General features: G+C 39.0%; 1 protein-coding gene and 1 pseudogene across 1 annotated transcript; both read right to left on the minus strand.

Annotated features, from left to right (window-relative positions):
* Window positions 1-21,260: 21,260 nt before the first annotated feature.
* Window positions 21,261-22,750, minus strand: LOC129373317 (uncharacterized). The gene is made up of 2 exons (XM_055051205.1): window positions 22,736-22,750; window positions 21,261-22,208 (listed from the first exon to the last, which is right to left on the minus strand). Exons 1-2 carry the CDS (start codon window positions 22,748-22,750, stop codon window positions 21,261-21,263), a joined length of 963 nt encoding a protein of 320 aa, XP_054907180.1.
* Window positions 22,751-29,690: 6,940 nt separating this feature from the next.
* LOC129373175 (interferon-induced very large GTPase 1-like) lies at window positions 29,691-48,141 on the minus strand (annotated as a pseudogene).
* Between the last annotated feature and the right edge of the window lie 23,948 nt (window positions 48,142-72,089).

Here is a 72,089-nt window from a genome sequence, read left to right on the forward strand (position 1 = left end):
AGTAATATTTACTCAGAGTGGCGAATTACTGAAATGGTTTGTAAGAAGTAAGAAAACGCTACATTTACTGCATGATTTAATTCAACAAAAATTATCTGAGACATTTCTATCCTTTTAGAAATTTCATGGCAACGCTCTCACAAAGTTTTCACGCCCATCCGCCCGTGGATCTGTTTGTCATTGGTGGAGGAACACTGACACTTACTGGCGAAATACTGATATTGTTCTTCATCCTGTTTATCTGCTGTTTCATTTGTGGAGCAATACTGACCCCAAGTGGCGAATTACTGAAATGGTTTATAAACGCCAAAAATGGGATCAAAATCTGAACTTCAATCTAAAATGCCGACTTCCTCTGGGGTTTAGACCATGGCTCCAAGAGACTTTTTTGTAAGTCCTGACATGGTACACATGTGTACAAAGTTTCGTAATTGTAGGTTAAAGCATGGCTTGGGGCTGATCATTTAAAATTTTCTAGGGGGCGCTATAGAGAAATTAGGCCACACCCTACAAATATTGTGATGGATTCCTGTCGGGGAGTGGATGAAGATCCATCCTTGTGAGTTTGGAGCAGCTGCGCCCAAAAATGTGGAATTGAGAGCCAAACGTATGGCGATGGCGTTACAGGTCACTTCGCCACGGCGCCACGCCCAGCTGCTCCATTGAAGCTGGTCGGGGTTGGAATCCTCAACACACCAACATGTCTTCTGTGTCTGGGCACAGTTTCATGTTGATGAGGTCAAAGGGGTCAGATAGCGACCGTTCAGAGTAAAACATGACACTTCCTTTTCTCAGGGGGCGTGGCCTAAGTGATGTCATCATTCGACCATAGGGTATTGTAGGACACCAGATGATGATCAATCACAGAAACTTTGGTGCCTCTGTGAGTTTCTGTGTAGGAGATATAGCAGTTTATTTTTTTACTGCGAGTAGGTGAACTTTGACCCCTGCTAACCCCCCTTCAGCATTCTCAAAAACTCACCGTTTTGATAACTTTAGATGGGACATGCCTCATGAGCAGACTGACCGAGTTTGAAGCCGATCAATCGAAATCCCTAGGAGGAGTTCGATCAAATAGGAAGGCTGTAAACGGCAAAAATGGGGTCAAAATCTGAAGTTCAATGTAAAATGGCCGTCTTCCTGTGGGGTTTCGACCATGGCTCCAAGAGACTTTTTTGTAAGTCCTGACAAGGTACACATGTACAACGTTTCGTAATTGTAGGTTAAAGCATGGCTTGGGGCTGATCATTTAAAGTTTTCTAGGGGCGCTATAGAGAAATTAGGCCACGCCCACCAAATATTGTGATGGATTCCTGTAGGGGAGTAGATGAGGGACCATCCTTGTGAGTTTGGAGCAGCTGGGCCTGAAATGTGGAATTGAGAGCCAAACGTATGGCGATGGCGTTACAGGTCACTTCGCCACGCCGCCACGCCACCTGCTCCATCAAAGCTGGTCGGGGTTGGAGTCCTCAACACACCAACATGTTCTCTGTGTCTGGGCACAGTTTCATGTTGATGAGGTTAAAGGGGTCAGATAGCGACCATTCTCAGTAAAACATGACACTTCCTGTTCTCAGGGGGCGTGGTCTAAGTGATGTCATCATTCGACCATAGGGTATTGTAGGGCAGCCAATGATGATTAATCACAGTAACTCTGGTTCCTCTGTGAGTTTCTGTGTAGGAGATATAGCAGTTTATGTTTTTATGGCGAGTAGGTGAACTTTGACCCCTGCTAACCCCCCTTCAGCATACTCAAAAACTCACCGTTTTGATAACTTTAGATGGGACATGCCTTATGAACAGACTGACCGAGTTTGAAGCCGATCAATCGAAATCCCTAGGAGGAGTTCGATCAAATACGGAGGCTGTAAACGGCAAAAATGGCCTCAAAATTGGACCTTCAATCCAAAATGGCCGACTTCCTGTGATACTTGCACTATGACATTAATTGTAAATTTTGAGCGTCCTGGGGAGCTCTACAAGTGTACCAAATTTCATGTCTCTAGGATAAAGTAAGTGAATAGCAAAGGGTCCTTAGAAAATTTCTAGGTGGCGCTATTGAGCCATTTCTTGTGGGATTTTTGTGATGACCTTAAAAATCAAAATTTTTAAACAGGCTTAAGGTCTCCGCCAAGTTTGGTGAGTTTTCCAATATGGTAAGGCCCCCAAAAAGCCCCCAAAGAGGTGGGAAGAAAAATAATAATAATTAAAGCTGCAAGCAGCCTCGAACGGCCCTCGCAGCCAAGCGCCGCTCCGGCCTATTGCCACCGCGGGGTACTAGCAACCGGCGCCTCACGCCAGCCACCACAGAAGCTCTCACGCAGTTTTCAGCTCTTCCGCCCGCACCGCGGAAGCTGTTGCTCAGTTTCCATCAACGCTGGCCACGTGCTAAGACAGAAGTTGTTGCGCAGTTTCCGCGCCCGTCCACCAGGCGGTACGCACTGATGCGTTCGGAGGCGCTCCTTGACGATGCAAAAAATGTGTTGCAGATTCATTGGTTTAGCGAGGAAATATAGCTGGCGGATTAATGTAGGACGCGCAGTGGAGTCAAAATATATTTCAATGCTGTTGTTCTTTTTAGAGGTCAACAAAGGTCATACGTATCCAATTTGGCGTCAGTCGGATGATCCACGTGTCATTTACAGCCGATCGTATGCACATGGCGAAGTACTACAGTTCGTCATTTTTCATCATTTTCAGCTGTGTTTCTAAAGCACTCTATTTCATTGTTGGAGTAATACTTACTCAGAGTGGCGAATTACTGAAATGGTTTGGAAGAAGTAAGAAAACGCTACATTTACTGCATGATTTAATTCCACAAAAATTATCTGAGACATTTCTATCCTTTTAGAATTTCATGGCAACGCTCTCACAAAGTTTTCGCGCCCATCCGCCCGTGGATCTGTTTGTCATTGGTGGAGGAACACTGACACCTACTGGCGAAATACTGATATTGTTCTTCATCCTGTTTATCTGCTGTTTCATTTGTGGAGCAATACTGACCCCAAGTGGCAAATTACTGAAATGGTTTATAAACGCCAAAAATGGGATCAAAATCTGAACTTCAATCTAAAATGGCCGACTTCCTCTGGGGTTTAGACCATGGCTCCAAGAGACTTTTTTGTAAGTCCTGACATGGTACACATGTGTACAAAGTTTCGTAATTGTAGGTTAAAGCATGGCTTGGGCTTATCATTTAAAATTTTCTAGGGGGCGCTATAGAGAAATTAGGCCACACCCTACAAATATTGTGATGGATTCCTGTCGGGGAGTGGATGAAGATCCATCCTTGTGAGTTTGGAGAAGCTGCGCCCAAAAATGTGGAATTGAGAGCCAAACGTATGGCGATGGCGTTACAGGTCACTTCGCCACGCCGCCACGCCCAGCTGCTCCATCGAAGCTGGTCGGGGTTGGAATCCTCAACACACCACATGTCTTCTGTGTCTGGGCACAGTTTCATGTTGATGAGGTCAAAGGTGTCAGATAGCGACCATTCAAAGTAAAACATGACACTTCCTTTTCTCAGGGGGCGTGGCCTAAGTGATGTCATCATTCGACCATAGGGTATTGTAGGACACCCGATGATGATCAATCACAGAAACTTTGGTGCCTCTGTGAGTTTCTGTGTAGGAGATATAGCAGTTTATTTTTTTACGGCGAGTAGGTGAACTTTGACCCCTGCTAACCCCCTTCAGCATTCTCAAAAACTCACCGTTTTGATAACTTTAGATGGGACATGCCTCATGAGCAGACTGACCGAGTTTGAAGCCGATCAATCGAAATCCCTAGGAGGAGTTCGATCAAATACAGAGGCTTTAAACGGCAAAAATGGGGTCAAAATCTGAACTTCAATCTAAAATGGCCGACTTCCTGTGGGGTTTAGACCATGGCTCCAAGAGACTTTTTTGTAAGTCCTGACATGGTAAACATGTGTACAAAGTTTCGTAATTGTAGGTTAAAGCATGGCTTGGGGCTGATCATTTAAAATTTTCTAGGGGGCGCTATAGATAAATTAGGCCACACCCTACAAATATTGTGATGGATTCCTGTCGGGGAGTGGATGATAATCCATCCTTGTGAGTTTGGAGCAGCTGTGGCCAAAAATGTGGAATTGAGAGCCAAACGTATGGCGATGGCGTTACAGGTCACTTCGCCACGCCGCCACGCCCAGCTGCTCAATCGAAGCTGGTCGGGGTTGGAATCGTCAACACACCAACATGTCTTCTGTGTCTGGGCACAGTTCATGTTGATGAGGTCAAAGGGGTCAGATAGCGACCGTCCACAGTAAAACATTACACTTCCTGTTCTCATGGGGCGTGGCCTACGTGATGTCATCCTTCGACCATAGGGTATTGTGTAGACCCAATGATGATCAATCACAGAAACTTTGGTGCCTCTGTGAGTTTCTGTGTAGGAGATATAGCAGTTTATTTTTTTATGGCGAGTAGGTGAACTTTGACCCCTGCTAACCCCCCTTCAGCATACTCAAAAACTCACGTTTTGATAACTTTAGATGGGACATGCCTTATGAACAGACTGACCGAGTTTGAAGCCGATCAATCGAAATCCCTAGGAGGAGTTCGATCAAATACGGAGGCTGTAAACGGCAAAAATGGCCTCAAAATTGGACCTTCAATCCAAAATGGCTGACTTCCTGTGATACTTGCACTATGACATTAATTGTACATTTTGAGCATCTTGGGGAGCTCTACAAGTGTACCAAATTTCATGTCTCTAGGATAAATTAAGTGAATAGCAAAGGGTCCTTTGAAAATTTGTAGGTGGCGCTATTGAGCCATTTTTTATGGGATTTTTGCAAAGACCTTAAATACAAAATTTTGAAACTCCCTTTACGCGTCCGCCAAGTTTGGTGAGTTTTTGAAAATGATAAAGCCCCCAAAAAGGCCCTCTTTAGGGGGGCAGAATAATAATAATAATTAAAGCTGCAAGCAGCCTCGAACGGCCCTCGCAGCCAAGCGCCGCTCCGGCCTATTGCCACCGCGGGGTACGAGCAACCGCCGCCTCACGCCAGCCACCCCAGAGCTCTCACGCAGTTTTCAGCGCCTCCACCCGCACCGCGGAAGCAGTTGCTCAGTTTCCATCAACGCTGCGCACGTGCTAAGACAGAAGTTGTTGCGCAGTTTCCGCGCCCGTCCACCAGGTGGTGCGCCTCTATGCGTTCGGCGGCTATCCTTCACGATGCAAAAAAATGTGGTATAGATTCATTGGTTTAGCGAGGAAATATAGCTGGCGGATTAATGTAGGGGCGCAGTGGAGCCAAAATACATTTCAATGCTGTTTTACTCTTTAGAGGTCAACAAAGGTCATACGTATCCAATTTGGCGCCAGTCCGATGATCCACGTGTCATTTAGAGCCGATCATATGCACATGGCGAAGTAATGCATTTCGTCATTTCTACAACCCAATGCGGTTCGGTCAGCAGCCAGCATTCATAGAGTTCATCATGTTATCGTTTTTAGTCAGTATTCACATGATGAAACCCATATAAATTATAGAATAACAGTAAAATATACAGCAGAAAAAACATGTGACTGCCTCTTAAAAGTGGGCGGGGCTACAGTGAGGTCATCAAGTGACCATGGAAATGTGTTCAGGGCTGTTCTCTAGAAAGACAGAGGAAGTGTCATGCAGCTGTGATCTTGCATTTGGAAGTCATTTAATGTTGATCTTTCATGGTAAATAGTGAAAGTTTTACACTAAGCCACACCCACATGCTTGATGTTAACTACAACTGAGATCTAAATGCAGTGCAACTTTGATGTTATCGTGAAATGAGTCAGGAAAATGGTGAAGGTTAAGATGTATCAGTTTAATAAACCGCACTGTTCAGTAATAAACCAAGGGCAATGCACATTAAGAGAGCACAGTTAACTTTCAGCACATTAGAACAATAGCACAGGCTGAATCCCATCCATTAATTAGGTATTAATCACAGGAAGTGCTGCAACTAAATATTACAACCCCAATGGATCGGTAAAAAGATACTTAGCATTTTTTCAGAGCTCTTTCAAACGACATTTTAAACATCTTCTATACATAATACAAACAAGTCTGAATGTATGAAACTGGATGTATCACACACACTATTCAGTTTATTGAATTAGTAAAGCGCTTCGTTAGCATTAAAAACGTTGCAGGCCTCAGGCATTGGGTTAGCATCCTCCTCAGAATAACTGTTCCAAACATGATGGCTTCCAGAACCAGCAGGAAGGAATAAATTACTCACCGCACCACGAGTTACGACTGTTTAAACGAACAGCAATGGGCTCTTTGCACCTGCCGCGCTGACGTCACAACTGTATACCCGAATGCGGCTCTTTTTTCCACTTTCAGAAACTATGACTGCTATAAAACACAAAGTCGTACTTAAGACACAAATAAAACAATACTATGTACTTTGTTTAAGTTTTCATGGATTTCCAAGCCATCCTCAATTAAGACAGCTTGTAAATATTTGTTGCTACAAGTTAAAGCTACCTCTTGAAGCTAACGCCGTACACACCGCTCTAAGCACCGTCTTAATGAGCCATTCACAACAAGCATGCAAAAGTAATAAAACGAAATAACACAGAAATCTTAAGCAGCACGGCCATATTTTTCTAAAGTAATAACTCTGAATCTGAAGTCAGCTGAACTAGAACTCCGATACCAGAGTAAGCTCTGTGCTCGTTTTTGTTCTTCATACTTCAAGCAAAACTCTGAACTGTAATCTGCCCCCCCCTCCCAGCTGCTTTATTGTCGTTAACAATAAACACACGTAATATGCTTGAAAATAAGGCACAAACAGTGTCCGTTAGAATGGCTGAGAAATCTTTAGATAATTAAATAGCAGATTTTTACTAGAAAGCTAGCAGGCTTGTGCTAGCAGTTTAAAGAAATAAAACTCACCTTCATATCTGTGAATGTATAACGAGGCGAACATCTTAAAACCTTTCTTTGCCTTACTTGTTGGGGTTTCGGATCGATGTACATTATTAATTGTTACCTTGGAAAAACATTTCAGCCGTTTTTTCCGAACGTGTAAGCTGAGGTGCAAATAGCCCATTAAACTTCTCCAACTCCGGTCCAACAGAGCCTTCTTGCTCCAAAGCGTGGTTCGTATTTGCAACTCCAAAATCCAAGCAAAATGTTGACCAGTTCTGTGGCTCCAAAAAGCAGGCAAAATGTTCAGGAAAACTTCGCAGCTCCAGCTGTCGCCAGCTGACTGTTATTACGTAGCGTCGATCTGTTTTCTCATTGATGGAGTACCACTGCCTCCTGCTGTCGCAATACTGGTATTGCACTAGCAGTACCAGTATTTCTCCACAAGGTGCCAGTAGTACTCCATCAACACTGACCCCAGTGTGTTCTTACTTCGCTGTGTCATAAGTTTTGCTGAATGACTTTGTTTGTATTATTTCTAGCAAAAATGAATGAATGTTTGTACTTTAACCCACAAAATAAACTTATATATATATAAAAAGTTATAATAATGTATATTTAAATAATTAATAAAAACATAACCTATGGTCTGCTGTTTTCTAGGGGGCGCTATAGAGAAATTAGGCCACGCCCTACAAATATTGTGATGGATTCCAGTCGGGGAGTGGATAAATATTCATCCTTGTGAGTTTGCAGCAGCTGAGCCCGAAAATGTGGTATTGAGAGCCAAACGTTATGGCGATGGCGTTACAGGTAACTTCGCCACGCCGCCATGCCCACCTGCTCTATCGTAGCTGGTCGGGGTTGGAATCCTCAATACACCAACATGTCTTCGGTGTCTGGGCACAGTTTCATGTTGATGAGGTCAAAGGGGTCGGATAGCGAACGTTCACAGTAAAACATTACACTTCCTGTTCTCAGGGGGCGTGGCCTAAGTTATGTCATCATTCGACCATAGGGTAATGTAGGAGACCCGATGATGATCAATCACAGAAACTTTGGTGCCTCTGTGAGTTTCTGTGTAGGAGATATAGCAGTTTATGTTTTTATGGCGAGTAGGTGAAATTTGACCCCTGCTAACCCCCCTTCAGCATACTCAAAAACTCACCGTTTAGATAACTTATTTACTTACGCTTATTTACTTGCGGTAGTAAATAACAGTTATTAACAAAACGCTACATTTACTCCGTGTTTTAAGCCAACAAAAATTATCTGAGGGCGTACATATAACATTTCAGATTAAATGTAACAGCTTTCTTTTGGAAATCTCACGGCAGACGCGCTCGCAATGTTTTCATGGCCATCCGCCGTCGATCTGTTTGTCATTGGTGGAGTAACACTGTCCCCTGCTGACGCAATACTGGTATTGTTCTTCATCCTGTTTGTCTGCTGTTTCATTCGTGGAGTAAGACTGACCCCTGCTGGCGGAATACTGATATTGTTCGTCATCCTGTTTATCCGCTGTTTCATTCGTGGAGTAAGACTGACCCCAAGTGGCGAATTACTGAAATGGTTTATAAACAGTTTTGCTGAATTACGTTTTCTTTTATTTCTAGCCAAAATTAATTAATATTTGTACTCTCACCCACAAAATAATTTTATATATATAAAAAAACTTATAATACTATATATTTAAATAATTAATAACATAACATAACCTGTATTTCATGGGCTGCTGTTTTCTAGGGGGCGCTATAGAAAAATTAGGCCACGCCCTACAAATATTGTGATGGATTTCTGTCGGCGAGTGGATGAGGATCCATCCTTGTGAGTTTGGAGCAGCTGGGCCCGAAAATGTGGAATTGAGAGCCAAACGTATGGCGATGGCGTTACAGGTCACTTCGCCACACCGCCACGCCCACCTGCTCCATCGTAGCTGGTCGGGGTTGGAATCCTCAATACACCAACATGTCTTCTGTGTCTTGGCACAGTTTCATGTTGATGAGGTCAAAGGGGTCAGATAGCGACCATTGACAGTAAAACATGACACTTCCTATTCTCAGGGGGCGTGGCCTAAGTGATGTCATCATTCGACCATAGGGTATTGTAGGAGACCCGATGATAATGAATCACAGAAACTTTGGTGCCTCTGTGAGTTTCTGTGTAGGAGATATAGCAGTTTATGTTTTTACGGCGAGTAGGTGAACTTTGACCCCTGCTAACCCCCCTTCAGCATACTCAAAAACTCACTTAGATAACTTTAGATGAGACATGCCTTATGAACAGACTGAACCGAGTTTGAAGCCGATCAATCGAAATCCCTAGGAGGAGATAGATCAAATATGAAGGCTGTAACGGCAAAATGGTGTCAAAACCGAACTTGAATCCAAAATGGCCGACTTCCTGTGGGGTTTAGACCATGGCTCCAAGAGACTTTTTTGTACGTCCTGACAAGGTACACATGTGTACAAAGTTTCGTATTTGTAGGTTAAAGCATGGCTTGGGGCTGATCATTAAAGTTTTCTAGGGGGCGCTATAGAGAAATTAGGCCACGCCCACCAAATATTGTGATGGATTCCTGTCGGGGAGTCGATGAGGATCCATCGTGTGAATTTGGAGCAGCTGGGACCGAAAATGTGGAATTGAGAGCCAAACGTATGGCAATGGCGTTAGAGGTCACTTCGCCACGCCATCACGCCCACCTGCTCCATCGTAGCTGGTCGGGGTTGGAATCCTCAATACACCAACAGTTTTCTGTGTCTGGGCACAGTTTTCATGTTGATGAGGTCAAAGGGGTCAGATAGCGACAGTTCACAGTAAAACATTACACTTCCTGTTCTCAGGGGGCGTGGCCTAAGTGAGGTTATCATTCGACCATAGAGTATTGTAGAAGACCCGATGATGATCAATCACAGAAACTTTGGTGCTTCTGTGAGTTTCTGTGTAGGAGATATAGCAGTTTATTTTTTTACGGCGAGTAGGTGAACTTTGACCCCTGCTGACCCCCTTCAACATACTCAAAAACTCACCGTTTAGATAACTTTAGATGGGACATGCCTTATGAACAGACTGACCGAGTTTGAAGTCGATCAATCAAAATCCTAGGAGGAGATAGATCAAATACAAAGGCTGTAAACGGCAAAAATTGGCAAAATGGGGTCAAAATGGGAACTTCAATCAAAAATGGTTCACTTCCTGTGATACCTGCACTATGACATTAATTGTAAATTTTGAGCGTCTTGGGAGCTCTACAAGTGTACCAAATTTCATGTCTCTACGATAAAGTAAGTGAATAGCAGAGGGTAAAAAAGGGTGTTTTTCCAATTTCTAGGTGGCGCCGTAGAGACATTTCTGTTGCAATTTTTGCGACGACTTTAAAATACGTAAATTTTAAACACGCTTAAGGCCTCTGCCAAGTTTGGTGAGTTTTTGAATATGATAAAGCCCCCAATAAGCCAATTCATTTGGGTGGAAGAATAATAATAATTAAAGCTGCAAGCAGCCTCGAACGGCCCTCGCAGCCAAGCGCCGCTCCGGCCTATTGCCACCGCGGGGTACTAGCAACCGTCGCCTCACGTCAGCCACCACAGAAGCTCTCACGCAGTTTTCAGCTCCTCCGCCCGCACCGCAGAAGCTGTTGCTCAGATTCCATCAACGCTGGCCACGTGCTAACACAGAAGTTGTTGCGCAGTTTCCGCGCCCGTCCACCAGGCGGTACGCACTGATGCGTTCGGATGCGCTCCTTGACGATGCAAAAAATGTGGTGCAGATTCATTGGTTTAGCGAGGAAATATAGCTGGCGGATTAATGTAGGACGCGCAGTGGAGTCAAAATATATTTCAATGCTGTTGTTCTCTTTAGAGGTCAACAAAGGTCATACGTATCCAATTTGGCATCAGTCGGATGATCCACGTGTCATTTACAGCCGATCATATGCACATGACGAAGTATTACAGTTCGTCAATTTTCATCATTTTCAGCTGTGTTTCTAAAGAACTCTATTTCATTGTTGGAGTAATACTTACTCAGAGTGGCGAATTACTGAAATGGTTTGTAGAAATAAGAAAACGCTACATTTACTGCATGATTTAATTCAACAAAAAATTATCTGAGACATTTCTATCCTTTTAGAAATTTCATGGCAACGCTCTCACAAAGTTTTCACGCCCATCCGCCGTGGATCTGTTTGTCATTGGTGGAGGAACACTGACACCTACTGGCGAAATATTGATATTGTTCTTCATTCTGTTTATCTGCTGTTTCATTTGTGGAGCAATACTGACCCCAAGTGCGAATTACTGAAATGGTTTATAAACGCCAAAAATGGGATCAAAATCTGAACTTCAATCTAAAATGGCTCACTTCCTCTGGGGTTTAGACCATGGCTCCAAGAGACTTTTTTGTAGTCCTGACAAGGTACACACGTGTACAAAGTTTCGTAATTGTAGGTTAAAGCATGGCTTGGGGCTGATCATTTAAAATTTTCTAGGGGGCGCTATAGATAAATTAGGCCACACACCTACAAATATTGTGATGGATTCCTGTCGGGGAGTGGATGAAGATCCATCCTTGTGAGTTTGGAGCAGCTGTGCCCAAAAATGTGGAATTGAGAGCCAAACGTATGGCGATGGCGTTACAGGTCACTTCGCCACGCCGCCACGCCCAGCTGCTCCATCGAAGCTGGTCGGGTTGGAATCCTCAATACACCAACATGTCTTCTGTGTCTGGGCACAGTTTCATGTTGATGAGGTCAAAGGGGTCAGATAGCGACCGTTCAGAGTAAAACATGACACTTCCTTTTCTCAGGGGGCGTGGCCTAAGTGATGTCATCATTCGACCATAGGGTATTGTAGGACACCCGATGATGATCAATCAGAGAACTTTGGTGCCTCTGTGAGTTTCTGTGTAGGATATAGCAGTTGATTTTTTATGGGGAGTAGGTGAACTTTGACCCCTGCTAACCCCCCTTCAGCATTCTCAAAAACTCACCGTTTTGATAACTTTAGATGGGACATGCCTTATGAGCAGACTGACCGAGTTTGAAGCCGATCAATCGAAATCCCTAGGAGGAGTTCGATCAAATAGGAAGGCTGTAAACGGCAAAAATGGGGTCAAAATCTGAACTTCAATCTAAAATGGCCGTCTTCCTGTGGGGTTTCGACCATTGGCTCCAAGAGACTTTTTTGTAAGTCCTGACAAGGTACACACGTGTACAACGTTTCGTAATTGTAGGTTAAAGCATGGCTTGGGGCTGATCATTTAAAGTTTTCTAGGGGGCGCTATAGAGAAATTAGGCCACGCCCCACAAATATTGTGATGGATTCCTGTCGGGGAGGTGATGTCGATCCATCCTTGTGAGTTTGCAGCAGCTGGGCTCGAAAATGTGGAATTGAGAGCAAACGTATGGCGATGGCGTTAGAGGTCACTTCGCCACGCCGCCACGCCCACCTGCTCCATCGAATGTGGTCGGGGTTGGAATCCTCAATACACCAACATGTTTTCTGTGTCTGGGCACAGTTTCATGTTGATGAGGTCAAGGGGTCAGATAGCGCCGTCCACAGTAAAACATTACACTTCCTGTTCTCAGGGGGCGTGGCCTAAGTGATGTCATCACTTGACCATAGGATATTGTAGGAGACCCGATGATGATCAATCACAGTAACTTTGGTGCCTCTGTGAGTTTCTGTGTAGGAGATATAGCAGTTTATTTTTTATGGCGAGTAGGTGAACTTTGACCCTGCTTACCCCCCTTCAGCATACTCAAAAACTCACAGTTTTGATAACTTTAGATGGGACATGCCTTATGAACAGACTGACCGAGTTTGAAGCCGATCAATGGAAATCCCTAGGAGGAGTTCGATCAAATACGAAGGCTGTAAACGGCAAAAATGGGGTGAAAATTTGACCTTCAATCCAAAATGGCTGACTTCCTGTGATACTTGCACTATGACATTAATTGTAAATTTTGAGCATCTTGGGGATCTCTACAAGTGTACCAAATTTCATGTCTCTACGATGAAGTAAGTGAATAGCAAAGGGTCCTTTGAAAATTTCAAGGTGGCGCTATTGAGCCATTTCTTTGCAATTGTTGCGTCGACTTTAAAATACGTAAATTTGAACAGGCTTAAGGCCTCCGCCAAGTTTGGTGAGTTTTTGAATATGATAAAGCCCCCAAAAAGCCAATTCATTTGGAGGGAGAATAATAATAATAATAATTAAAGCTGCAAGCAGCCTCGAACGGCCCTCGCAGCCAAGCGCCGCTCCGGCCTATTGCCACCGTGGGGTACTAGCAACCGGCGCCTCACGCCAGCCACCACAGAAGCTCTCACGCAGTTTTCAGCTCCTCCGCCCACACCGCGGAAGCTGTTGCTCAGTTTCCATCAACGCTGGCCACGTGCTAACACAGAAGTTGTTGCGCAGTTTCCGCGCCGTCCACCAGGCGGTACGCACTGATGCGTTCGGAGGCGCTCCTTGACGATGCAAAAAATGTGTTACAGATTCATTGGTTTAGCGAGGAATATAGCTGGCGGATTAATGTAGGACGCGCAGTGGAGTCAAAATATATTTCAATGCTGTTGTTTCTCTTTAGAGGTCAACAAAGGTCATACGTATCCAATTTGTCGTCAGTCGGATGATCCACGTGTCATTTACAGCCGATCATATGCACATGGCGAAGTACTACAGTTCGTCATTTTTCATCATTTTCAGCTGTGTTTCTAAAGCACTCTATTTCATTGTTGGAGTAATACTTACTCAGAGTGGCGAATTACTGAAATGGTTTGTAAGAAGTAAGAAAACGCTACATTTACTGCATGATTTAATTCAACAAAAATTATCTGAGACATTTCTATCCTTTTAGAAATTTCATGGCAACGCTCTCACAAAGTTTTCACGCCATCCGCCCGTGGATCTGTTTGTCATTGGTGGAGGAACACTGACACCTACTGGCGAAATACTGATATTGTTCTTCATCCTGTTTATGCTGTTTCATTTGTGGAGCAATACTGACCCCAAGTGGCGAATTACTGAAATGGTTTATAAACGGCAAAAATGGGATGAAAATCTGAAATTTAATCAAAAATGGCCGACTTCCTCTGGGGTTTAGACCATGGCTCCAAGAGACTTTTTTGTACATCCTGACATGGTACACACGTGTACAAAGTTTCGTAATTGTAGGTTAAAGCATGGCTTGGGGCTGATCATTTAAAATTTTCTAGGGGGCGCTATAGAGAAATTAGGCCACACCCTACAAATATTGTGATGGATTCCTGTCGGGGAGTGGATGAAGATCCATCCTTGTGAGTTTTGGAGCAGCTGCGCCCAAAATGTGGAATTGAGAGCCAAACGTATGGCGATGGCGTTACAGGTGACTTCGCCATGCCGCCACGCCAGCTGCTCCATCGAAGCTGGTCGGGGTTGGAATCCTCAACACACCAACATGTCTTCTGTGTCTGGGCACAATTTCATGTTGATGAGGTCAAAGGGGTCAGATAGCGAGCATTCAGAGTAAAACATGACACTTCCTTTTCTCAGGGGGCGTGGCCTAAGTGATGTCATCATTCGACCACAGGGTATTGTAGGACACCCGATGATGATCAATCAGAGAAACTTTGGTGCCTCTGTGAGTTTCTGTGTAGGAGATATAGCAGTTTATTTTTATGGGGAGTAGGTGAACTTTGACCCCTTTCTAACCCCCCTTCAGCATACTCAAAAACTCACCGTTTTGATAACTTAGATGGGACATGCCTTATGAACAGACTGACCGAGTTTGAAGCCGATCAATCGAAATCCCTAGGAGGAGTTCGATCAAATACGAAGGCTGTAAACGGCAAAAATGGGTCAAAATCCAAACTTCAATCCAAAATGGCTGACTTCCTGTGGGATTTAGACAATGGCTCCAAGAGACTTTTGTAAGTCCTGACAAGGTACACACGTGTACAACGTTTCGTAATTGTAGGTTAAAGCATGGCTTGGGAATGATCATTTAAAGTGTTCTAGGGGGGCGCTATAGAGAAATTAGGCCACACCCACCAAATATTGTGATGGATTCCTGTCGGGGAGTTGATGGCGATCCATCCTTGTGAGTTCGGAGCAGCTGGGCCCAAAAATGTGGAATTGAGAGCCAAACGTATGGCGATGGCGTTACAGGTCACTTCGCCACGCCGCCACGCCCACCTGCTCCATCGAAGCTGGTCGGGGTTGGAATCCTCAATACACCAACATGTTTTCTGTGTCTGGGCACAGTTTCATGTTGATGAGGTCAAAGGGGTCAGATAGCGACCGTCCACAGTAAAACATTACACTTCCTGTCTCAGGGGGCGTGGCCTAAGTGATGTCATCATTCGACCATAGGGTATTGTAGGGCAGCCGATGATGATCAATCACAGTAACTTTGGTGCCTCTGTGCATTTCTGTGTAGGAGATATAGCAGTTTATTGTTTTACGGCGAGTAGGTGAACTTGACCCCTGCTAACCCCCCTTCAGCATACTCAAAAACTCACAGTTTTGATAAACTTAGATGGGACATGCCTTATGAACAGACTGACCGAGTTTGAAGCCGATCAATCGAAATCCCTAGGAGGAGTTCGATCAAATACGAAGGCTGTAAACGGCAAAAATGGGGTGAAAATTTGACCTTCAATCCAAATGGCTGACTTCCTGTGATACTTGCACTATGACATTAATTGTAAATTTTGAGCATCTTGGGGAGCTCTACAAGTGTACCAAATTTCATGTCTCTACGATGAAGTAAGTGAATAGCAAAGGGTCCTTTGAAAATTTCTAGGTGGCGCTATTGAGCCATTTCTTGTGGAATTTTTGCGACGACTTTAAAATACGTAAATTTGAAACAGGCTTAAGGCCTCCGCCAAGTTTGGTGAGTTTTGAATATGATAAAGCCCCCAAAAAGCCAATTCATTTGGAGGGAGAATCGTAATAATAAGAAACAGTACAGAAACAATAGGCCTTCGCAGCGCTTAGCTGCTCGGGCCTAATAAACAATAGGAAAACATAGGCCTTCGCAGCGCTTAGCTGCGGGCCTAATAATAATAATAATAATAATAATAAGAAACAGTACAGAAACAGTACAGAAACAATAGGCCTTCGCAGCGCTTAGCTGCTCGGGCCTAATAAACAATAGGAAAACAATAGGCCTTCGCAGCGCTTTGCTGCTCGGGCCTAATAAACAATAGGAAAACAATAGGCCTTCGCAGCGCTTAGCTGCTCGGGCCTAATAATAAACAATAGGAAAACAATAGGCCTTCGCAGCGCTTAGCTGCTCGGGCCTAAAAAGTCAGAATTCGGACTGATGGGCGCCAGCAGCAGCCACACAGAGCAGGTTGAGTTACGGCGGACAGCCATGTTCTGGAGAAAATGTCTGATTTAAGCGACTTTTTACGTGCCAGAAGAGTACCAGAAGCGTCCATTGCACTAATGGAAGAACAAAAGGTGAGTAAATCAAATGTTATAGTTCAGTGTCTAAAGCCGAACGGTTTAGCTAGCTGTTAGCATGTTTGTTAGCTTACGCGGTTAAAGGAATAAGCTGATTTACAATGTTAAATCACACGGATGAATAAAGGATATAACAGCTGTTAATTGCTGGAATTGTCTCTAAGTGTTTGGGATGTTTATTTTATTGTTCTTCTGTTTGAATGTTTACAATTAACTAAGGTTAGCTGTATATGTCAGCCACCTTCTAAATAAGATGTCTGCTGTGTTAAACTGCAACTTTTAGTTCAGTAGAGGACAGAAACTATAGTACAAAGTGACAAAATTTATAAACACAGCTAATCAATCCAGTCCTTCCTCTTTTTCAGTAAAATAGAGGACTGAACATTTACTGCTGCTATTATTGTCATTCTCCCAAACAGTAAATGGCTTTAAGCAGAAACGTAAGGATACAATCTTAAAGGTAACTTTGACGTTGATTTGCAGACTAAGTAATTGTCCTTTCTCATCTTTTTTCTGTGCAGATTGACTGTGATGCCGCAGCAAAGCTGAAAAATCACGGCGATGGATTTGCTGTTTTAAACTTCTACTAAATCAACAAACTGTCCAAGAGGAAAAAAGGCCTTCTGTTTAAGACTGTTCCCTTCTTAAAGTGAAAGAAGCTCGAAAATGTCAGATTTGGATGATATCATTAGGCTTTACTTCAGACTCTCTTTAAATAACAAAGAAATCCTTCAAATTTTAGCGCACAGTCATCATACTATATTAAGTAATCGAACTCTAAAAAGAATTTGCAGAAGACTGGGCTGTTTCGAAGAAAGAATCAGTCCGACCTTGAAGAAGTGCTAGCCTTTGTCCAACAACAAAAATGACTAATGGACAAATGCAAGGTTATCGGTGGCTACATCTTCGTGCGATTCAACATGGATTTGTGGTGTCACAAGACACTGTGAGACAATTAATCAAATTGTTTGACCCAGAAGGTGTGGAACTGAGACGAGCACGACGGTTGAGAAGACGTCAGTACAATTGCAGAGGACCAAATGCGCTCTGGCATATGGATGGCTACGATAAACTAAAACCTTATGGCATTGCTATCAGTGGCTGTATAGATGGTTTTAGCCGGCATGTTTTATGGATGGAGGCTTATACCAAGCAGATATTTCTGAGGCGAAACCACACAGACAGTTTTGCAGGGGACAAAAGTTTCCTTTACGGAAGAAGTACATCCAACCAGCGCATTGAAGGATGGTGGTCCACCCTCCGTAAACAGAGCGCACAGTTTTGGATGAACTTATTTCAAACCTTTCTGGATGATGGTCACTTTACAGGAGATTTTTTGGATAAAGCCTTATCCAATTCTGCTTTCTTAATCTTATTCAGGTAAAAGTATATATTGGTACACTGCAATGTTTTTTTTTTTTCAAAAAGGTATTAAAGCATATCTTCTGGTATGTTTACTAAAAATAAAAATGGTTTAAATTACTTGGGAACGTGTTCCCCTAAACTCCTTTGGTGTAGTTTTAAAAATAAGTTCTATCCGTAAATTACTAAGTTTTACCATACGTTGGGAATCATTTTATGTGCAGAATAAAATGTTTTGGAATTGCAATTTTGTTCTTGCTGCTTGGTTTTGATTAGAGGTCACTTTCTATGTATGCTGATTAATATATGCCTCATCTTTAGCAAAAGCTACAGTTACAATTTTAGTTTTAAACATTTATGGTTTGTTTTTATGCAGGATGACCTTGATGATGTTGTGAACACATGGAACTCACACAAAATCCGGGCAAGTGGGGGTGCAGTATCGGGCCGACCTGTGGTGATGTACTCATTTCCAGTGCTGCACAAAACTGACAGACTCAAACCTGTTTCTCTGGATGAGGTCACTGTGTGTATGGAAGAGTGTACACCAAAAGGTCCATATCCCTGTGATGAAACGTCTTTGAACTTTGTTGTCTGCTTATGGTAGAACACAACTTGGAGGCCCCAAGAGATCCACTTATTGCTGCTGATTTGTATATAAGGTTAAGAGAAGAAATTCTTCAAAGTATTTAGCAACTTTCAGTGTGCATAAAGATAATTTAAAAAGTGTTGCTATTTATCTCCATCAAGCCATTGGATAGTGTTTGCAATGTGATAGGTGCCCTCTAAACAGGGCTCCCTGCTCTACATCTAATTAAAGAATGAAAAGTGCAAGCAAACAGAACCTTTGACGTCATTTTACCAGAACATGAAAGTTTATTGCTGTCATTATTTATTTGTAGAGTTCTGATGACCTGACATTAATGTACAAGCTGTTACTGTTCTGATAATTAAAATTGCAGGTTGTTTGACATGATTTCCTAACCCATAGTTTGTTTCGCTTTCAGTCATTTGAAGGAACAATGCTGATGCAAAGTTATTCAATGATAATCAGTTATGAGCCAAATGTCAGTCCTTTTAAACGGGTATGCATTGTGATTCATATATATTTTTTTGTTTAAAACAAAATGCTGTTCTGTTAAAGATATTGTAAGTGTATGGTTGAGATGTGAACTAAATGGCAGAAGAGCAAAAAGGATGTCACAAATTGAACACATGGAAAACAATTGTGTGTGAAATAAAAATGAACTTCAATGTTTTGTTTACCAAGTCTTTTCATAATACAATTGATGTCAAATATTTAACAGTTGAAAAAAGTCATTTGTTTTTATCACTATCTGAAGTTAGATAAGACAGTGGTCAGACAGGAAAGTGAGCAATAAGAGAGGAAACTGATACTAAGGTCATCAGGCCATGACTCGGAACGTCTGATGTCCACATTCAGGACTGCGGTCTCCATACAGGACTTTTGCTTTTCCACCACAGCACCCCAACTGTTGTTTTAAATGTGTTAAAATTAACAAAATTGTATTTGCTAAATTCCAAAAAAACGTAACATTTCTTAGTTTTTATAACTATCTTCAAATTCAACAATTTCAATACTTTTGGTTATTAGACCTTTTCAAATAAAAGCCAAGCTTAGCTAACATATTGAAAACCATAACAGAAAAGTATTTGGTAAAGTAACATTTTATTAGCAAAACAAATAACATTTCTTTTGCTAATCCAAAAAAACCATGGTCATTAGAATGACCTAACTTTTAAAACAAACTTTCAGATTGAATATAACCTTGTATACAGCCGTAAATTAATATAAAACATTAAAGCTTTTGTTATCAAAAAACAACGTCATCTCAGATGCACAGATGGAATAAGTGCTAATTGATAAAATACACATACAAAAAATCTATCTTGTCGACAGGTGTTAGATCAATACCTTGTTTTTGAACATGACAAAATGGCATACATTTGTTCAAATAACCTCAGCTTTTCCATTGCATTGTTTTTATTTCTAACATTAGGAACAAGTGTTTTTCTTCAAAACATACTGAGAATCACACAGCTTGATTGATGACAGATTAACAGCACATATGCTTAGTGACAATAACATTTATAAAATTAAGGAAAATGTAGACGAATGTTTTCTATAACTTTAAATTGTATGTTTGTATTTAACAGCAAATACAAAACACTAACACTTCAATGCTCCTTAACAGATGCGTGGTTTGGAAAACATTTTGCGGACAAAAAGTTCAAAATAAACTGGCCGTATTTACAAGTTTCAAGTGTGGACACACTGTACAAGATTTTCTATATAAATCAATTTTTTTGTTGTATTCTACATCTATTGTAGACCCAATTATTAAATAACAAATGAATTTGAAAGTCTTACTTCTTATCTAAGGAAAGCTTAAAAGCAAGTTTTATTTTAATTTTATAGCTCTCTAACAATATTTTTATTGTTTCCATTTAAGGTTTCTATTCAGCAGTTGGAGATCTGAGATCAAGTCAAGATGCTTTTGGATGTAACAAACAGCTATTAATTTGTTTTGTGGCAACTTCTTGTATGATGTAAAACTAGTGAGAACAAAGGAAACTTGTATATTCTCAGTGAAAAACTGAGCTACCAATAGAAATGGCTAACTTCCATCAATTTCTTTTAAACAACAATAATTTCTCTCTGTTGAAAATACTTTTTCTTTATGTGTCTTTGTAGTTCTGCTGTACTGATTGAACATTTCAAAAGTAATGCATTGCACGATGAATCAAACAATGTCCATTACCCAGACATTGCTGTCAAGAACTGCATTGAATTCAGATCTAAAATCTGGGACGTTTTCATAGCTATCTGCTATTTGCAGAGTACTTCCACATGTGTGTCCGACTGGTCTCTTGTGAACTCTGTCATATCTTGAAATTCCACAAATATGCAGTTTGTCACAATGAGATCAGATCCAGTGCAAAATCTCATAAATTTCTGAAGCTTTATGTCATCCAGCTCTCTTATGAATCTTTTAAGATGACTCTGTACTTCCTTTTGCTTTGGAGTTAAATCTAGAGCAAATTTCAGCAGCTGACAGACTTTTTTGGAAGTTGGTTGCAGGTCTGAGAACAGCTTGGTCAGTGCTTCTGGGCTGAGGGACAGATGGGTAGATGATCTCCCTCCAGCAGTCAATGACGAACATCGATTTTTGGATGAGCTCTTTGTGAGCTATTTCATCAAGGATTGTAGGGAGACTTTCAGGAGTGATTATTTTCTACAGCCATAATTGTCAAGAACTTCCACAAGATCATCAAGGTCAACAGCAGAAAAATTCTTAACTGCCTCCCTCAAAACACATTCTTTGCTGCTCACAACTGTAGAAAATGTGCTTTAAGATCACTGTAAACATTATTGAAAAGCACTTGTTCAAGAAAAGGGATTGCAATTTTATTTGGAAAATACTGACAGTCTTGGTAACCTTTCAAAAGGATTCGTCCAACTGCCTTCCATTTCTCAGCTTGAAAGTCATGGCGGATGAATGGCACTTTCACTGTTGTACCAAGGGTGCATCGCTCATAAAATTCATTCCAGAAGCAAGTGAGTACATCTCTCAGTATTCCTGAGCCAGTGCCTGCTTCTTCGGTGTTGTCTGGAAGTATGCGCGTTACGTTCAGTTTCTTCATCAGAGAAAGCAGTAATAAGGTCATGTAAAGTGTCAGCATTGCGTACAGTGATCATTATTGCATCTTCTGGATTTGCTGGACTGGGGGGAACAACAAAACCCTCATAGATTAATGTGTCATCTGTATCTTCTTCAGCATCAAGAATGGGACCAAAAGTAATTTGGGAATCATCAAAAACTTCTGAACTCTGTTGGACTTCAACAGAGTTCCTCCTGACATCCACCACCTGTAATGGATTAAATTCGCTGCTACTGCTTTCCAAAACAAACACAACTTCAGATGCGTCACTGTTATCTTCTTCTGCATCTTTTGGTTTTGTTGCAATGTAGAAGCGCAACATTGACAGTCTCACTGCTTCATACATTTTCCCAATAGTTAGGCCGGTGTCTTCTGTAAGAAGGTTCTGTTTAAAGTCCCAAACCTCAAACTCAAAATCTGTTTCAGGTCCCTTAGGAGATGTTCCATCAGGAAAAAAAAGTGTCTTTCCTTCTTGAAGAATGTCTTTTAATCCAGAATCAGTGGCCATTTGAATTTTTCTAGTGCCACCTCCCTGCTTTGCTCTCACCTGTTTGGTAGTTTTTCCATCACTATGTATCCATCCAATCTCAACATTTTTTGTTCCTTTTGGCCTCTTTTTCTGTCTTGTACTTTCATGTGTCATGGTCTCGTGTGGACTTTCCTTTCTGTTCTTCATTTTGTCCCGAAGCTTTTGAAGAAGTCCTTGTTTTCTTTTGGACAATGGCTGTTTGCTTTTGCAGTAGTTGAAAACAGCAATTCTGTCTCCATATGAAGGTAAGAAGTTTTCAAGTGTTGCATCGTCCATGAGACCTACGGCATCACAGTCAATCTGCACAGAAAAGATGAGAAAGGACAATTACTTAGTCTGCAAATCAACGTCAAAGTTACCTTTAAGATTGTATCCTTACGTTTCTGCTTAAAGCCATTTACTGTTTGGGGAGAATGACATAATAGCAGCAGTAAATGTTCAGTCCTCTATTTTACTGAAAAAGAGGAAGGACTGGATTGATTAGCTGTGTTTATAAATGTTTGTCACTTTGTACTATAGTTTCTGTCCTCTACTGAACTAAAAGTTGCAGTTTAACACAGCAGACATCTTATTTAGAAGGTGGCTGACATATACAGCTAACCTTAGTTTAATTGTAAAACATTCAAACAGAAGAACAATAAAATAAACATCCCAAACACTTTAGAGACAATTCCAGCAATTAACAGCTGTTATATCCTTTATTCATCCGTGTGATTTAACATTGTAAATCAGCTTATTCCTTTAACCGCGTAAGCTAACAAACATGCTAACAGCTAGCTATAACCGTTCGGCTTTAGACACTGAACTATCCCATTTGATTTACTCACCTTTTGTTCTTCCATTAGTGCAGTGCTTCTCAATTATTTTCCGTTACGCCCCCCTAGCAAGAAGAAAACTATTCGCGCCCCCCAGTCCCCACCGTGACTATCCATCTCTGCATAACATTTTTTCCTTATTAACATTTCTTTCGCTGAAAAAACTCTAGCGGCTTATCGGCGTGATTGGGATGTAACGTATTTAAGTGACGCGCTAATTTATTTGGCTTCATGCTGTCCGCTGCGAGCATTTTTAGACACAGCAAACACACCGGTCTTTCCTCTTCTCCAACTGTAGTCACAGTGAAGCCAAGCGCTAAATACGCTTCGTCGTATTTCCTCTTCTTAGCTTTCGGTTGACTTTCTGTTGTCTCATTATCTTTGTTTCTCTCCGCTTTTCTTTTCATCCCTGTGAAAAACTTTTTCATGTTGGGGGTTGTTGAATAACGGAGGCCATAGACAGAACGCAGTCGGAGCTTTTTGTTGACTTAACACTGCTAACCAAGGCAAACCTGTTGTCTTGTAAGTCGTAAAATGTTGCACTGTCGCAAACGTGACAGAAGTAACAATGAGAGCGCCACTGCCGCCTACTGTGCGCAATTACACTTTATACTAGTTCGGCCAAAAAAAAGCCTGTTCCCCAGGATCACACGCGCCCCCCCAGGTATCGCACCGCGCCCCCCAAAGGGGGCCCGCCCCACTATTTGAGAAGCACTGCATTAGTGCAATGGACGCTTCTGGTACTCTTCTGGCACGTAAAAAGTCGCTTAAATCAGACATTTTCTCCAGAACATTGGCTGTCCGCCGTAACTCAACCTGCGTCTGTGTGGCTGCTGCTGGCGCCCATCAGTCCGAATTCTGACTTTTTTTTTTTTTCTGGCCCACAATTTTTTTTTATTTTTTTCTGTCACTGATTTTTTTTTTTTTTTTTTTCTGGCCCACAAATTTTTTTTTTCTGTCATAGATTTTTTTTTTTTTCTGCGGCACAATTTTTTTTTTTTTCTGGGCCACAAAAATTTTTTTTCTTCTTTTTTCTGAACCACTGAAAAAAAATTTTCGGACATTTTTTTTTTTTTTTTCCAGTGGCCCTAATCCTCTTCCGTAATTTTCCCTTTTGATTCTAAGAAATAAATTAATCTACTATTCACCATCTTCTCCATTAACTTTCCAATACAAGATGTTAAAGCTATTGGCCTATAACTCTCAATTAGCTGTGGGTCTTTACCTGGTTTACAAATAGGAATGATAATTGATTCTTTCCACTTATCCGGCAGAACTCCTTCTTCCCATATTTTATTATATAATTCTAATAATATCACCTTACTCTTTTCACTCAGATTTTTTAGCATAATATAATTAATCTGATCTTCCCCAATTTTTTGTGTTCTTTAATGCTTTATTTAATTCTATCATTGAAAATTTCATATTTATAGTATCATTATCCTCTCTATCCTCATGTATCCTTTCATTATACCTTTTTAGTGTCATTTCCCTTCCTTCTTTCTCTTTATTACTAAGATTTCCATTGCTATGTACTTTAGCTAAGACTTTTACTAACAATTCAGTCTTATCTTTATTATCAATAATCATATTGTCATTACTTTTAAGTATCGGAAAATCATGTTCTTTTGATTTTCCTGACATTTTCTTGATTGTGTCCCACACTCTGTCTAACGCAGTAGTTTTTCCTAACGATTCACAATACTTACTCCAATAACTCTTTTTGCATTTCTTATCTTCCTTCTAACTTCTGCTTGTTTTCTCTTATAGTTTATTAAGTTTTGGAAACAAATAGCTTTCTTAAGTGTTTTAAAAGCCTTATTCCTTAATTTAACCGCCATTGAACATTCTGGATTCCACCAAGGAACTATCTTCTTCTTCTTAAACCCTTTACTTTTTGGTATTACTTCTTTTGCCATATCAAAAATACTCTTACTGACTTCTAGATTTAAATCATTTATTGGTTTATTTATATCTATACTTATCAACCTATCTTCACTCATAACTTTATATTTTTCCCAATTAGTGTCCTCAAACCTCCATCTCCCTTGACTATTTACCTGTCCTTCTTCCATGTCTATTTCAACCTCAATAAATATTGGATAATGATCACTTCCTATTGTACTATTTTTATATATTTTCCAACTACAACAATCCGCCACACATGGGGATACCAGAGTAATATCAATAGCAGATTCCTTACCATTTATCACATCCAACCGAGTTTCTTCCCCATTATTTAACACTACCAATTCTTTTTCTTCAATAATTCCTTCTAAAATCCCCCCATTATAATCATCTTTCTCACCCCATAAAGTGCTATGTGCATTAAAGTCCCCACACCAAATTAATTTTTCTCCCAATGCCGAGAAATGTTTTCTATTTTTAATTTATCCATTTTCTTACAAGGGTTATAATAATTTTTAATTTTTATACTTCCATGCTTTGTCCACACTTTAACCCCATTAATCTCCAGTTCCGTGTTTAATTATAATTTGATAAATTTGATTTTTTCTTTTATAAATATGGCACATCCTCCTCCATTTCCATTTCCTCTATCTCTCCGTACAATTGAATATCCATTAATGTTAAACTGTAACGTTGGTTTCAACCAAGTTTCTTGGATACATATTATATATGGTTTCTCATTCAATCTATTAATAAAACCTTTAAACTCCTGACCATTAGCTATTAGACTTCTAGCATTCCATTGCAATATTAGAATTATATAACTATTTGATTTGCCTCACTTTCTCCTGACCCCTCTCCTTGTCTAAGCTCATCTTGAATTCTCTCCCATGACAGATCTTTAACACTAAAGAATCTTGCTGCTGCTTTTACTATAATTTTTATTTTTTCAGTCTTAGTTCTCGCCTGTTCGGAACAGTTTATAATATAAGCCAGAAACGGGATCAGTTTTTCTACCGTGATAATGTTTTGATTTTTATCTGCCTCATTCTTCTTTTCTACTTTTGCTCTCTGACTAATCCCTGTACTTTTCACCTCCTTTACTGTTCCGCATAAGACATTCTCTTCTCTGTTTTCAGTTTTTGAATTTCCGTCGCTTCTTTCCTCACCATACATCCTGCATATGCTGCGGTATGATCCCCTCCACAGTTACAACATTTTATCGGATTCTCTCCACACGCCCCATAAGCGTGTTCCCCTCCACACCTACCACATCTTTGCTTTCCATTACATACATTTGCTGTATGGCCATATCTCTGACATTTGTAACATCTAATAGGTGGTGGGATATAATTTCTTACATTGAAGCTCAAGTATCCAATCATTACCTTATCCGGTTTTACTTTATCCTTGAATTCTAATAGCACAGAAGTGCTATCCATTCTCTCCCCATTTCTAAAGGCCTGCAGTCGTTTGATACCTAAAACCTCCCCTCCTTTTATTACTTTCTTTAACTCGTCCAAGTTTTCTCCTAAAGGAATCCCTGAAATCACCCCTTTCGCTCCTCTTTCCTCTCCTATTACTTTCCTCTCCATTACTTCTCTTTTGCAGATTGTATTTTTAGTGCTTTATTCTTTTGTTCAGCATTCCTACAAATAATCAGGCTTCCATCTCTTAAAACTTTAGCTAATTCCACATCTCCAATATTTTTTTTAAATCCATTTGATAGTGTGATTGGGCTCACCCCAATCAAGTCCTGTCCAGTTCTGAATTTCAAAATCACTTTAAAGTCCTCCATCATTATTTTCTTCTTGTCTCAATGTTTTCCTCTTCATCCTCAAAAGATCTTTTGCCTGTATTTAGCCCTTTTTTACCCTTATCCTTCCCTCCTCCCCCTTTCTTACTTTCTACCAGAGACCAACCTATTTCCATACTATCTTCATCTGAACACCCTCCACTACTACTAGCCATCTAGATCCACTCACAGCCCAGATTATGGCAAGAAACCGCTCCTCCACTTCCAGCTTCCCGTGACCAAACCACGCTTCGTCAGAGTTGCTGCATGCAGGTGCTTCCAATCAGCTTCCCTCCGTGGGTTCTTCGGCTGCAACCTCTCTGCTCTTCTTCCCAGCCAGGCTCCTTTTATTTTGGCTCTAATCAGCCTCTGCTGACACCTGTCCGGGTGGCCAATTAGTGCGCCCGCCTCCCGAGACAACCACCTTCAGTCCAGAGTGTTTGGATTGTCAAAAGGGGAAAAGGAAAAAGAAAAGCAACAACCCAAAAACAATATACATGCAAAGCAAACAAAAAAAAGCAATAATAATCAACCATAAAAGAAAACAATCATTTTCCCCTGTTTAACACAAGCATGCATTTTGGATATTTGGATTTGGAACTAGGATTTGTCTCTGCCCGTTCTGCACTTGATTTGTATTCCAAACTGAGTTTCTTTGACCTGTTTCTCCCATTCCTCTATCACTGTCTTTCTTTACTCTTTTTAAGGCTTCAGCATATGAAATTCTTTCTGTAATTTTAATTCTTTGAGCTTCCCTAGCTTCCTTTTGTATTTGACAACCACCATAAGCTGCACTGTGTTCTCCACAATTACAACATTTGATTTTCGCATCTTTCTCACATTTTCCATATCCTTGTGGACCTCCACATCTGGCACATCGCTGTTAGCATTCTGATTTTTCCTTTGCAGTGTATCCCATTGTTTGACAGTTAAAACACCTGAGAGGTTTAGGGATATACTCTCTAACTTTATAGTTCATGTAACCCAGCTGGGTATTTCCTGGCACAATATTTTCAAACTGTAAAATTACTGCCATAGTGTCTTTAAGTTCCCCATCTCTTTTACTTTTAATCCTAGTGGCATCTGTTATTTTCCCTCCTTTGATTTCTTTTTTCACATCCTCCATTGACATTTCAAGCAGAACTCCTGAAATCTCTCCTCTTAGCCTTGCTAACAATCCTGGGATATGAGATCTAACTCTTTCCCCCATCAGGGTTTTAATTTTCATGATCTTCTGTTGCTGTGATTAGCATGTGTTAGCACTCTTCTGTTGTTCATGATTCTAGCCATTTTGATTTTTCCTATTTCTGTCTTTTTTTGTTTTTGCTGTTCTTGCTTGAATTCCTGAATTCTACCATAACTTTAAGTTCTGCTCCTAAATTCATTTGACTCTGTTCTTCTGAATTCGCCCTTTCGTTTGTTTTTGTCCTTTTGCTAATGTCAGCTCTTGCCTCACTTTCTTCTGACAAACTTCTTGCTCTTTCTTGTCTTTTCTTAATTGTTCTTTTCATTCGTGATGATCTCGAAATCATCCAATCCATTTCATTCCCACTATTTCCTCCTGATGTAGAAGCCATGTAGCTACAGTCAATGTACAGCTTATGCGATCCGCCAAAATTCAAATCCTACCGCCTTGTTTGTTCCGTTCACTCTTCAACCGTCTCTCTCTCTCTCTCTGTGTGCTTCAGTTCTGTCTGGCTGCAACAGGTGAAATGTATTGAAGCTCATCAGCCAATCAATGAAGAGCTTCATTCCAGCTGCCAGGTTCCTTTTTCCCTGGTTCTTGATCTGCAGTGATCTTGTTTGTCTGCTGATCTTACTGCAGCTTTATTGGGAAGAATTAAGGGTCTTAACTAAAGTAATGTGTTTCTATTCACAGTGGAAGCTGCCATTTTTATTCTATGTTGTTTTCTCCTGTTTTGTGGTTAGACAGGGAGTTCAGGTGTTGAACCTTTTCAGTTCTCCTATAGAAAGTGTTTTATAGTTAAAGGTGATGTTTAGTTTATTGTTTTTGCCTTGGAGACCCTGAAGCTTAAAGCTTCTCAGTGTTTCCTGTCTTGTGTGATTGAGGTTTTAACTGAACTGTAAAATAAAATACATCTTTTTCTACTGACATCAACTTTTATTAAGCAAGTCATAAACAAGGTGTTCTATTTCTTTATTTGTAGAAAATCATTAATTTTAACAAAAAATGAGCAGCTTTTTATTTGTTTACACAAGAATAGAGAATCAGCTGCTATGACATTTAGTTGGAAATAAAACATTTAATATAATTAGCACAACAACACATCAAGTCAACACAGAACTAAAGATCTGACAAAAAGCAAGTCATATAAAAACTTTAAATTGAGTTGAACTGAATGTTTCTGTTATATTTGATGATAAATGCTGAGGATGAAAACCTAAATACATTTGAATGAATTCTGAGAAAAACTCAAAATAAAACCCAGAACTAGATGTTTGTAAACCCTAAATCCTTATGAATGTGACTAAATGAAACAAAGGAAAAGAATAAATGACATTTTAATGCAAACAAAACACTATGTCTGAAAATGACACTGAACATGCCAATCAAACAAATTAAATATAAGAACATTTATTTAATAACATTCCTTCACCCATACAGCAAAAATAACCAAAAGAAAAATTATTTGACATCAGTCTTAATTCAATTCAAGTTTATTGTTCTAGCACTAATTCATAGCAAATGTAATCTCAACCAAATCCATTTAATATACAGAAATACATAATCAGTTCAACCACATCAGATTTAAAATTAAATAAATTAAATAAATTCTAATTCTGCTGCGTTCAGATTGGTATTTAATTTGGTGAAACTTTTTCTATCTAAGGAAACTCAGTAAATGCATCCAGTGATTGACTTTGCAGCAATGAATGATGTCATGATAATGGAGAATTGATCACATTGAGTCGTTAACAATGAACAATAAATTTGTACTGAAACTCTCCAATTATCCATATAATGTGGAAACAAACATTCAATCTTTCAACAAGAGTGTAAATATTTTCAGACAAGATATGTTGCAAACAAAAGTTAGTAAAATAATAGAATAACAAAATGCTAAAATTATAAATGATCAATGAAGAAAATAAGGAGCTGCAATAAATTAAGGTGAAGCTGTTTATATTGGCTTTTGTTAAAGAGGTGAGTCAAATGTGTGAATTTGGCCTTTCAAGAAAAGGACAAAAAATTCTACATGCAAAAACCAATTGTGTTCTTACAACTAAACATGAATTATGAATTCATTTGATGTTGAATTTCATGAGGCTTTTTACTGCCTGATTTTTTGTGATTTTCTTCCAACCATCAGGAATGTCAGCAGGCTTTGCATTATATGCTTCAGCAAATTCCTTGTTGTATTTGTTCATCACATATTTCCAATAATCTGACGCCTCAAGGCTCACATCTGGAGGAATATTCCAGCCTGGGTAAATCTCCCTATATTCTTTGTAAGGATGCCATTCATTCTTTGTGTCACTGCAGCTAAAACGTTTTTCACTGATAACAAGAGAAGAGCAGATGTCAGTCGTGAGTTTTCTTGAGGTTTCCCACCTGTACCGACCTAATCCATCTGGTCGATGCAAAGAAGCAAAGTGTTGAGTGTGTTTTTCTCCACCTGCATCACAGGGTATTTTGCAGAATGGACACCGTTTGCCACAACCAATCACTCTGCTGAAAAGCTCATTTTCTGGTTTCATATGGAGAAGTGAGAGTTTTGTTTCAAACTTTGTTGATTTAAACTTTCCTCTAAGAGTTTCTTTCATTTCCTCCACACACATGTTGAGCCAGTGAGCAAACTGTTCCTGGTCAGATTTGTTCAGAACCATGAAGGCATCAAGAGCATCCTGGGAAATTACCAGTTTATCACCAAGTTCTGTGCAGATCTTGACAACAAATGTCTTCAGACTGTCAGTGTTTTCTGTTTTGCCTTTTTAATGGCAGCATTTATGTGGTCGATGCAAAACTTAAGATGTTTGTCCTCCAACTCACAAATTGTCTCCCCAGAGGAGAAATACTCCTTAATTCTTTTAGATGTCCATGATTTTACATAATCTTCATATAAACAAATGTACTCCTCAAAGTTGTTGAAGTCACTTTTAGAAATCAGATCCAGTAAAATGTAATACTGGAAGGACATTCGTGTGCTGAACTCCTCTTTTGTCATCATTTTATCAACAATATCAGGACCAAGAGAAGAATAGATGAAGTTTTCAACAGCAGGTTTCAGACACTGATTAGTGAATTCTTCAGCTTTTTTCTGGCATTGATCTCGTTTGTGGAAAACATCTTTGAAATCTGTGCAAAACCTTTCTTTGTTTTTCTGCAGACATTTATAAGGATCATTTTCTTGGATAAAATCTTCATGCATTTTCTGAAACTTTCTGGCTGCAGATCCACAGATGTGTTGTTTCAGAGACACTTCAAACTCAATGTCTGTGTCAACATCAGCTTTGTTCAGCCTCTCATCAATGATGTGAAGAATCTCCTGGATGTAAGTATCATGATAGTTAGTTTTTCTTTTGATTTTATCGGTAATACAATCATTGCAAGCAGAGATGATGCTGTCAGCCAATTCTCTTTCTGTTTTATGATTTGTAAAGAATCCTTTTACTTGGCTTCTCCATTCCTTTTCTGTGTATGTAAAAGGCTCCAGTCCACAGTATTTGAGGTTTTTTTCACTCAGCAGTTCACATGCATGTCTTCCTTGTGTGAAAGATTGTTCGTAACTGATGGGAAACACTGGTGAAAATATTTGAAGTCTGTTGTTTAGAAAAAGACAAACTGTTCATTATTTCAGTCCACATTTTATTAAAACTTTCATCAAGCTCTCTGTCAGTCATTTGAACTTTTTTCTTACAACATTCATCAATTAAATCACAAACTGCTTTCTCAATTCTTTCTCTATAAGTAGCCTTGATATTGTCAAGTTCTTTCGATCCCTTCTTAATATCAGCAGCTGCTGTGATCTGATTGAACATTGATCTTTCAGTTTCTCGTCGAAGACTCTTGATGCTGTTGGAGAAATCCTCTCTGTATCCTTCAACCAGATAAACATGACCTTCTGGCTGCTCAAAGTATTTCTTCAGGTTTTCAAGGATCTTTGTCTCCCACTTGATCAGCTCTGTGATTGCTTCACTTTTCAACTCAGTGATGAATTCATTCATGTCAGATGTTGCAGATGTTGCAGTAAATGAACCAAAATTGGAAATTCTAGTTTCTGCTTTGGTAACCCATTTGTACATTTCCTTTTTGAACTCCCACGCCCATTGGTTGTACTCTGTGCAGAGCCTCATGTAAGCATCAGCCACCAGGCTGTTTCTGAAGCTGAAGATGAAGTTTTCATGTTTCACTGCGTTCCACAGGCTGGTTATCCACTCTCTGAACTCCAAGATGTTATTAGAAGTTGAGCCACACTTTTCCAGCTGTTGGATGATGTTTTTCTTGAGTTCATAGACAGTCTCACTGTATCCTGCATTGACTGGAGCCATTGGTGGGTTTCCATTCCAGAGTCCAGGAATGTAGCAGTTCCCAGTGTCTGGATTATACTCCATCACATCAGTGAAGCTCTTGTTTTTCCTCTTTCTTCTCCATTCTAGCTGCTGCCTGGGTCATCTTATTCAGCTGTTCTAACAGCAGCTTCCTGTCTCTCAGGTTCTTCTCATGGGCTGAAACATCAGAAACGTTCTGGTGAACAAACTGACATTGAGGCTTTTTGCCACCGACCTCCTTCATCCTGAGGAAGCATGCACCACTATCTGCAGGATGTCTTTCATCTCTGTTAAATTGTCCATGGCAACATTGATAATGGTGATGTCACTCAGCCCAACAACAAGTGTTGCCAGCTCATTGTCGTGCTCATAGCTGTTGTCCAGCTGTGCTAGCTCTGGTGACTTTAAGCCTTCAGTGTCGATGATCATCATGAAGTCACAGTTGAGAACTTTCTTCAAGTCTTCATTGACTTTGATGAGCAGCATGAAGGCACCTCTAGTGCATCGACCACTGCTGACTGCAAACTGGACTCCAAACATGGTGTTAAGGAGAGTGGACTTCCCTGTGCTCTGAACTCCAAGAACTGTGACGACCCGTATCTTGTTGTTTGGAGACACCAAGTCATTGAGCTGAGAGAGAACATCACTCACCCATCTGAGAGGAATGTTGGAAGCATCTCCATCTACAAGCTCAATAGGAAATCCATCCAGCAACAACTGAGCACAGAGTTTGGGCAGATGTTGCAGTTGTTGATGTGATGGATCTGTTTCTGGAAGGTAAAGAGAAGCTTCATAGATCTGACCCATTTCACGGAAGAAGTGCTCAACTCCCAGTGAGCTGCTGGAAAGTTGTTGGTCAATTTCTTTGATCTCTTCTTTGTTCTCAGAATCTTTGCATTTTTCCTTGTAAAGCTCCCTGAGGCCAGAAAGTTTGATTCGAGACAAGTTGTCAAGGTTCATTCTTAGCCATTTCAGAAAGTAACACCTTTCTCTTTGTTGGCTGGATATTGCACTAATGAAGCAGGTCATTGCTTTGGACATTGCAGAATCATTTTGCTTTTTCCTCAGTTGTTCTATCTTGTCCTGAAGTTTACATTTGTAATTTTCAATGTTTTCTGAACCAACTTTTCGAAGACGAAATTCTTCCTTTTCCAAACAAGTCAGTTCCTTCCATATCTGATCTTGTAAAGGAAGTTGATCTTCTTTGTATTTCATTATGTCTTTAATCTCTGCAGTGATTTCATCAGCTTTTTTCTTTCCATCCTGACACTCTGGAGAATCTTCATCAACTAAAATTCCCAGTTCATGAGCAACATCAGCCATCTGCTCTACAGACATATTTTCTCTGGTTTAATTACATCACTGACTCTTTTCCTCAGTAGTTTAACAAAATCTGCATCATTTGTTTGTTTTGTCTTTATTAGAATGTTTTTGTTCGTCAAAGCCAGACTTGTTGCCAATTTTTGAACAGAATCAACTCTGAAGTTCTTGCTCTGTTTGTTTCCTACTAAAAAAATCTTTGCTTTGTGGTTTTTGTTCATCAGCAGTTTGCATTCAGAGTCCAGCTGGTCAAAGAAAACAAAAACTGCAGCAGATGTCTGACACAAAAAGGAGAATTGAGTTTCAAATGAAGCAATGTCTCCACGAAGGTTAGCTATAGCAACTGGTTCACTGAAGATGTCCATGTTTTTGTTTCCACAGGGAAGGTACCAGGTCAGTTCAGTCAGTCCATTGGATATTCTTCTCTCAATGTCTCCACACTCCATGTCACGGTGAACAAAGGTGTCATGGTATTGCTCAGAGTTACTCAGAAGTTTGTTGAGGATCTCTGATTTGGACAGAGAGCACTCACCCAGTCTCACAAATGAGATCATTGGAAGTTCAGAAAGAACTATTCTTTCTTCCATGAAGCCTTTTGATTCTGCAAGATCTGAAGGTCTGTACTTCTTAACAATGTCTCTCATGGCCCACAGCATGAGGGTGCACTGCTGTGTATCACAGTTAGGAAGAAGCAGAGGAACAGAGAACTGACACATGGACATTTTTAGAGCCAGTTCTTGCTGAACAAACCCATCAGAACACAGAAAGAGAGCAGTGATTAAATCAAGAGGATTTAGAGAGTCATTCATGTTATGACAGACAAAAAGATCATTAAAATCACAATAATCCCTTAATGTATCATCACTGTTGGATTCAGAATCTGAGGTGCATTTTATCTTTCTAGCTGTTACATTCACTGTCATCAATTTCTTATGAAAAAAACATGGAAGATCAGATTTACACTTTGGAGGTTCATCATTGATGGTTTTCTCATTGATCTCCAGTATGTTGCTGAGTGACAGTTTCTCCCTGTAGAACTGGTCCAATCCCAGATCCTCCAAAAGCGTCTTTAAGTTGGTCCCTGTTCAACATAAAGCCATTTATCATACATGTGTCATTTAACTCCAAAATAATTATGTATACCTTTGAAATGCTAATGTCAATATTCAGTCGATCCAAAAGTAGTAATACCTGTTAATCTTTTGTTTTTTTTTAAACTTTTGTCACAAAACCACAAATTTCAAAGTTTTTCACTGAGATTTTGTCGAATGGATCAAAACAAAATAACACGATTTTGAATTCAAACAAAAACGGTTAAATAGGTTTTTAAGAATATTCATAAATAATCTGACATCTATGGTGTGATTTTGTATTCAGTTCCCTGAGTCCACTTCCCTGAGGAGTTTGTATTTCTGGGTAATGAAACTGAATGAATCTGTTCAAATGCTTGTTGTTATGTGTTTTCCTCTCCTGCTCTCGGTGAAGGCAGACTCTTTTCTCCTCTGCTCCCTTCCTGCTCTGTTTGCTCTATTTTTTTCTACTTTTTTTCATAATTTTGGAGCCTTTTTTGTACATCCTCTAAATCTACAAATTTTGGATGTGGTCAACCGGTCTCCCAATGCAATTTGATCAAATTTTCTCACTGAGAAGTCTGGCACAGGAGAGTCTTATCCTGCAGAGACACACCTGAAATCCTGTTATTCTTGATAACAGGATTTCTGCTGTTTGGAGCTTGCAGATATCTGGCTTATCAATGATTTGTGATGGACTTGGCAGAACTAGCGAACACTCAGACTGTTGGTTTGTACAGAGACACATGTTGGATGTGAGTCTTGCTGAGACTCAAAAACTCACTAGGGGGATGAAATCAATCTTTGAGAAGTTTCTAGTTTCGTTTCAGTGGAACGACCAAACTAATCTGGATGATGGTGGATCTGTGAGTTACGACAAGACTGAGCAGAAGGTTAAAACTTCAGACATGGCGGAATGTTTTGGGCATTAAATAACTGATTTAACCAAAACATTGTTAATCATAAGATTATTATAGCCATTTAAAATCAAACACAGTTATGTCTCCCTCTGTGTGTCTCACTCACAGCTGACAGTTGGTAGAGGTGATTAATTACCATAGCATCAGAACACAGAGGAGCTGCTGATTAGGACAACAAACACGACATCTCTGTAGTTCTATCTATGGCCAACACTCAGTTAAAACAGAGGGCTGAGCAGAATGTCAGAACTACAAACATGGTGCAACACATGGTCACTATAGAGGAGGACTGTAACTGTAACTGGTTTAACCCAACTACTGTTACACATGGGATTAATTTGGCCATTTAAAATGAAGCTCACTGAAAATTTCCTCTCAGGAATATTGAGGCATAGCCTGCCTTATCTTTTTCTCTGATTAGGACCTAGGGCAGGTTAGGGCATTGCCTTGCTGCGCATGGCACAGCTAATGCACAGCTAATGCACAGCTAATGCACAGCTAATGCACAGCTAATGCACAGCTAATGCATTAGCCTTTGCTCTAAAATAAGCATTAGATATTTCTTATGTATTACCTATGTTTAGTATACTGAATGGAGGAAGTGAATGTAGTCAACATGCTAGTGATACCCCAATGCTACTCACAGCACTCATGCTAACATTAGCATTTTGGCTAATTTTAGCCTATGCATTAAATTTAACATACTGAATGGTTCAAGTCCATATTAGTCAACATGCTTGTGATTCTCCACATGCTACGTTGTAATGTTTAGCAAAGCTTAGCATTGATGCTAATTTTTAGCATCAGAACACTGGGTCCAACCAATGGGCACACTTTGGCAGGCCACGGTTAAATTTCTTCAGGATTTTTTTATTTTTTATTATTCCTTAGAAACTGTGGTGTATTCATTGCTTTTACAAATGTAGAGCATAATTAGAAAGTCCAAATATACTTACACTTATTTAGCAACCCAGAGCAGAGGTTGCTAAATAACCCCTGTTAAGGTAGCAAATAAGTTGGTATTGTAGTAGAATAAAGAAAAACTACCTCAGCAACCACTTTTTAGACTCTCATTCTTCTAAACCAGAAAAGGAGTTAGACCAAAAAAAAAAACATACAGCTCATGAAAACCCAAAATTCCTACCTCACAAAATTAGCATATCATGAAAAGGATCTGTAAACGAGCCTAATCATCTGAATCAACAAATTAACTTTAAACACCTGCAAAAGATTCCTGAGGCCTTTAAAACTCCCAGCCTGGTTCATCACTCAAAACCCCAATCATGGGTAAGACTGCCGACCTGACTGCTGTCCAGAAGGCCATTATTGACACCCTCAAGCAAGAGGGAAAGACACAGAAAGAAATTTCTGAAAGAATAGGCTGTTCCCAGAGGGCTGTATCAAGGCATCTCTGTGGGAAGAAAAAAGTGTGGCAGAAAACACTGCACAACGAGAAGAGGTGACCGGACCCTGAGGAAGATTGTGGAGAAGGGCCGATTCCAGACCTTGGGGTCCTGCAAAAGCAGTGGACTGAGTCTGGAGTAGAAGCATCCAGAGCCACTGTACACAGGGTGTGCAGGAAATGGGCTACAGGTGCCGCATTCACCAGGTCAAGCCACCTTTGAACCAGAAACAGCAGCAGAAGCGCCTGACCTGGGCTTCAGAGAAGCAGCACTGGAATATTGCTCAGTGGTCCAACATACTTTTTTCGGATGAAAGCAAATTTTGCATGTCACTCGGAAATCAAGGTGCCAGAGTCTTGAGGAAGACTGAAGGAATTGCCAAAATGCCAGAAGTCCAGTGTCAAGTACCCACAGTCAGTGATGGTCTGGGATGCCATGTCAGCTGCTGGAGTTGGTCCACCGTGTTTTATCAAGAGCAGGGTCAATATAGGAGATTTTGGAGCACTTCATGCTACCATCTGCTGAAAACCTTTATGGAGATGAAGATTTCATTTTTTTATCTTTGGAGCTGGCTCCTGCTCACAGTCCCAAAACCACTGGTAAATGGTTTACTGACCATGGTATCACTGTGCTCAGTTGGCCTGCCAACTCTCCTGACCTGAACCCCATAGAGAATCTGTGGGATATTGTGAAGAGAAAGTTGAGAGACGCAAGACCCAACATTCTGGAAAAGCTACAGGCCGCTATCTAAGCATCCTGGGCCTCCATAACACCTCAGCAGAGCCACAGGCTGAGAGCCTCCATGCCACGCCGCATTGAAGCAGTCATTTCTGCAAAAGGATTCCCGACCAAGTATTGAGTGCAGAACTGTACGTAATTATTTGTAGGTTGACAATTTTTGTATTAAAAACTTTTCTTTTATTGGTCGGATGAAATATGCTAATTTTGTGTGATAGACATTTTGGGTTTTCATGAGTTGTTTGCCACAATCATCCATATTAAGACAATAAACGACCTGAAATATTTCAGTTAGTGTGCAATGAATCTAAAATATATGAATGTTAGATTTTTATCATTGCATTATAGAAAATAATGAAATAAGTAAGATGAATAAACTAAACTGAATTATATTGTGTATAACATTCAAAGCAGTGAGTCTCTACTGAAGGCAAGAGACAAACACGGTCTTTCTAAAACTATAGTTGTTTAAAAGAGAATAGGAGAGATAGTTGCTGATTATGGAGTATAATATTACATCATCTAATTTGTCACAGACTTACTAAATAAACACTAATAATACTTTACAACATCCACAGCAGATTAAACAGCTGCTATGGAGCTGCTTAACATGCAGAATGCTTTAAAGATCAAAATGGTTTATAGAGGCTAACTACATCATTTTTCTATATTAGCTCCTCTGATAGATCTAGATCTGTAATGTTGGGACTGGAGATAAATTATATTCAACAGATCTCTTCTTTCTCAACAAGATCTTGAAAAGGACCTGTAAACTTTTACATATCTTGTCAAATCACCTCCATAAACATCAGTGGATCTTTGGTTCTGTGCAATTGTCAAATTTCAGCTATGAAAAGCTTGAAGAAACACATCCCACAATGTGGTTCTACAAAGTGTTGACTCAGTTACTGCTACATATGTGACAGTAAAAACAGGAATGTGAAAAGCAATAATATTATCTGAATAAACTGCGAGCACATATTACTTTCATTTTCAATTTTATTCTACTGACCTTTATCATCTGTACCAGCTTTTAGATCATCAATATCAGACCCAGCAGATGTTGATGCAGGTTCCTCTACTTTCTCACCATCAGGAGCCTCAGATTTATTTTTGTTGCTGCTTCCCTTAAGATAAATAACAAAACGTAAATTATTTAAGCATCACACAGAGATCAATTCATGGTTCATTTATTTTATTATATTTTGGATGTTTGCAATGTTCTACCTCCATTGTGAGAGTGGAATCTTTCTCATCACTGTTGTGTTGAATATTTCTGTCGCTTGTCTCTGAAAGAAAAAATAGAAAAAGTTTCTATTTGCATCTGTAAGCATGTTGAGAAGTCATAACGTTTCTGGGAATGTCCTATGGACAGATGAGACAAACACTGAACTTTTTGGCAAAGGCACATAAGCTCTATGTTGGCAGACCAAAAAATGAAACATATCAAGAAAAGAACATTGTCCCTCCTGTGACGCACAGAGGCTCTGGGATTACCTATGCTTCCTCTGACACAGGGCATCCTAAATATGTACAGATTACAATGAAATCTCAATCCCATCAATGGATTCTAGAGAGAAATGTGCTGCCTTGTGTCTTGGTTCTCACTTGCAGATTACGGGTCTTGCAACAGAATAATGACCCAAAACACCAAAGAAATGCTAAGAGGAAAACATTGGAATATTTTGATGTGGTTTTCTATGAGCCCTGACCTAAATCTTATTGAGCATCGTTTTAAGGAGCTGAAACATGTTGTCTGGAAAAGGCACTTTCAAACCTGAGACATCTGGACTCATGAGGACTGGACAAAAATACAGTGCCTTGAGAAAGTTTTCGGCCCCTTGAACTTTTCAACCTTTTGTCACTTTTCAGGCTTCAAACATAAAGATCTAAAATTGTTGTTATTTTGTGACGAATCAACAACAAGTGGGACACAATCATGACATGGAATATCTTGTGCAGCATATGAGTACCATTATTTTGTCCAGGCCATTTTTATGAGTTTGTTATTTTAATAATTTTATTCAGACTTTATTTCAAAAAACTATAAACCTGGATTTCAAAGTTTTCTGATGTGGATTGAAATTCAAAAATGTATATGAAATCCATAGCTGATCCTAAAAATTCCCAAATATTCTCTCTGTTTCTACATTTGTAATAACAAATATAAACACGAACAAAAATTGTTGGTACTTCTTTGTTAATATAAAAAAAAATCCCACAATGGTGACAGAAATAACTTGAATAAAAATTCTACGAAAACGAACAAATGACAGTCAGACTTTGCTTTTCAAACATGCTTTCACTCTGATTTCATTTTCATTTTATTTTACTGACCTTCACCCTCTGTGCCCCCCTTTGGCTTGTCATCAGACTCAGCAGATGTTGATGAAGTTTCTTCTCTTGTCTCCCCATTAAGAGTCTCAGATTTGTCTCCAGTGCTGGTTCCCTTACGATAAATAGCAAATAATATATAGCTTAAGTCTCACATGTACATAGATAGATTGATGGCTTGAGTATTTTCATTATATTTTAGACATTACAGTGTTCCTCTACCTTCTTTGTGGGAGTGGACTCTTTATTATCACACTCAGACTGATTGTTTTTCTCTGAAAGAAAAATAAGAAAAATGTTTGGGCTTTTATTTGTGTCTGCAAACAAAGATTTAAGAGAGGAAATGTGAGAACTGTGGAGAGGTGATCACCTCTCACAATAACAATGTCTAATTATTCATAAATATAAATCTGAAAAATTCTCCTTTTACTGACATTAAGCCTCTCAAGTCAGTACTCTCCTCAGGCATCTTTTGCTGCATTTACAGTAGAAAATATTTTAGGGTAAGCCTCCACCAGTTTTGTACATCCAGACTGTAATTTTTGCCTAAAATGCAGAAATTATCTTTTCTTTCCTAATTTATTATTTCCAGTTTTCTCAGCATTTATAATTTGACTCTTAATTTTTAGAAAGCTTCTGTAAATCAAGTTTATTTGCTTCTAATTTTCTCTGATTAGGACCTAGGGCAGGTTAGGGCATTGCCTTGCTGCGCATGGCACAGCTAATGCACAGCTAATGCACAGCTAATGCACAGCTAATGCACAGCTAATGCACAGCTAATGCACAGCTAATGCACAGCTAATGCACAGCTAATGCATTAGCCTTTGCTCTAAAATAAGCATTTAGATATTTCTTATGCATTACCTATGTTTAGTATACTGAATGGAGGAAGTGAATGTAAGTCAACATGCTAGTGATACCCCAATGCTACTCACAGCACTCATGCTAACATTAGCATTTTGGCTAATTTTAGCCTATGCATTAAATTTAACATACTGAATAGTTCAAGTCCATATTAGTCAACATGCTTGTGATTCTCCACATGCTACGTTGTAATGTTTTAGCAAAGCTTAGCATTGATGCTAATTTTTAGCATCAGAACACTGGGTCCAAACCAATGGGCACACTTTGGCAGGCCACGGTTAAATTTCTTCAGGATTTTTTTATTTTTATTATTCCTTAGAAACTGTGGTGTATTCATTGCTTTTACAAATGTAGAGCATAATTAGAAAGTCCAAAACATAATTACACTTATTTAGCAACCCAGAGCAGAGGTTGCTAAATAACCTCTGTTAAGGTAGCAACTAAGTTGGTAAAGTAGTAGAATAAAGAAAAACTACCTCAGCAACCACTTTTTAGACTCTCATTCTTCTAAACCAGAAAAGGAGTTAGACCAACAAAAAAACATACAGCTCATGAAAACCCAAAATTCCTACCTCACAAAATTAGCATATCATGAAAAGGATCTGTAAACGAGCCTAATCATCTGAATCAACAAATTAACTTTAAACACCTGCAAAAGATTCCTGAGGCCTTTAAAACTCCCAGCCTGGTTCATCACTCAAAACCCCAATCATGGGTAAGACTGCCGACCTGACTGCTGTCCAGAAGGCCATTATTGACACCCTCAAGCAAGAGGGAAAGACACAGAAGAAATTTCTGAAAGAATAGGCTGTTTCCCAGAGGGCTGTATCAAGGCATCTCTGTGGGAAGAAAAAAGTGTGGCAGAAAACACTGCACAACGAGAAGAGGTGACCGGACCCTGAGGAAGATTGTGGAGAAGGGCCGATTCCAGACCTTGGGGTCCTGCAAAAGCAGTGGACTGAGTCTGGAGTAGAAGCATCCAGAGCCACTGTGCACAGGCGTGTGCAGGAAATGGGCTACAGGTGCCGCATTCACCAGGTCAAGCCACCTTTGAACCAGAAACAGCAGCAGAAGCGCCTGACCTGGGCTTCAGAGAAGCAGCACTGGACTATTGCTCAGTGGTCCAACATACTTTTTTCGGATGAAAGCAAATTTTGCATGTCACTCGGAAATCAAGGTGCCAGAGTCTTGAGGAAGACTGAAGGAATTGCCAAAATGCCAGAAGTCCAGTGTCAAGTACCCACACAGTCAGTGATGGTCTGGGATGCCATGTCAGCTGCTGGAGTTGGTCCACCGTGTTTTATCAAGAGCAGGGTCAATATAGGAGATTTTGGAGCACTTCATGCTACCATCTGCTGAAAACCTTTATGGAGATGAAGATTTCATTTTTTTATCTTTGGAGCTGGCTCCTGCTCACAGTCCCAAAACCACTGGTAAATGGTTTACTGACCATGGTATCACTGTGCTCAGTTGGCCTGCCAACTCTCCTGACCTGAACCACATAGAGAATCTGTGGGATATTGTGAAGAGAAAGTTGAGAGACGCAAGATCCAACATTCTGGAAAAGCTACAGGCCGCTATCTAAGCATCCTGGGCCTCCATAACACCTCAGCAGAGCCACAGGCTGAGAGCCTCCATGCCACGCCGCATTGAAGCAGTCATTTCTGCAAAAGGATTCCCGACCAAGTATTGAGTGCAGAACTGTACGTAATTATTTGTAGGTTGACAATTTTTGTATTAAAAACTTTTCTTTTATTGGTCGGAAAATATGCTAATTTTGTGTGATAGACATTTTGGGTTTTCATGAGTTGTTTGCCACAATCATCCATATTAAGACAATAAACGACCTGAAATATTCAGTTAGTGTGCAATGAATCTAAAATATATGAATGTTAGATTTTTATCATTGCATTATGAAAAATAATGAAATAAGTAAGATGAATAAACTAAACTGAATTATATTGTGTATAACATCCAAAGCAGTGAGTCTCTACTGAAGGCAAGAGACAAACACGGTCTTTCTAAAACTATAGTTGTTTAAAAGAGAATAGGAGAGATAGTTGCTGATTATGGAGTATAATATTACATCATCTATTTTCACAGACTTACTAAATAAACACTAATAATACTTTACAACATCCACAGCAGATTTAAACAGCTGCTATGGAGCTGCTTAACATGCAGAATGCTTTAAAGATCAAAATGGTTTATAGAGGCTAACTACATCATTTTTCTATATTAGCTCCTCTGATAGATCTAGATCTGTAATGTTGGGACTGGAGATAAACTATATTGAACAGATCTCTTCTTTCTCAACAAGATCTTGAAAAGGACCTGTAACTTTTACATATCTTGTCAAATCACCTCCATAAACATCAGTGGATCTTTGGTTCTGTGCAATTGTCAAATTTCAGCTATGAAAAGCTTGAAGAAACACATCCCACAATGTGGTTCTACAAAGTGTTGACTCAGTTACTGCTACATATGTGACAGTAAAAACAGGAATGTGAAAGCAATAATATTATCTGAATAAACTGCGAGCACATATTACTTTCATTTTCAATTTTATTCTACTGACCTTTATCATCTGTACCAGCTTTTAGATCATCAATATCAGACCCAGCAGATGTTGATGCAGGTTCCTCTACTTTCTCACCATCAGGAGCCTCAGATTTATTTTTGGTGCTGCCTCCCTTAAGATAAATAACAAAACGTAAATTATTAAGCATCACACAGAGATCAATTCATGGTTCATTTATTTTATTATATTTTGGATGTTTGCAATGTTCTACCTCCATTGTGAGAGTGGAATCTTTCTCATCACTGTTGTGTTGAATATTTCTGTCGCTTGTCTCTGAAAGAAAAAATAGAAAAAGTTTCTATTTGCATCTGTAAGCATGTTGAGAAGTCATAACGTTTCTGGGAGAATGTCCTATGGACAGATGAGACAAACACTGAACTTTTTGGCAAGGCACATAAGCTCTATGTTGGCAGACCAAAAAATGAAACATATCAAGAAAAGAACATTGTCCCTCCTGTGACGCACAGAGGCTCTGGGATTACCTATGCTTCCTCTGACACAGGGCATCCTAAATATGTACAGATTACAATGAAATCTCAATCCCATCAATGGATTCTAGAGAGAAATGTGCTGCCTTGTGTCTTGGTTCTCACTTGCAGATTACGGGTCTTGCAACAGAATAATGACCCAAAACACCAAAGAAATGCTAAGAGGAAAACATTGGAATATTTTGATGTGGTTTTCTATGAGCCCTGACCTAAATCTTATTGAGCATCGTTTTAAGGAGCTGAAACATGTTGTCTGGAAAAGGCACTTTCAAACCTGAGACATCTGGACTCATGAGGACTGGACAAAAATACAGTGCCTTGAGAAAGTTTTCGGCCCCTTGAACTTTTCAACCTTTTGTCACTTTTCAGGCTTCAAACATAAAGATCTAAAATTGTTGTTATTTTGTGACGAATCAACAACAAGTGGGACACAATCATGACATGGAATATCTTGTGCAGCATATGAGTACCATTATTTTGTCCAGGCCATTTTTATGAGTTTGTTATTTTAATAATTTTATTCAGACTTTATTTCAAAAAACTATAAACCTGGATTTCAAAGTTTTCTGATGTGGATTGAAATTCAAAAATGTATATGAAATCCATAGCTGATCCTAAAAATTCCCAAATATTCTCTCTGTTTCTACATTTGTAATAACAAATATAAACACGAACAAAATTGTTGGTACTTCTTTGTTAATATAAAAAAAATCCCACAATGGTGACAGAAATAACTTGAATAAAAATTCTACGAAAACGAACAAATGAAAGTCAGACTTTGCTTTTCAAACATGCTTCACTCTGATTTCATTTTCATTTTATTTTACTGACCTTCACCCTCTGTGCCCCCCTTTGGCTTGTCATCAGACTCAGCAGATGTTGATGAAGTTTCTTCTCTTGTCTCCCCATTAAGAGTCTCAGATTTGTCTCCAGTGCTGGTTCCCTTACGATAAATAGCAAATAATATATAGCTTAAGTCTCACATGTACATAGATAGATTGATGGCTCGAGTATTTTCATTATATTTTAGACATTACAGTGTTCCTCTACCTTCTTTGTGGGAGTGGACTCTTTATTATCACACTCAGACTGATTGTTTGTCTCTGAAAGAAAAGTAAGAAAAATGTTTGGGCTTTTATTTGTGTCTGCAAACAAAGATTTAAGAGAGGAAATCTGAGAACTGTGGAGAGGTGATCACCTCTCACAATAACAATGTCAAATTATTCATAAATATAAATCTGAAAAATTCTCCTTTTACTGACATTAAGCCTCTCAAGTCAGTACTTTCCTCAGGCATCTTTTGCTGCATTTACAGTAGAAAATATTTTAGGGTAAGCCTCGATCCAGTTTTGTACATCCAGACTGTAATTTTTGCCTAAAATGCAGAAATTATCTTTTCTTTCCTAATTTATTATTTCCAGTTTTCTCAGCATTTATAATTTGACTCTTAATTTTTAGAAAGCTTCTGTAAATCAAAGTTTATTTGCTTCTAATTTTCTCTGATTAGGACCTAGGGCAGGTTAGGGCATTGCCTTGCTGCGCATGGCACTGCTAATGCACAGCTAATGCACAGCTAATGCACAGCTAATGCACAGCTAATGCACTGCTAATGCACAGCTAATGCACAGCTAATGCATTAGCCTTTGCTCTAAAATAAGCATTTAGATATTTCTTATGCATTACCTATGTTTAGTATACTGAATGGAAGAAGTGAATGTAAGTCAACATGCTAGTGATACCCCAATGCTACTCACAGCACTCATGCTAACATTAGCATTTTGGCTAATTTTAGCCTATGCATTAAATTTAACATACTGAATAGTTCAAGTCCACATTAGTCAACATGCTTGTTATTCTCCACATGCTACGTTGTAATGTTTTAGCAAAGCTTAGCATTGATGCTAATTTTTAGCATCAGAACACTGGGTCCAAACCAATGGGCACACTTTGGCAGGCCACGGTTAAATTTCTTCAGGATTTTTTTATTTTTTATTATTCCTTAGAAACTGTGTTGTATTCATTGCTTTTACAAATGTAGAGCATAATTAGAAAGTCCAAAAAATACTTACACTTATTTAGCAACCCAGAGCAGAGGTTGCTAAATAACCCCTGTTAAGGTAGCAAATAAGTTGGTATTGTAGTAGAATAAAGAAAAACTACCTCAGCAACCACTTTTTAGACTCTCATTCTTCTAAACCAGAAAAGGAGTTAGACCAACAAAAAAACATACAGCTCATGAAAACCCAAAATTCCTACCTCACAAAATTAGCATATCATGAAAGGATCTGTAAACGAGCCTAATCATCTGAATCAACAAATTAACTTTAAACACCTGCAAAAGATTCCTGAGGCCTTTAAAACTCCCAGCCTGGTTCATCACTCAAAACCCCAATCATGGGTAAGACTGCCGACCTGACTGCTGTCCAGAAGGCCATTATTGACACCCTCAAGCAAGAGGGAAAGACACAGAAAGAAATTTCTGAAAGAATAGGCTGTTCCCAGAGGGCTGTATCAAGGCATCTCTGTGGGAAGAAAAAAGTGTGGCAGAAAACACTGCACAACGAGAAGAGGTGACCGGACCCTGAGGAAGATTGTGGAGAAGGGCCGATTCCAGACCTTGGGGTCCTGCAAAAGCAGTGGACTGAGTCTGGAGTAGAAGCATCCAGAGCCACTGTGCACAGGCGTGTGCAGGAAATGGGCTACAGGTGCCGCATTCACCAGGTCAAGCCACCTTTGAACCAGAAACAGCAGCAGAAGCTCCTGACCTGGGCTTCAGAGAAGCAGCACTGGACTATTGCTCAGTGGTCCAACATACTTTTTTCGGATGAAAGCAAATTTTGCATGTCACTCGGAAATCAAGGTGCCAGAGTCTTGAGGAAGACTGAAGGAATTGCCAAAATGCCAGAAGTCCAGTGTCAAGTACCCACAGTCAGTGATGGTCTGGGATGCCATGTCAGCTGCTGGAGTTGGTCCACCGTGTTTTATCAAGAGCAGGGTCAATATAGGAGATTTTGGAGCACTTCATGCTACCATCTGCTGAAAACCTTTATGGAGATGAAGATTTCATTTTTTTATCTTTGGAGCTGGCTCCTGCTCACAGTCCCAAAACCACTGGTAAATGGTTTACTGACCATGGTATCACTGTGCTCAGTTGGCCTGCCAACTCTCCTGACCTGAACCCCATAGAGAATCTGTGGGATATTGTGAAGAGAAAGTTGAGAGACGCAAGACCCAACATTCTGGAAAAGCTACAGGCCGCTATCTAAGCATCCTGGGCCTCCATAACACCTCAGCAGAGCCACAGGCTGAGAGCCTCCATGCCACGCCGCATTGAAGCAGTCATTTCTGCAAAAGGATTCCCGACCAAGTATTGAGTGCAGAACTGTACGTAATTATTTGTAGGTTGACAATTTTTGTATTAAAAACTTTTCTTTTATTGGTCGGATGAAATATGCTAACTTTGTGTGATAGACATTTTGGGTTTTCATGAGTTGTTTGCCACAATCATCCATATTAAGACAATAAAGGACCTGAAATATTTCAGTTAGTGTGCAATGAATCTAAAATATATGAATGTTAGATTTTTATCATTGCATTATGGAAAATAATGAAATAAGTAAGATGAATAAACTAAACTGAATTATATTGTGTATAACATCCAAAGCAGTGAGTCTCTACTGAAGGCAAGAGACAAACACGGTCTTTCTAAAACTATAGTTGTTTAAAAGAGAATAGGAGAGATAGTTGCTGATTATGGAGTATAATATTACATCATCTAATTTGTCACAGACTTACTAAATAAACACTAATAATACTTTACAACATCCACAGCAGATTAAACAGCTGCTATGGAGCTGCTTAACATGCAGAATGCTTTAAAGATCAAAATGGTTTATAGAGGCTAACTACATCATTTTTCTATATTAGCTCCTCTGATAGATCTAGATCTGTAATGTTGGGACTGGAGATAAATTATATTCAACAGATCTCTTCTTTCTCAACAAGATCTTGAAAAGGACCTGTAAACTTTTACATATCTTGTCAAATCACCTCCATAAACATCAGTGGATCTTTGGTTCTGTGCAATTGTCAAATTTCAGCTATGAAAAGCTTGAAGAAACACATCCCACAATGTGGTTCTACAAAGTGTTGACTCAGTTACTGCTACATATGTGACAGTAAAAACAGGAATGTGAAAAGCAATAATATTATCTGAATAAACTGCGAGCACATATTACTTTCATTTTCAATTTTATTCTACTGACCTTTATCATCTGTACCAGCTTTTAGATCATCAATATCAGACCCAGCAGATGTTGATGCAGGTTCCTCTACTTTCTCACCATCAGGAGCCTCAGATTTATTTTTGTTGCTGCTTCCCTTAAGATAAATAACAAAACGTAAATTATTTAAGCATCACACAGAGATCAATTCATGGTTCATTTATTTTATTATATTTTGGATGTTTGCAATGTTCTACCTCCATTGTGAGAGTGGAATCTGTCTCATCACTGTTGTGTTGAATATTTCTGTCGCTTGTCTCTGAAAGAAAAAATAGAAAAAGTTTCTATTTGCATCTGTAAGCATGTTGAGAAGTCATAACGTTTCTGGGAGAATGTCCTATGGACAGATGAGACAAACACTGAACTTTTTGGCAAGGCACATAAGCTCTATGTTGGCAGACCAAAAAATGAAACATATCAAGAAAAGAACATTGTCCACAGATGCTTCCCTCCTAAATTGTACCACAGAGGCTCTGGGATTACCTATGCTTCCTCTGACACAGGGCATCCTAAATATGTACAGATTACAATGAAATCTCAATCCCATCAATGGATTCTAGAGAGAAATGTGCTGCCTTGTGTCTTGGTTCTCACTTGCAGATTACGGGTCTTGCAACAGAATAATGACCCAAAACACCAAAGAAATGCTAAGAGGAAAACATTGGAATATTTTGATGTGGTTTTCTATGAGCCCTGACCTAAATCTTATTGAGCATCGTTTTAAGGAGCTGAAACATGTTGTCTGGAAAAGGCACTTTCAAACCTGAGACATCTGGACTCATGAGGACTGGACAAAAATACAGTGCCTTGAGAAAGTTTTCGGCCCCCTTGAACTTTTCAACCTTTTGTCACTTTTCAGGCTTCAAACATAAAGATCTAAAATTGTTGTTATTTTGTGACGAATCAACAACAAGTGGGACACAATCATGACATGGAATATCTTGTGCAGCATATGAGTACCATTATTTTGTCCAGGCCATTTTTATGAGTTTGTTATTTTAATAATTTTATTCAGACTTTATTTCAAAAACTATAAACCTGGATTTCAAAGTTTTCTGATGTGGATTGAAATTCAAAAATGTATATGAAATCCATAGCTGATCCTAAAAATTCCCAAATATTCTCTCTGTTTCTACATTTGTAATAACAAATATAAACACGAACAAAATTGTTGGTACTTCTTTGTTAATATAAAAAAAATCCCACAATGGTGACAGAAATAACTTGAATAAAAATTCTACGAAAACGAACAAATGAGTCAGACTTTGCTTTTCAAACATGCTTTCACTCTGATTTCATTTTCATTTTATTTTACTGACCTTCACCCTCTGTGCCCCCCTTTGGCTTGTCATCAGACTCAGCAGATGTTGATGAAGTTTCTTCTCTTGTCTCCCCATTAAGAGTCTCAGATTTGTCTCCAGTGCTGGTTCCCTTACGATAAATAGCAAATAATATATAGCTTAAGTCTCACATGTACATAGATAGATTGATGGCTTGAGTATTTTCATTATATTTTAGACATTACAGTGTTCCTCTACCTTCTTTGTGGGAGTGGACTCTTTATTATCACACTCAGACTGATTGTTTTTCTCTGAAAGAAAAATAAGAAAATGTTTGGGCTTTTATTTGTGTCTGCAAACAAAGATTTAAGAGAGGAAATGTGAGAACTGTGGAGAGGTGATCACCTCTCACAATAACAATGTCTAATTATTCATAAATATAAATCTGAAAAATTCTCCTTTTACTGACATTAAGCCTCTCAAGTCAGTACTTTCCTCAGGCATCTTTTGCTGCATTTACAGTAGAAAATATTTTAGGGTAAGCCTCCACCAGTTTTGTACATCCAGACTGTAATTTTTGCCTAAAATGCAGAAATTATCTTTTCTTTCCTAATTTATTATTTCCAGTTTTCTCAGCATTTATAATTTGACTCTTAATTTTTAGAAAGCTTCTGTAAATCAAAGTTTATTTGCTTCTAATTTTCTCTGATTAGGACCTAGGGCAGGTTAGGGCATTGCCTTGCTGCGCATGGCACAGCTAATGCACAGCTAATGCACAGCTAATGCACAGCTAATGCACAGCTAATGCACAGCTAATGCACAGCTAATGCACTGCTAATGCACAGCTAATGCACAGCTAATGCTAATGCACAGCTAATGCACTGCTAATGCACAGCTAATGCTAATGCATTAGCCTTTGCTCTAAAATAAGCATTTAGATATTTCTTATGCATTACCTATGTTTAGTATACTGAATGGAAGTAGTGAATGTAAGTCAACATGCTAGTGATACCCCAATGCTACTCACAGCACTCATGCTAACATTAGCATTTTGGCTAATTTTAGCCTATGCATTAAATTTAACATACTGAATAGTTCAAGTCCATATTAGTCAACATGCTTGTGATTCTCCACATGCTACGTTGTAATGTTTTAGCAAAGCTTAGCATTGATGCTAATTTTTAGCATCAGAACACTGGGTCCAAACCAATGGGCACACTTTGGCAGGCCACGGTTAAATTTCTTCAGGATTTTTTTATTTTTTATTATTCCTTAGAAACTGTGTGTATTCATTGCTTTTACAAATGTAGAGCATAATTAGAAAGTCCAAAATACTTACACTTATTTAGCAACCCAGAGCAGAGGTTGCTAAATAACCCCTGTTAAGGTAGCAACTAAGTTGGTAAAGTAGTAGAATAAAGAAAAACTACCTCAGCAACCACTTTTTAGACTCTCATTCTTCTAAACCAGAAAAGGAGTTAGACCAAAAAAAAAACATACAGCTCATGAAAACCCAAAATTCCTACCTCACAAAATTAGCATATCATGAAAAGGATCTGTAAACGAGCCTAATCATCTGAATCAACAAATTAACTTTAAACACCTGCAAAAGATTCCTGAGGCCTTTAAAACTCCCAGCCTGGTTCATCACTCAAAACCCCAATCATGGGTAAGACTGCCGACCTGACTGCTGTCCAGAAGGCCATTATTGACACCCTCAAGCAAGAGGGAAAGACACAGAAAGAAATTTCTGAAAGAATAGGCTGTTCCCAGAGGGCTGTATCAAGGCATCTCTGTGGAAAAAAGTGTGGCAGAAAACACTGCACAACGAGAAGAGGTGACCGGACCCTGAGGAAGATTGTGGAGAAGGGCCGATTCCAGACCTTGGGGTCCTGCAAAAGCAGTGGACTGAGTCTGGAGTAGAAGCATCCAGAGCCACTGTACACAGGCGTGTGCAGGAAATGGGCTACAGGTGCCGCATTCACCAGGTCAAGCCACCTTTGAACCAGAAACAGCAGCAGAATCGCCTGACCTGGGCTTCAGAGAAGCAGCACTGGACTATTGCTTAGTGGTCCAACATACTTTTTTCGGATGAAAGCAAATTTTGCATGTCACTCGGAAATCAAGGTGCCAGAGTCTTGAGGAAGACTGAAGGAATTGCCAAAATGCCAGAAGTCCAGTGTCAAGTACCCACAGTCAGTGATGGTCTGGGATGCCATGTCAGCTGCTGGAGTTGGTCCACCGTGTTTTATCAAGAGCAGGGTCAATATAGGAGATTTTGGAGCACTTCATGCTACCATCTGCTGAAAAGCTTTATGGAGATGAAGATTTCATTTTTTTATCTTTGGAGCTGGCTCCTGCTCACAGTCCCAAAACCACTGGTAAATGGTTTACTGACCATGGTATCACTGTGCTCAGTTGGCCTGCCAACTCTCCTGACCTGAACCACATAGAGAATCTGTGGGATATTGTGAAGAAAGTTGAGAGACGCAAGACCCAACATTCTGGAAAAGCTACAGGCCGCTATCTAAGCATCCTGGGCCTCCATAACACCTCAGCAGAGCCACAGGCTGAGAGCCTCCATGCCACGCCGCATTGAAGCAGTCATTTCTGCAAAAGGATTCCCGACCAAGTATTGAGTGCAGAACTGTACGTAATTATTTGTAGGTTGACAATTTTTGTATTAAAAACTTTTCTTTATTGGTCGGATGAAATATGCTAATTTTGTGTGATAGACATTTTGGGTTTTCATGAGTTGTTTGCCACAATCATCCATATTAAGACAATAACGACCTGAAATATTTCAGTTAGTGTGCAATGAATCTAAAATATATGAATGTTAGATTTTTATCATTGCATTATGGAAAATAATGAAATAAGTAAGATGAATAAACTAAACTGAATTATATTGTGTATAACATCCAAAGCAGTGAGTCTCTACTGAAGGCAAGAGACAAACAGGTCTTTCTAAAACTATAGTTGTTTAAAAGAGAATAGGAGAGATAGTTGCTGATTATGGAGTATAATATTACATCATCTAATTTGTCACAGACTTACTAAATAAACACTAATAATACTTTACAACATCCACAGCAGATTAAACAGCTGCTATGGAGCTGCTTAACATGCAGAATGCTTTAAAGATCAAAATGGTTTATAGAGGCTAACTACATCATTTTTCTATATTAGCTCCTCTGATAGATCTAGATCTGTAATGTTGGGACTGGAGATAAATTATATTCAACAGATCTCTTCTTTCTCAACAAGATCTTGAAAAGGACCTGTAAACTTTTACATATCTTGTCAAATCACCTCCATAAACATCAGTGGATCTTTGGTTCTGTGCAATTGTCAAATTTCAGCTATGAAAAGCTTGAAGAAACACATCCCACAATGTGGTTCTACAAAGTGTTGACTCAGTTACTGCTACATATGTGACAGTAAAAACAGGAATGTGAAAAGCAATAATATTATCTGAATAAACTGCGAGCACATATTACTTTCATTTTCAATTTTATTCTACTGACCTTTATCATCTGTACCAGCTTTTGATCATCAATATCAGACCCAGCAGATGTTGATGCAGGTTCCTCTACTTTCTCACCATCAGGAGCCTCAGATTTATTTTTGTTGCTGCTTCCCTTAAGATAAATAACAAAACGTAAATTATTTAAGCATCACACAGAGATCAATTCATGGTTCATTTATTTTATTATATTTTGGATGTTTGCAATGTTCTACCTCCATTGTGAGTGGAATCTGTCTCATCACTGTTGTGTTGAATATTTCTGTCGCTTGTCTCTGAAAGAAAAAAAGAAAAAGTTTCTATTTGCATCTGTAAGCATGTTGAGAAGTCATAACGTTTCTGGGAGAATGTCCTATGGACAGATGAGACAAACACTGAACTTTTTGGCAAGGCACATAAGCTCTATGTTGGCAGACCAAAAAATGAAACATATCAAGAAAAGAACATTGTCCCTCCTGTGACGCACAGAGGCTCTGGGATTACCTATGCTTCCTCTGACACAGGGCATCCTAAATATGTACAGATTACAATGAAATCTCAATCCCATCAATGGATTCTAGAGAGAAATGTGCTGCCTTGTGTCTTGGTTCTCACTTGCAGATTACGGGTCTTGCAACAGAATAATGACCCAAAACACCAAAGAAATGCTAAGAGGAAAACATTGGAATATTTTGATGTGGTTTTCTATGAGCCCTGACCTAAATCTTATTGAGCATCGTTTTAAGGAGCTGAAACATGTTGTCTGGAAAAGGCACTTTCAAACCTGAGACATCTGGACTCATGAGGACTGGACAAAAATACAGTGCCTTGAGAAAGTTTTCGGCCCCTTGAACTTTTCAACCTTTTGTCACTTTTCAGGCTTCAAACATAAAGATCTAAAATTGTTGTTATTTTGTGACGAATCAACAACAAGTGGGACACAATCATGACATGGAATATCTTGTGCAGCATATGAGTACCATTATTTTGTCCAGGCCATTTTTATGAGTTTGTTATTTTAATAATTTTATTCAGACTTTATTTCAAAAAACTATAAACCTGGATTTCAAAGTTTTCTGATGTGGATTGAAATTCAAAAATGTATATGAAATCCATAGCTGATCCTAAAAATTCCCAAATATTCTCTCTGTTTCTACATTTGTAATAACAAATATAAACACGAACAAAATTGTTGGTACTTCTTTGTTAATATAAAAAAAATCCCACAATGGTGACAGAAATAACTTGAATAAAAATTCTACGAAAACGAACAAATGAAAGTCAGACTTTGCTTTTCAAACATGCTTTCACTCTGATTTCATTTTCATTTTATTTTACTGACCTTCACCCTCTGTGCCCCCCTTTGGCTTGTCATCAGACTCAGCAGATGTTGATGAAGTTTCTTCTCTTGTCTCCCCATTAAGAGTCTCAGATTTGTCTCCAGTGCTGGTTCCCTTACGATAAATAGCAAATAATATATAGCTTAAGTCTCACATGTACATAGATAGATTGATGGCTCGAGTATTTTCATTATATTTTAGACATTACAGTGTTCCTCTACCTTCTTTGTGGGAGTGGACTCTTTATTATCACACTCAGACTGATTGTTTTCTCTGAAAGAAAAATAAGAAAAATGTTTGGGCTTTTATTTGTGTCTGCAAACAAAGATTTAAGAGAGGAAATGTGAGAACTGTGGAGAGGTGATCACCTCTCACAATAACAATGTCAATTATTCATAAATATAAATCTGAAAATTCTCCTTTTACTGACATTAAGCCTCTCAAGTCAGTACTTTCCTCAGGCATCTTTTGCTGCATTTACAGTAGAAAATATTTTAGGGTAAGCCTCCACCAGTTTTGTACATCCAGACTGTAATTTTTGCCTAAAATGCAGAAATTATCTTTTCTCTCCTAATTTATTATTTCCAGTTTTCTCAGCATTTATAATTTGACTCTTAATTTTTAGAAAGCTTCTGTAAATCAAAGTTTATTTGCTTCTAATTTTCTCTGATTAGGACCTAGGGCAGGAGGGCATTGCCTTGCTGCGCATGCACAGCTAATGCACAGCTAATGCACAGCTAATGCACAGCTAATGCACAGGCTAATGCACAGCTAATGCACAGCTAATGCATTAGCCTTTGCTCTAAAATAAGCATTTAGATATTTCTTATGCATTACCTATGTTTAGTATACTGAATGGAAGAAGTGAATGTAAGTCAATGCTAGTGCTGTGATACCCCAATGCTACTCACAGCACTCATGCTAACATTAGCATTTTGGCTAATTTTAGCCTATGCATTAAATTTAACATACTGAATAGTTCAAGTCCATATTAGTCAACATGCTTGTGATTCTCCACATGCTACGTTGTAATGTTTTAGCAAAGCTTAGCATTGATGCTAATTTTTAGCATCAGAACACTGGGTCCAAACCAATGGGCACACTTTGGCAGGCCACGGTTAAATTTCTTCAGGATTTTTTTATTTTTATTATTCCTTAGAAACTGTGTGTATTCATTGCTTTTACAAATGTAGAGCATAATTAGAAAGTCCAAAAAATACTTACACTTATTTAGCAACCCAGAGCAGAGGTTGCTAAATAACCCTGTTAAGGTAGCAACTAAGTTGGTAAAGTAGTAGAATAAAGAAAAACTACCTCAGCAACCACTTTTTAGACTCTCATTCTTCTAAACCAGAAAAGGAGTTAGACCAAAAAAAAAACATACAGCTCATGAAAACCCAAAATTCCTACCTCACAAAATTAGCATATCATGAAAAGGATCTGTAAACGAGCCTAATCATCTGAATCAACAAATTAACTTTAAACACCTGCAAAAGATTCCTGAGGCCTTTAAAACTCCCAGCCTGGTTCATCACTCAAAACCCCAATCATGGGTAAGACTGCCGACCTGACTGCTGTCCAGAAGGCCATTATTGACACCCTCAAGCAAGAGGGAAGACACAGAAAGAAATTTCTGAAAGAATAGGCTGTTCCCAGAGGGCTGTATCAAGGCATCTCTGTGGGAAGAAAAAAGTGTGGCAGAAAACACTGCACAACGAGAAGAGGTGACCGGACCCTGAGGAAGATTGTGGAGAAGGGCCGATTCCAGACCTTGGGGTCCTGCAAAAGCAGTGGACTGAGTCTGGAGTAGAAGCATCCAGAGCCACTGTGCACAGGCGTGTGCAGGAAATGGGCTACAGGTGCCGCATTCACCAGGTCAAGCCACCTTTGAACCAGAAACAGCAGCAGAATCGCCTGACCTGGGCTTCAGAGAAGCAGCACTGGACTATTGCTTAGTGGTCCAACATACTTTTTTCGGATGAAAGCAAATTTTGCATGTCACTCGGAAATCAAGGTGCCAGAGTCTTGAGGAAGACTGAAGGAATTGCCAAAATGCCAGAAGTCCAGTGTCAAGTACCCACAGTCAGTGATGGTCTGGGATGCCATGTCAGCTGCTGGAGTTGGTCCACCGTGTTTTATCAAGAGCAGGGTCAATATAGGAGATTTTGGAGCACTTCATGCTACCATCTGCTGAAAAGCTTTATGGAGATGAAGATTTCATTTTTTTATCTTTGGAGCTGGCTCCTGCTCACAGTCCCAAAACCACTGGTAAATGGTTTACTGACCATGGTATCACTGTGCTCAGTTGGCCTGCCAACTCTCCTGACCTGAACCCCATAGAGAATCTGTGGGATATTGTGAAGAGAAAGTTGAGAGACGCAAGACCCAACATTCTGGAAAAGCTACAGGCCGCTATCTAAGCATCCTGGGCCTCCATAACACCTCAGCAGAGCCACAGGCTGAGAGCCTCCATGCCACGCCGCATTGAAGCAGTCATTTCTGCAAAAGGATTCCCGACCAAGTATTGAGTGCAGAACTGTACGTAATTATTTGTAGGTTGACAATTTTTGTATTAAAAACTTTTCTTTTATTGGTCGGATGAAATATGCTAATTTTGTGTGATAGACATTTTGGGTTTTCATGAGTTGTTTGCCACAATCATCCATATTAAGACAATAAAGACCTGAAATATTTCAGTTAGTGTGCAATGAATCTAAAATATATGAATGTTAGATTTTTATCATTGCATTATGGAAAATAATGAAATAAGTAAGATGAATAAACTAAACTGAATTATATTGTGTATAACATCCAAAGCAGTGAGTCTCTACTGAAGGCAAGAGACAAACACGGTCTTTCTAAAACTATAGTTGTTTAAAAGAGAATAGGAGAGATAGTTGCTGATTATGGAGTATAATATTACATCATCTAATTTGTCACAGACTTACTAAATAAACACTAATAATACTTTACAACATCCACAGCAGATTAAACAGCTGCTATGGAGCTGCTTAACATGCAGAATGCTTTAAAGATCAAAATGGTTTATAGAGGCTAACTACATCATTTTTCTATATTAGCTCCTCTGATAGATCTAGATCTGTAATGTTGGGACTGGAGATAAATTATATTCAACAGATCTCTTCTTTCTCAACAAGATCTTGAAAAGGACCTGTAAACTTTTACATATCTTGTCAAATCACCTCCATAAACATCAGTGGATCTTTGGTTCTGTGCAATTGTCAAATTTCAGCTATGAAAAGCTTGAAGAAACACATCCCACAATGTGGTTCTACAAAGTGTTGACTCAGTTACTGCTACATATGTGACAGTAAAAACAGGAATGTGAAAAGCAATAATATTATCTGAATAAACTGCGAGCACATATTACTTTCATTTTCAATTTTATTCTACTGACCTTTATCATCTGTACCAGCTTTTAGATCATCAATATCAGACCCAGCAGATGTTGATGCAGGTTCCTCTACTTTCTCACCATCAGGAGCCTCAGATTTATTTTTGTTGCTGCTTCCCTTAAGATAAATAACAAAACGTAAATTATTTAAGCATCACACAGAGATCAATTCATGGTTCATTTATTTTATTATTTTTGGATGTTTGCAATGTTCTACCTCCATTGTGAGAGTGGAATCTGTCTCATCACTGTTGTGTTGAATATTTCTGTCGCTTGTCTCTGAAAGAAAAAATAGAAAAAGTTTCTATTTGCATCTGTAAGCATGTTGAGAAGTCATAACGTTTCTGGGAGAATGTCCTATGGACAGATGAGACAAACACTGAACTTTTTGGCAAGGCACATAAGCTCTATGTTGGCAGACCAAAAAATGAAACATATCAAGAAAAGAACATTGTCCCTCCTGTGACGCACAGAGGCTCTGGGATTACCTATGCTTCCTCTGACACAGGGCATCCTAAATATGTACAGATTACAATGAAATCTCAATCCCATCAATGGATTCTAGAGAGAAATGTGCTGCCTTGTGTCTTGGTTCTCACTTGCAGATTACGGGTCTTGCAACAGAATAATGACCCAAAACACCAAAGAAATGCTAAGAGGAAAACATTGGAATATTTTGATGTGGTTTTCTATGAGCCCTGACCTAAATCTTATTGAGCATCGTTTTAAGGAGCTGAAACATGTTGTCTGGAAAAGGCACTTTCAAACCTGAGACATCTGGACTCATGAGGACTGGACAAAAATACAGTGCCTGAGAAAGTTTTCGGCCCCCTTGAACTTTTCAACCTTTTGTCACTTTTCAGGCTTCAAACATAAAGATCTAAAATTGTTGTTATTTTGTGACGAATCAACAACAAGTGGGACACAATCATGACATGGAATATCTTGTGCAGCATATGAGTACCATTATTTTGTCCAGGCCATTTTTATGAGTTTGTTATTTTAATAATTTTATTCAGACTTTATTTCAAAAAACTATAAACCTGGATTTCAAAGTTTTCTGATGTGGATTGAAATTCAAAAATGTATATGAAATCCATAGCTGATCCTAAAAATTCCCAAATATTCTCTCTGTTTCTACATTTGTAATAACAAATATAAACACGAACAAAATTGTTGGTACTTCTTTGTTAATATAAAAAAAATCCCACAATGGTGACAGAAATAACTTGAATAAAAATTCTACGAAAACGAACAAATGAAAGTCAGACTTTGCTTTTCAAACATGCTTTCACTCTGATTTCATTTTCATTTTATTTTACTGACCTTCACCCTCTGTGCCCCCCTTTGGCTTGTCATCAGACTCAGCAGATGTTGATGAAGTTTCTTCTCTTGTCTCCCCATTAAGAGTCTCAGATTTGTCTCCAGTGCTGGTTCCCTTACGATAAATAGCAAATAATATATAGCTTAAGTCTCACATGTACATAGATAGATTGATGGCTCGAGTATTTTCATTATATTTTAGACATTACAGTGTTCCTCTACCTTCTTTGTGGGAGTGGACTCTTTATTATCACACTCAGACTGATTGTTTTTCTCTGAAAGAAAAATAAGAAAAATGTTTGGGCTTTTATTTGTGTCTGCAAACAAAGATTTAAGAGAGGAAATGTGAGAACTGTGGAGAGGTGATCACCTCTCACAATAACAATGTCAATTATTCATAAATATAAATCTGAAAAATTCTCCTTTTACTGACATTAAGCCTCTCAAGTCAGTACTTTCCTCAGGCATCTTTTGCTGCATTTACAGTAGAAAATATTTTAGGGTAAGCCTCCACCAGTTTTGTACATCCAGACTGTAATTTTTGCCTAAAATGCAGAAATTATCTTTTCTTTCCTAATTTATTATTTCCAGTTTTCTCAGCATTTATAATTTGACTCTTAATTTTTAGAAAGCTTCTGTAAATCAAAGTTTATTTGCTTCTAATTTTCTCTGATTAGGACCTAGGGCAGGTTAGGGCATTGCCTTGCTGCGCATGGCACAGCTAATGCACAGCTAATGCACAGCTAATGCACAGCTAATGCACAGCTAATGCACAGCTAATGCATTAGCCTTTGCTCTAAAATAAGCATTTAGATATTTCTTATGCATTACCTATGTTTAGTATACTGAATGGAAGAGTGAATGTAAGTCAACATGCTAGTGATACCCCAATGCTACTCACAGCACTCATGCTAACATTAGCATTTTGGCTAATTTTAGCCTATGCATTAAATTTAACATACTGAATAGTTCAAGTCCATATTAGTCAACATGCTTGTGATTCTCCACATGCTACGTTGTAATGTTTTAGCAAAGCTTAGCATTGATGCTAATTTTTAGCATCAGAACACTGGGTCCAAACCAATGGGCACACTTTGGCAGGCCACGGTTAAATTTCTTCAGGATTTTTTTTTTTTATTATTCCTTAGAAACTGTGTGTATTCATTGCTTTTACAAATGTAGAGCATAATTAGAAAGTCCAAAAAATACTTACACTTATTTAGCAACCCAGAGCAGAGGTTGCTAAATAACCCCTGTTAAGGTAGCAACTAAGTTGGTAAAGTAGTAGAATAAAGAAAACTACCTCAGCAACCACTTTTTAGACTCTCATTCTTCTAAACCAGAAAAGGAGTTAGACCAAAAAAAAACATACAGCTCATGAAAACCCAAAATTCCTACCTCACAAAATTAGCATATCATGAAAAGGATCTGTAAACGAGCCTAATCATCTGAATCAACAAATTAACTTTAAACACCTGCAAAAGATTCCTGAGGCCTTTAAAACTCCCAGCCTGGTTCATCACTCAAAACCCCAATCATGGGTAAGACTGCCGACCTGACTGCTGTCCAGAAGGCCATTATTGACACCCTCAAGCAAGAGGGAAAGACACAGAAAGAAATTTCTGAAAGAATAGGCTGTTCCCAGAGGGCTGTATCAAGGCATCTCTGTGGGAAGAAAAAAGTGTGGCAGAAAACACTGCACAACGAGAAGAGGTGACCGGACCCTGAGGAAGATTGTGGAGAAGGGCCGATTCCAGACCTTGGGGTCCTGCAAAAGCAGTGGACTGAGTCTGGAGTAGAAGCATCCAGAGCCACTGTGCACAGGCGTGTGCAGGAAATGGGCTACAGGTGCCGCATTCACCAGGTCAAGCCACCTTTGAACCAGAAACAGCAGCAGAATCCTGACCTGGGCTTCAGAGAAGCAGCACTGGACTATTGCTCAGTGGTCCAACATACTTTTTTCGGATGAAAGCAAATTTTGCATGTCACTCGGAAATCAAGGTGCCAGAGTCTTGAGGAAGACTGAAGGAATTGCCAAAATGCCAGAAGTCCAGTGTCAAGTACCCACAGTCAGTGATGGTCTGGGATGCCATGTCAGCTGCTGGAGTTGGTCCACCGTGTTTTATCAAGAGCAGGGTCAATATAGGAGATTTTGGAGCACTTCATGCTACCATCTGCTGAAAAGCTTTATGGAGATGAAGATTTCATTTTTTTATCTTTGGAGCTGGCTCCTGCTCACAGTCCCAAAACCACTGGTAAATGGTTTACTGACCATGGTATCACTGTGCTCAGTTGGCCTGCCAACTCTCCTGACCTGAACCCATAGAGAATCTGTGGGATATTGTGAAGAGAAAGTTGAGAGACGCAAGACCCAACATTCTGGAAAAGCTACAGGCCGCTATCTAAGCATCCTGGGCCTCCATAACACCTCAGCAGAGCCACAGGCTGAGAGCCTCCATGCCACGCCGCATTGAAGCAGTCATTTCTGCAAAAGGATTCCCGACCAAGTATTGAGTGCAGAACTGTACGTAATTATTTGTAGGTTGACAATTTTTGTATTAAAAACTTTTCTTTTATTGGTCGGATGAAATATGCTAATTTTGTGTGATAGACATTTTGGGTTTTCATGAGTTGTTTGCCACAATCATCCATATTAAGACAATAAAGACCTGAAATATTTCAGTTAGTGTGCAATGAATCTAAAATATATGAATGTTAGATTTTTATCATTGCATTATGGAAAATAATGAAATAAGTAAGATGAATAAACTAAACTGAATTATATTGTGTATAACATCCAAAGCAGTGAGTCTCTACTGAAGGCAAGAGACAAACACGGTCTTTCTAAAACTATAGTTGTTTAAAAGAGAATAGGAGAGATAGTTGCTGATTATGGAGTATAATATTACATCATCTAATTTGTCACAGACTTACTAAATAAACACTAATAATACTTTACAACATCCACAGCAGATTAAACAGCTGCTATGGAGCTGCTTAACATGCAGAATGCTTTAAAGATCAAAATGGTTTATAGAGGCTAACTACATCATTTTTCTATATTAGCTCCTCTGATAGATCTAGATCTGTAATGTTGGGACTGGAGATAAATTATATTCAACAGATCTCTTCTTTCTCAACAAGATCTTGAAAAGGACCTGTAAACTTTTACATATCTTGTCAAATCACCTCCATAAACATCAGTGGATCTTTGGTTCTGTGCAATTGTCAAATTTCAGCTATGAAAAGCTTGAAGAAACACATCCCACAATGTGGTTCTACAAAGTGTTGACTCAGTTACTGCTACATATGTGACAGTAAAAACAGGAATGTGAAAAGCAATAATATTATCTGAATAAACTGCGAGCACATATTACTTTCATTTTCAATTTTATTCTACTGACCTTTATCATCTGTACCAGCTTTTAGATCATCAATATCAGACCCAGCAGATGTTGATGCAGGTTCCTCTACTTTCTCACCATCAGGAGCCTCAGATTTATTTTTGTGCTGCTTCCCTTAAGATAAATAACAAAACGTAAATTATTTAAGCATCACACAGAGATCAATTCATGGTTCATTTATTTTATTATATTTTGGATGTTTGCAATGTTCTACCTCCATTGTGAGAGTGGAATCTTCTCATCACTGTTGTGTTGAATATTTCTGTCGCTTGTCTCTGAAAGAAAAAATAGAAAAAGTTTCTATTTGCATCTGTAAGCATGTTGAGAAGTCATAACGTTTCTGGGAGAATGTCCTATGGACAGATGAGACAAACACTGAACTTTTTGGCAAGGCACATAAGCTCTATGTTGGCAGACCAAAAAATGAAACATATCAAGAAAAGAACATTGTCCCTCCTGTGACGCACAGAGGCTCTGGGATTACCTATGCTTCCTCTGACACAGGGCATCCTAAATATGTACAGATTACAATGAAATCTCAATCCCATCAATGGATTCTAGAGAGAAATGTGCTGCCTTGTGTCTTGGTTCTCACTTGCAGATTACGGGTCTTGCAACAGAATAATGACCCAAAACACCAAAGAAATGCTAAGAGGAAAACATTGGAATATTTTGATGTGGTTTTCTATGAGCCCTGACCTAAATCTTATTGAGCATCGTTTTAAGGAGCTGAAACATGTTGTCTGGAAAAGGCACTTTCAAACCTGAGACATCTGGACTCATGAGGACTGGACAAAAATACAGTGCCTTGAGAAAGTTTTCGGCCCCTTGAACTTTTCAACCTTTTGTCACTTTTCAGGCTTCAAACATAAAGATCTAAAATTGTTGTTATTTTGTGACGAATCAACAACAAGTGGGACACAATCATGACATGGAATATCTTGTGCAGCATATGAGTACCATTATTTTGTCCAGGCCATTTTTATGAGTTTGTTATTTTAATAATTTTATTCAGACTTTATTTCAAAAAACTATAAACCTGGATTTCAAAGTTTTCTGATGTGGATTGAAATTCAAAAATGTATATGAAATCCATAGCTGATCCTAAAAATTCCCAAATATTCTCTCTGTTTCTACATTTGTAATAACAAATATAAACACGAACAAAATTGTTGGTACTTCTTTGTTAATATAAAAAAAATCCCACAATGGTGACAGAAATAACTTGAATAAAAATTCTACGAAAACGAACAAATGAAAGTCAGACTTTGCTTTTCAAACATGCTTTCACTCTGATTTCATTTTCATTTTATTTTACTGACCTTCACCCTCTGTGCCCCCCTTTGGCTTGTCATCAGACTCAGCAGATGTTGATGAAGTTTCTTCTCTTGTCTCCCCATTAAGAGTCTCAGATTTGTCTCCAGTGCTGGTTCCCTTACGATAAATAGCAAATAATATATAGCTTAAGTCTCACATGTAGATAGATTGATGGCTCGAGTATTTTCATTATATTTTAGACATTACAGTGTTCCTCTACCTTCTTTGTGGGAGTGGACTCTTTATTATCACACTCAGACTGATTGTTTCTCTGAAAGAAAAATAAGAAAAATGTTTGGGCTTTTATTTGTGTCTGCAAACAAAGATTTAAGAGAGGAAATGTGAGAACTGTGGAGAGGTGATCACCTCTCACAATAACAATGTCTAATTATTCATAAATATAAATCTGAAAAATTCTCCTTTTACTGACATTAAGCCTCTCAAGTCAGTACTTTCCTCAGGCATCTTTTGCTGCATTTACAGTAGAAAATATTTTAGGGTAAGCCTCCACCAGTTTTGTACATCCAGACTGTAATTTTTGCCTAAAATGCAGAAATTATCTTTTCTTTCCTAATTTATTATTTCCAGTTTTCTCAGCATTTATAATTTGACTCTTAATTTTTAGAAAGCTTCTGTAAATCAAAGTTTATTTGCTTCTAATTTTCTCTGATTAGGACCTAGGGCAGGTTAGGGCATTGCCTTGCTGCGCATGCACAGCTAATGCACAGCTAATGCACAGCTAGCTAATGCACAGCTAATGCACAGCTAATGCACAGCTAATGCATTAGCCTTTGCTCTAAAATAAGCATTTAGATATTTCTTATGCATTACCTATGTTTAGTATACTGAATGGAGGAAGTGAATGTAAGTCAACATGCTAGTGATACCCCAATGCTACTCACAGCACTCATGCTAACATTAGCATTTTGGCTAATTTTAGCCTATGCATTAAATTTAACATACTGAATAGTTCAAGTCCATATTAGTCAACATGCTTGTGATTCTCCACATGCTACGTTGTAATGTTTTAGCAAAGCTTAGCATTGATGCTAATTTTTAGCATCAGAACACTGGGTCCAAACCAATGGGCACACTTTGGCAGGCCACGGTTAAATTTCTTCAGGATTTTTTTATTTTTATTATTCCTTAGAAACTGTGTGTATTCATTGCTTTTACAAATGTAGAGCATAATTAGAAAGTCCAAAAATACTTACACTTATTTAGCAACCCAGAGCAGAGGTTGCTAAATAACCCCTGTTAAGGTAGCAACTAAGTTGGTAAAGTAGTAGAATAAAGAAAAACTACCTCAGCAACCACTTTTTAGACTCTCATTCTTCTAAACCAGAAAAGGAGTTAGACCAAAAAAAAAACATACAGCTCATGAAAACCCAAAATTCCTACCTCACAAAATTAGCATATCATGAAAAGGATCTGTAAACGAGCCTAATCATCTGAATCAACAAATTAACTTTAAACACCTGCAAAAGATTCCTGAGGCCTTTAAAACTCCCAGCCTGGTTCATCACTCAAAACCCCAATCATGGGTAAGACTGCCGACCTGACTGCTGTCCAGAAGGCCATTATTGACACCCTCAAGCAAGAGGGAAAGACACAGAAAGAAATTTCTGAAAGAATAGGCTGTTCCCAGAGGGCTGTATCAAGGCATCTCTGTGGGAAGAAAAAAGTGTGGCAGAAAACACTGCACAACGAGAAGAGGTGACCGGACCCTGAGGAAGATTGTGGAGAAGGGCCGATTCCAGACCTTGGGGTCCTGCAAAAGCAGTGGACTGAGTCTGGAGTAGAAGCATCCAGAGCCACTGTGCACAGGCGTGTGCAGGAAATGGGCTACAGGTGCCGCATTCACCAGGTCAAGCAAGCCACCTTTGAACCAGAAACAGCAGCAGAAGCGCCTGACCTGGGCTTCAGAGAAGCAGCACTGGACTATTGCTCAGTGGTCCAACATACTTTTTTCGGATGAAAGCAAATTTTGCATGTCACTCGGAAATCAAGGTGCCAGAGTCTTGAGGAAGACTGAAGGAATTGCCAAAATGCCAGAAGTCCAGTGTCAAGTACCCACAGTCAGTGATGGTCTGGGATGCCATGTCAGCTGCTGGAGTTGGTCCACCGTGTTTTATCAAGAGCAGGGTCAATATAGGAGATTTGGAGCACTTCATGCTACCATCTGCTGAAAAGCTTTATGGAGATGAAGATTTCATTTTTTTATCTTTGGAGCTGGCTCCTGCTCACAGTCCCAAAACCACTGGTAAATGGTTTACTGACCATGGTATCACTGTGCTCAGTTGGCCTGCCAACTCTCCTGACCTGAACCCATAGAGAATCTGCGGGATATTGTGAAGAGAAAGTTGAGAGACGCAAGACCCAACATTCTGGAAAAGCTACAGGCCGCTATCTAAGCATCCTGGGCCTCCATAACACCTCAGCAGAGCACAGGCTGAGAGCCTCCATGCCACGCCGCATTGAAGCAGTCATTTCTGCAAAAGGATTCCCGACCAAGTATTGAGTGCAGAACTGTACGTAATTATTTGTAGGTTGACAATTTTTGTATTAAAAACTTTTTTATTGGTCGGATGAAATATGCTAATTTTGTGTGATAGACATTTTGGGTTTTCATGAGTTGTTTGCCACAATCATCCATATTAAGACAATAAACGACCTGAAATATTTCAGTTAGTGTGCAATGAATCTAAAATATATGAATGTTAGATTTTTATCATTGCATTATGAAAATAATGAAATAAGTAAGATGAATAAACTAAACTGAATTATATTGTGTATAACATCCAAAGCAGTGAGTCTCTACTGAAGGCAAGAGACAAACACGGTCTTCTAAAACTATAGTTGTTTAAAAGAGAATAGGAGAGATAGTTGCTGATTATGGAGTATAATATTACATCATCTAATTTGTCACAGACTTACTAAATAAACACTAATAATACTTTACAACATCCACAGCAGATTAAACAGCTGCTATGGAGCTGCTTAACATGCAGAATGCTTTAAAGATCAAAATGGTTTATAGAGGCTAACTACATCATTTTTCTATATTAGCTCCTCTGATAGATCTAGATCTGTAATGTTGGGACTGGAGATAAATTATATTCAACAGATCTCTTCTTTCTCAACAAGATCTTGAAAAGGACCTGTAAACTTTTACATATTGTCAAATCACCTCCATAAACATCAGTGGATCTTTGGTTCTGTGCAATTGTCAAATTTCAGCTATGAAAAGCTTGAAGAAACACATCCCACAATGTGGTTCTACAAAGTGTTGACTCAGTTACTGCTACATATGTGACAGTAAAAACAGGAATGTGAAAAGCAATAATATTATCTGAATAAACTGCGAGCACATATTACTTTCATTTTCAATTTTATTCTACTGACCTTTATCATCTGTACCAGCTTTTAGATCATCAATATCAGACCCAGCAGATGTTGATGCAGGTTCCTCTACTTTCTCACCATCAGGAGCCTCAGATTTATTTTTGTTGCTGCTTCCTTAAGATAAATAACAAAACGTAAATTATTTAAGCATCACACAGAGATCAATTCATGGTTCATTTATTTTATTATATTTTGGATGTTTGCAATGTTCTACCTCCATTGTGAGAGTGGAATCTGTCTCATCACTGTTGTGTTGAATATTTCTGTCGCTTGTCTCTGAAAGAAAAAATAGAAAAAGTTTCTATTTGCATCTGTAAGCATGTTGAGAAGTCATAACGTTTCTGGGAGAATGTCCTATGGACAGATGAGACAAACACTGAACTTTTTGGCAAGGCACATAAGCTCTATGTTGGCAGACCAAAAAATGAAACATATCAAGAAAAGAACATTGTCCTCCTGTGACGCACAGAGGCTCTGGGATTACCTATGCTTCCTCTGACACAGGGCATCCTAAATATGTACAGATTACAATGAAATCTCAATCCCATCAATGGATTCTAGAGAGAAATGTGCTGCCTTGTGTCTTGGTTCTCACTTGCAGATTACGGGTCTTGCAACAGAATAATGACCCAAAACACCAAAGAAATGCTAAGAGGAAAACATTGGAATATTTTGATGTGGTTTTCTATGAGCCCTGACCTAAATATTGAGCATCGTTTTAAGGAGCTGAAACATGTTGTCTGGAAAAGGCACTTTCAAACCTGAGACATCTGGACTCATGAGGACTGGACAAAAATACAGTGCCTTGAGAAAGTTTTCGGCCCCCTTGAACTTTTCAACCTTTTGTCACTTTTCAGGCTTCAAACATAAAGATCTAAAATTGTTGTTATTTTGTGACGAATCAAACAACAAGTGGGACACAATCATGACATGGAATATCTTGTGCAGCATATGAGTACCATTATTTTGTCCAGGCCATTTTTATGAGTTTGTTATTTTAATAATTTTATTCAGACTTTATTTCAAAAAACTATAAACCTGGATTTCAAAGTTTTCTGATGTGGATTGAAATTCAAAAATGTATATGAAATCCATAGCTGATCCTAAAAATTCCCAAATATTCTCTCTGTTTCTACATTTGTAATAACAAATATAAACACGAACAAAATTGTTGGTACTTCTTTGTTAATATAAAAAAAATCCCACAATGGTGACAGAAATAACTTGAATAAAAATTCTACGAAAACGAACAAATGAAAGTCAGACTTTGCTTTTCAAACATGCTTTCACTCTGATTTCATTTTCATTTTATTTTACTGACCTTCACCCTCTGTGCCCCCCTTTGGCTTGTCATCAGACTCAGCAGATGTTGATGAAGTTTCTTCTCTTGTCTCCCCATTAAGAGTCTCAGATTTGTCTCCAGTGCTGGTTCCCTTACGATAAATAGCAAATAATATATAGCTTAAGTCTCACATGTACATAGATAGATTGATGGCTCGAGTATTTTCATTATATTTTAGACATTACAGTGTTCCTCTACCTTCTTTGTGGGAGTGGACTCTTTATTATCACACTCAGACTGATTGTTTGTCTCTGAAAGAAAAATAAGAAAAATGTTTGGGCTTTTATTTGTGTCTGCAAACAAAGATTTAAGAGAGGAAATCTGAGAACTGTGGAGAGGTGATCACCTCTCACAATAACAATGTCAAATTATTCATAAATATAAATCTGAAAAATTCTCCTTTTACTGACATTAAGCCTCTCAAGTCAGTCAGTACTTTCCTCAGGCATCTTTGCTGCATTTACAGTAGAAAATATTTTAGGGTAAGCCTCCACCAGTTTTGTACATCCAGACTGTAATTTTTGCCTAAAATGCAGAAATTATCTTTTCTTCCTAATTTATTATTTCCAGTTTTCTCAGCATTTATAATTTGACTCTTAATTTTTAGAAAGCTTCTGTAAATCAAAGTTTATTTGCTTCTAATTTTCTGATTAGGACCTAGGGCAGGTTAGGGCATTGCCTTGCTGCGCATGGCGCTAATGGCAGCTGAGCTAATGCACAGCTAATGCAGCTAATGCACAGCTAATGCACAGCTAATGCACAGCTAATGCACAGCTAATGCACGCTAATGCACAGCTAATGCACGCTAATGCACAGCTAATGCATTAGCCTTTGCTCTAAAATAAGCATTTAGATATTTCTTATGTATTACCTATGTTTAGTATACTGAATGGAAGAAGTGAATGTAAGTCAACATGCTAGTGATACCCCAATGCTACTCACAGCACTCATGCTAACATTAGCATTTTGGCTAATTTTAGCCTATGCATTAAATTTAACATACTGAATAGTTCAAGTCCATATTAGTCAACATGCTTGTGATTCTCCACATGCTACGTTGTAATGTTTTAGCAAAGCTTAGCATTGATGCTAATTTTTAGCATCAGAACACTGGGTCCAAACCAATGGGCACACTTTGGCAGGCCACGGTTAAATTTCTTCAGGATTTTTTTATTTTTTATTATTCCTTAGAAACTGTGTGTATTCATTGCTTTTACAAATGTAGAGCATAATTAGAAAGTCCAAAATACTTACACTTATTTAGCAACCCAGAGCAGAGGTTGCTAAATAACCCCTGTTAAGGTAGCAAACTAAGTTGGTAAAGTAGTAGAATAAAGAAAAACTACCTCAGCAACCACTTTTTAGACTCTCATTCTTCTAAACCAGAAAAGGAGTTAGACCAAAAAAAAAACATACAGCTCATGAAAACCCAAAATTCCTACCTCACAAAATTAGCATATCATGAAAAGGATCTGTAAACGAGCCTAATCATCTGAATCAACAAATTAACTTTAAACACCTGCAAAAGATTCCTGAGGCCTTTAAAACTCCCAGCCTGGTTCATCACTCAAAACCCCAATCATGGGTAAGACTGCCGACCTGACTGCTGTCCAGAAGGCCATTATTGACACCCTCAAGCAAGAGGGGAAGACACAGAAAGAAATTTCTGAAAGAATAGGCTGTTCCCAGAGGGCTGTATCAAGGCATCTCTGTGGGAAGAAAAAAGTGTGGCAGAAAACACTGCACAACGAGAAGAGGTGACCGGACCCTGAGGAAGATTGTGGAGAAGGGCCGATTCCAGACCTTGGGGTCCTGCAAAAGCAGTGGACTGAGTCTGGAGTAGAAGCATCCAGAGCCACTGTGCACAGGCGTGTGCAGGAAATGGGCTACAGGTGCCGCATTCACCAGGTCAAGCCACCTTTGAACCAGAAAAGCAGCAGAAAGCCTGACCTGGGCTTCAGAGAAGCAGCACTGGACTATTGCTTAGTGGTCCAACATACTTTTTTCGGATGAAAGCAAATTTTGCATGTCACTCGGAAATCAAGGTGCCAGAGTCTTGAGGAAGACTGAAGGAATTGCCAAAATGCCAGAAGTCCAGTGTCAAGTACCCACAGTCAGTGATGGTCTGGGATGCCATGTCAGCTGCTGGAGTTGGTCCACCGTGTTTTATCAAGAGCAGGGTCAATATAGGAGATTTTGGAGCACTTCATGCTACCATCTGCTGAAAACCTTTATGGAGATGAAGATTTCATTTTTTTATCTTTGGAGCTGGCTCCTGCTCACAGTCCCAAAACCACTGGTAAATGGTTTACTGACCATGGTATCACTGTGCTCAGTTGGCCTGCCAACTCTCCTGACCTGAACCCATAGAGAATCTGTGGGATATTGTGAAGAGAAAGTTGAGAGACGCAAGACCCAACATTCTGGAAAAGCTACAGGCCGCTATCTAAGCATCCTGGGCCTCCATAACACCTCAGCAGAGCCACAGGCTGAGAGCCTCCATGCCACGCCGCATTGAAGCAGTCATTTCTGCAAAAGGATTCCCGACCAAGTATTGAGTGCAGAACTGTACGTAATTATTTGTAGGTTGACAATTTTTGTATTAAAAACTTTTCTTTTATTGGTCGGATGAAATATGCTAATTTTGTGTGATAGACATTTTGGGTTTTCATGAGTTGTTTGCCACAATCATCCATATTAAGACAATAAACGACCTGAAATATTTCAGTTAGTGTGCAATGAATCTAAAATATATGAATGTTAGATTTTTATCATTGCATTATGGAAAATAATGAAATAAGTAAGATGAATAAACTAAACTGAATTATATTGTGTATAACATCCAAAGCAGTGAGTCTCTACTGAAGGCAAGAGACAAACACGGTCTTTCTAAAACTATAGTTGTTTAAAAGAGAATAGGAGAGATAGTTGCTGATTATGGAGTATAATATTACATCATCTAATTTGTCACAGACTTACTAAATAAACACTAATAATACTTTACAACATCCACAGCAGATTAAACAGCTGCTATGGAGCTGCTTAACATGCAGAATGCTTTAAAGATCAAAATGGTTTATAGAGGCTAACTACATCATTTTTCTATATTAGCTCCTCTGATAGATCTAGATCTGTAATGTTGGGACTGGAGATAAATTATATTCAACAGATCTCTTCTTTCTCAACAAGATCTTGAAAAGGACCTGTAAACTTTTACATATCTTGTCAAATCACCTCCATAAACATCAGTGGATCTTTGGTTCTGTGCAATTGTCAAATTTCAGCTATGAAAAGCTTGAAGAAACACATCCCACAATGTGGTTCTACAAAGTGTTGACTCAGTTACTGCTACATATGTGACAGTAAAAACAGGAATGTGAAAAGCAATAATATTATCTGAATAAACTGCGAGCACATATTACTTTCATTTTCAATTTTATTCTACTGACCTTTATCATCTGTACCAGCTTTTAGATCATCAATATCAGACCCAGCAGATGTTGATGCAGGTTCTACTTTCTCACCATCAGGAGCCTCAGATTTATTTTTGTTGCTGCTTCCCTTAAGATAAATAACAAAACGTAAATTATTTAAGCATCACACAGAGATCAATTCATGGTTCATTTATTTTATTATATTTTGGATGTTTGCAATGTTCTACCTCCATTGTGAGAGTGGAATCTGTCTCATCACTGTTGTGTTGAATATTTCTGTCGCTTGTCTCTGAAAGAAAAAATAGAAAAAGTTTCTATTTGCATCTGTAAGCATGTTGAGAAGTCATAACGTTTCTGGGAGAATGTCCTATGGACAGATGAGACAA

Source organism: Poeciliopsis prolifica, unplaced genomic scaffold, assembly GCF_027474105.1.
Source record: "Poeciliopsis prolifica strain line A6 unplaced genomic scaffold, Auburn_PproV2 SCAFFOLD032, whole genome shotgun sequence".
Classification (NCBI taxonomy): Eukaryota; Metazoa; Chordata; class Actinopteri; order Cyprinodontiformes; family Poeciliidae; genus Poeciliopsis; species Poeciliopsis prolifica.